The following is a 60948-nucleotide window of genomic DNA, read 5'->3' as shown; positions in this document are numbered from 1 at the left end:
GTTTCTTATTTTCTAAATCACGAATTTACCTTTGCGCCTGTTCTCCCTTGGCCTTCCGCCTGTCGGATTGCCCAGGGGAGCGGTGAGAGCTCCGGAGATCCACCAACAGCCGCTGCGGTTATTTCATGCTCTCGTTATTTTATCGGTGTTTCTCTGTTTTTGCACAGTTTGTTACCTTCAGCACTCTGGCTGATCTTTCACTGCCTGCTTCTGTTATCGTTACTATTCTATACTTTTTCTAAGTACGTCCGCAGGAAAATGCTTCTCGGGGTTGAATGTGGTGACTTATCTGGACTCTGATAATAAAATTTATTTTTGAAATTTGAGTTTCGGGGATTTTCCTTTAATTCTGGGGACAAACTGTGACTGACATCTCCAGCTCCCAGTAGCAGCCCGTCCTCACACACACAGCCAATCAGCGATCGCCGCTGGGAGAGGGATGCTGCCATTGGCTGAGGGGTGTCAGTGGGCGGGACGCTGTTTGGACCGGGACCGAGTGGGCCGGAGACCGGCAGCTGCGCCTCGGGTTTCGGCTGCACCACCGGCGGGTCGTGAATCCTTTCGAAGGCAGAGCTGAAGCGACCGGCGGAGATTCCGTGAGATGTTTCAGCTGCACGGAGGCGCCCGGCCTTTCCCCGCCGGGGATCGGGGCCTGTTGTCTGGAGTTGTCTCCCAGACCCGTCCCTTCCTGCTGGGAGACGGGAGCTGCCCCGCAGCGGCTGCCGGTGGATCTCCGGAGCTCTCACCGCTCCCCTGTGCAATCCGAACGGCTGAAAACCAAGGGAGAACAAGGGGCAAAGGTAAACTCGTGCTTTAGAAAATAACAAACAGGAGCATGTCTGGCCATTCGGCCCGTTGCGCCTATTCCACCCTTTCCTCAGAATAGTCCTTTTTAAATCTTTTTCTAGATTTTAAACAAACATAAGTGAAACATGAATACAAAGAGCTTGAGAGTACATAATTAATAGTTTAAGGTATAAATACAAATAGATGAAAATAACCTCCCAAACTCATGGTGGTTACAAAAAATGGAGAAAATAAGAACCCCCCCCCCCAAAAAAAAAAATGGAAAAAATACCTAACCGACATGGGCCATTTCATTATATCAACTATACACAGTACCGTCAATAACTCCGCACCTCCATCCAAATAATTAAGGACAATAAAAGTCAGGTTCAGGAAAAGTCAGTTTAGCTCATATGAAAATGTTGAATAAATGGTCTTCAAGTTTCTTCATATTTAACTGAAGGGTCAAAGACAACATTTGTAATTTTTTCTAAACTCGAACAAGAAATAGTTTGAGAAAACCACTGAAATATCGTTGGAGGATTAATTTCTTTCCAATTCAATAGGATAGATCCTCTAGCCATTAATGTAACAAATGCAATTATCCGCCAAGCTGTGGGGGGGGGGGGGGTGGGGATAAACGGCTATTATCCACCATTGGTAAACTGAAAATTGGAGTAAAAGGATGTGGTTGCAATTTGATATTCAGAACTGTTGAAATAATACCAAAAATATCTTTCCAATAGTTTTGCAAACAGGGGCAAGACCAGAACATGTGGGTCAATAAAGCGACTTCAGAATGACATCTGTGACAGGCTGGATTAACATAAGAATAAAATCGAGCGAGTTTATCCTTGGACATGTGAGCCCTATGAACAACATTAAATTGTATTAGGCATGTTTAGCACAAATAGAAGAAGAATTGATTAATTGTAAAATTTTCTCCCACTGCTCTGTGGGTATAAGACAGTGAAGTTCTTTTTCCCATTCCTTCTTAATTTTTTCTGATACTCCTAGCTGTATTTTCATGATCATATTATAAATGATGGCTACTAAACCCTTTTGGCACGGATTCAGAGCCAGAATTTTTTTCTGTAATGTCCATTGGACATAATTTCAGAAAAGACTAACATTCAAGAAACTTCAAACTTGCAAGTATCTTAAAAAAAAATGAGTTTTAGGCTGGATAGCTGTTCAAAGGACATAAAACTGTTATCTAAAAATAGATCACAAAAACATGTTATACCTTTTGCTTTCCATAACACAAAGGCTTAGTCCATAAAAGAGGGCTGGACAAAAAGTTAGAAATAATAGGGGTTAATAAGATAAACTTATTCAAGCTGAAGAATTTATGAAATTGAAACCATATTCTTAGAGTATGTTTAACTACAGGATTAGTTATTTGTTTATTTGGTTTAGATAAAGCAAAAGGAGGCAAAGATCCTAAAATAGAAAACAATGAGAAGTCTTGTACAGATTTACACTCCAAATTTACCCATTGTGGGCAAGGTACTACGACCAATTCTCGTGTCCAAGGTATTAACTATCGGATGTTAACTGCCCAGTAGTTTGGCAAAGCCAAACCACCTTCCTACTTAATCTTCTGTAAATATTTCTTACTTAATCTAGGATTTTTATTCTGCCACATGTACGAAGATATTTTGCAATCAATAATATCAAAAAAAGATTTAGGAATAAAAATTGGGAAAGCTTCGATTAAATATAAAAATATGGGTAATACTATCATCTTGTTAGTATTAATTCGACCAACCAATGACAGAGATAATGGGGACCACCTGATAACAAGTTGCTTGATTTGTTCAATTAAAGGTAAAAAAATAACTTTAAATAAACCCTTATGTTTCTTGGTAATTTTAATACCCAAATAAGTAAAATGATCTGTGACAACTTTAAACAGTAAGTGTTTATAAATTGGCACTTGCATATTTAATGGAAATAATTCACACTTATTAAAATTCAGTTTGTAGCCAGAAAAGCTACTAAACTGAGCAAGCAAGGATGAAATAGCAGGAATAGATCTCTCAGGGTCAGATATGTATAGTAACAAATCATCAGCATATAATGATAACTTATAAGTCCCTCACCCACGGGTAATACCAAAAATATTAGGTGATTCACGAATGGCAATGGCTAAAGGTTCCAAAGCAATGTCAAATAATAGAGGACTTAAAGGGCAGCCTTGCCTCGTCCCACAGGACAACTGAAAAAAAGGAGATCTTTGATTATCGGTAAGAACCTAAGCCAAAGATTTATAATACATTAATTCAATCCATGATACAAATTTCAAGCTTAAATTAAAATTCTGCAACGTATAAAATAAATATAGCCATTCAACTCTATCAAACGCTATTTCAGCATCAAAGGAAATGACATTCTAGTATTTTAGATGGAGAAGTATAAATTATATTAATAAATTTTCTAATGTTAAAAGATGAATAACAGTTTTTAATAAATCTGGTCTGATCTTCAGAGATAATTTGAGGTAGTACTTTTTCTAATCTGGTGGCAAGAATTTTGGTAAAAATCTTACAATCCGTATTCAGCAAGGATATTGGCCGATAGGATTCACATTCAGTGGGGTCTTTATCTTTTTTAAGAATTGGAGAAATGGAGGCATCATAAAAAGATTGTGGTTATTTACCTATGGTTAACGCATCTTTAAAAATTTTACAAAACCATGGAGCGAGAAAAGAAGAAAAGGACCAGGGACTTTACCTGAATTCATTGAAAAAGGGAGTGGGTTCCCTTTTCCAGACACTGCCCGGGGACTAGTGCCACTCCTCAGGGTTATATATGGCACCTCTCAGACAGGGACAGGGAGTGGGTTCCGCTTTCCAGACCCTGCCCGGGGACTTGTGCCACTCCTCAGGGTTATATATGGAACCTCTCGGACAGGGACAGGGAGTGGGTTCCCCTTTCCACACCCTGCCCGGGGACTTGTGCCACTCCTCAGGGTTATATATGGAACCCCTCGGACAGGGACAGGGAGTGGGTTCACCTTTCCAGAACCTGCCCGGGGACTTGTGCCACTCCTCAGGGTTATATATGGAACCTCTCGGACAGGGACAGGGAGTGGGTTCCCCTTTCCACACCCTGCCCGGGGACTTGTGCCACTCCTCAGGGTTATATATGGAAACTCTCGGGCAGGAACTGGGAGTGGGTTCTCCTTTCCAGAACCTGCCCGGGGACGTGCCACTCCTCAGGGTTATATATGGAACCTCTCGGACAGGGACAGGGAGTGGGTTCTCCTTTCCAGACCCTGCCCGGGGACTTGTGCCACTCCTCAGGGTTATATATGGAACCTCTCGGACAGGGACAGGGAGTGGGTTCCACTTTCCAGGCTCTGCCCGTGGACTTGTGTCACTCCTCAGGGTTATATATGGAACTTCTCGGGCAGAGACAAGGAGTGGGTTCCCCTTTCCCAGGCAGATGCCCGAAGGTGACCGGGAGCCACCAGAGGGGCTGATGTAGTACAAGCCATGGCACAGTGGGTCACTGAGGTAAGGGAACCCATTTGAATAACAGCCCGACTGCAGGCGGATTTTGGTGAATTTACCCGATAACGACAGAAAAAAGGAGAATCCCTTGCGTACTTTATAGCTCGTTTTAAGGATACGTGTGAGTCCAATGCCGGCAAACCGCTGGATCGATCAGTATGTCCAGCTGGCAGTGCAGACTTTTCTGAACTCTCTCAGGCCCAAGCCTGCCCACTCCTTTAAGTTAACTAATCTCAATTCGCTGTGTCAGACCTGGCCCCAGGTGACATAAATTCTGATGCATATGGACTCTTTAAAGGGACTGGGGAAAAGCGAGAGTGTGCACAGAGACCCGGTAGTGAGGAGATGGAGTTCGGTTCCCGACGAAGAACCCAGAACGGGTGGCAGGATCATGCGGATGGTGCAGATGAAGAGGACACTTGGCTAAGGACAGAAACAGGGTTTGTAGAAAGAGGGGACATTGGGCCAGAGATTGTCGCACTGCAATCACAGACAAGAATAATAAGAGGCAGGATGAGAGCCTGGATGACAGTGATACATTTACCCTCCACAATCCCTTTGGTCCCGGATAGGGCAGGCCAGAGGGGACGGATCGCAGTGATACTCGACAGAGTACCACATTTACTCTCCACAATCCCCTTGGTCCCGGATGGGGCAGGCCAGATTGGATGGATCACGGTGATAATTGATAGTGTGCCACATTTACTGTCCACAATCCCTTTGGTCCCGGATAGGGCAGGCCAGAGGGGACGGTGATACAGGCGGCTGTGATCAGGCTCACAACACAGGCAGGCTCTTTTCTCACTGCTGTAATCAGGTAGAAGGTACAAGAGCCTCACGACTCGCCCCACCAGGGTTAGGGACAGTTACTACCCCTCAACCATCAGGCTGTGGAACAACACAGGATAACTGCACTCACTTGCTGTCCATAGAGATGCTCCCACAACAAATCATCGTACTGGGACTGTCTCAAAATGAGTGAAATATGAGGTGGTTTGACTGAGACAGATCAAATTCCTGTCTCAGAATTAGAGACACACAATCTCACAGGATATTTACAGCGGAAGGGCTGGAATGATGTTTCCCGCAAGGTGTGGAACTTGCGCTTACAGATTCAAAATCCGAGGACAACTCAGCAGGACTGAGATGAGGAGTAATTTCCTCAACCAGAGTGCAGTGAATCACTGCAATTATCTCCACAAGGTTTCTAAATTGAATGGACATATCCTGGGGCTCAGCGGTGATGGGAAGTTGCAGGAAAGAGGTGCTGAGGTCAAAGGTCAAGCAAGTTCTGATTGAAGGGCAGAAGAGGCGCAAGGGGCCGAATGGCCACACCTTCTCTGTTTCTTATTTTCTGAAACACGAGTTTACCTTTGCGCCTCACTGTTTCTTGTCCTGTCAGATTGAACAGGGAGTGCTGAGAGCACCGGACATCTATCGGCAGCCGCTGCGGTTATTTCATCTTCTCATTGTTTATTTGCATTAGTGAAGTTTGTTGTCTTCTGCACTCTGGTTGATCTTTCAGTGATCCAGATATAGTTACCGTTCTGCAGCTTTGCTCTGTATGTTTGTAGGAGTTGTATGTGGCGACTTATATGTACTCTGTTTGTTTCTGGAATAGTCACTTGGGGAATCTGAGGTGGAGGAGTATCTGGGGCTTATTTAAAATTATACATAGATATTATCCAAACAGTGTTTATTTGACAAGGGTTAATTCTGATATTGAAACTAACTGTTATTTTTGTGGTTTATATCCAGAGAATTTATTTCATCTGTTTTGGGATTGTGAGTATGTTTAAACATTTAGGGTTGATATTTGTCAATTTCGTAATGTGGATTTTAGTTTTTGTTTTCAAAATGTCTTATTTGGGTTTACTAATAACACCAAATCTCATGGGGATCATTGCTCTATCATAAATCTTTTGTTAATTTACATCAAATTTTATATCCGTAAATGCAATCACAGCAATAAGAAACCTTCATTTATATTTTTACATCAGATTTCAAACTATACATTTATAGTCTGAGAATTTCCCATAACCAGAAAGCTGTAAAGACTGTATAAATCTGTCAATGTTTTGGGTTATCTCTGTAAATGTTCCCGTTTTGTGACTCCTCTCAGATACAGTTCCTTCTGTCCAACAGTATTTAGAGCGGATTTCCTTGTTAATTTTTATATTTAAAGTTAACAGTTATATATTTGTTGCTGCACTTGTGTGACTCCCTGGCTATGTTAGCATATGTTCAGTCTGTCTGTTTTTGTTTGTGTTCAATTAAAATTAAAAAATATTAAAAAATAATAATAAAATTTACTTTGAACTTTGAGCCTCGGGGAACTTGCTATGAGTCTGAGAACAAACGGTGACTGACATCTCCAGCTCCCGGCAGCAGCCCGCCCTCGGACACACTCACAGCCAATCAGAGAACACCCCTGGGAGAATCTTGCCTCCATTGGCTGAGGAGTGTCTGTGGGCGGGACGCTGAGCGGACCGAAGTTTGGAACCGGGAACGAGTGGACCCGGTCAGAGACCCGAGATTGGGAGCAGCTCCCCGGGTAAAGGCTGCAACAGCGGCCGGAGTTTTGAACCCTTCCGATGGCGGAGGTGAAGATTCGGGCGGAGATTCCGTGAGATGTTTCAGCCCGGTCTTTCCCCGCCGTGGATCGGGACCTGTTGTCCGGAGTTTCCTCCCAGTCCTGTCTCCTGCTGCTGGGATCCGGGGTCTGGCCCGCAGCGGCTGCCGATGGAGCTCCGGTGTGTGAGCGCTCCCCTGTGCAAAAGGACAGGCTGAAGGTCAAGGGAGAACCAGGCACAAAGGTAAACTCGGACTTTAGTAAAAGGAAACTGGAGCAGGCCATTCGGCCCTTTGCGCCTGTTCTGCCTTTCACTCAGAACATACATGTGCTTTGACCTCAACGCCACTTTCCCACAATGTTCCCAGCATCGCAGAACCCCAACACTTGACCTTCAAATTTAGAAACCTTGTGGAGAAAATTCTAAAGATTTGTTGCACTGGTGAGGAAATTTCTCCTCATCTCACTCCTGCTGAGGTGAAATCGGATTCTGTGACTCCGGTTCCTCACCACAGCCAAAGGAAACATCATTCCTGCCTCTACCCTGTCAATACCCTGTGAGACTCAGTCTCAGTCAGACGGCCTTTTGTTTCTCTAATTTTGAGACAGGCCCGATCAGTATAATCTCTCCGAGGACACTACCCCACCTCCTATATCAATCTGGGAAAACTCTTCATTTCCTTCATCCCACAGGCTGACTCCGGGACGGAGACCAGACCTGTGCACAGTGTTGCATGTACGCTCTCACCAGGACCCCATATACCTTCAGAGGAGATCTTTATTCTTCTATTCAAACGTTCCTTCCCATTCAATGCTCTTCATTTAATATCGAACTCAAACAGTGAACAGACACAACGCAGCCTCAGCCATGAATTTAAAGGGCAGGTGTTGCAACAGTTTGAGCTTCATACCGGGTGCCACAGAGCAAGCAGGGTGTCACAAAGGGAGGAAGGTGGGAGTGTTGTATGTCTGAGCCCAGCTGTGTGTGTTTGTGTATCAGAATCAGGTTTAATATCACCCGCATATGTGGTGAAATTTGTTCATTTGTGTCTGCAGTACATTGTAATAAAAACTATAAATTACAACAAGTATTTATAAAATTAAATTTGAAGCAAAACATGAGGGAAAATACCGAGGAAATATTCTTGAGTTCATTGTCCATTCGGAAATCTGATGGTGGAGGGAAAAAGCTTTTCCTGAACCGGTGAGAGTGTCTCCAGGGTCCTGTACATCCTCCTTGATGGTAGCAACGAGAAGAGGTCATGTCCTGGGTGATGGGGGTCCGTAATGATGGATGCCACCTTTTTGTTGCATCATCTTTTCAATGTTTCCTGGATGCTGTGGTGCCCATGAAGGAGCTGGCTGAGTTTACAACTTTCTGCAGCATTTTCCGATCCTGTGCAGTGGCCTCTCCACACCAGGCAGTGATGCAACCAGTTAGAATGCTCTCCACAGTACATCTGTAGAAATTTGCAAGTGTCTTTAGTGACAGACTTATTCCCCTCAATCTCCGAATGAAATATAACCGATATTTAAATATAAAATAGGCTATATAAATATAGCCTTCATTGTAACTGCATCAATATGATGGGCCCAGGATAGTTCCTCAGAGATGCTGACAGGCAGGAAATGGAAACTGCTCACCCTTTTCACTTCTGAGCCCACGATGAGGACTGGTGTGTGTTCCCTCGACTTCCCCTTCCTGAATCCACAATCAATTCCTTTGTCTTCATGATGTTGAGTGCAAGGTTGTTGCTGTGACACGACTCAACTTGCTGATCTATCTCACTCCTGTACTCCTCCTCGTCACCGTCTGAAATTCCAGCAACAATAGTTGCATCATCAGCAAGTTTATAGATGAGCCTAGCAACACAGACGTGGGTGTAGAGAGAGTAGAGCAGTGGGCTGAGCACGCATCGTTGAGGTGTGCCAGTGTTGATTGTCAGCAAGGAGGAGATGTTATTTCTGATCCACACAGACTGGGGTCTCCTGGTGAGGATCCAGTTGCAGAAGGAGGTACAGAGGCTGGTTGATTACAATTGAGGATCTGATTGTGTTGAACGCTGAGCTGTAATCAGCAGCCTGACTTGTGTATTGCTATTGTCCAGGTGATCTAAGGCTGAGTGTGAGCCAGTGAGATTGCGTCTGTTGTAGGTATATTGTGACGATCGGCAAATTGCAGTGGGTCCAGGTCCATGCACAGACAGGAGTTGATTCTAGTCGTGACCAACCCCTCAAAGCTCTTCATCACCGTAGATGTGAGCACCATTGAGTAATTGTCATTGAGGCAGCTCAGCCTGTTCCTTTTAGGCACAGCTTTGATTGTCGCCCTTTGAAACAACTGTGTGTTTGTCTGTGTGTGCGCGCTTGAAATAGTGATCCCAGTTTGATTCGGGGATTTTTCCTGTAGATGGGGTGCCTCAGAAGAGGGGTCATTGTGATGGGACGACCATTCTGATCGGAGCGAAATGAATTACCCAGTAGATGCTGAACCTTTAGAAATTATAAGCCACTTGTGTGCTTGAGAGAGTATCTACAGATTTAAATGTAGAGTTCAAAATTTACAAAGTAAGTTTATTATCAAAGTTTACGCATGTCACCATGTTCAATCCTGAGATTGTTGTTTTGGGATAAACTCTGTAAATCCAAGAATCATGATTGTATCAATGAAAACCTGAACCCAACATCGTAGATAAAATACACTGAGCAAAAGACAACAAACTGTGCAAATGCAAAAGGAAATGATAACAATAAATATATAAGATGTCATGCTGAATCTTTGCAGGCTTCTGAGGAAATAGAGACGTTGCAGTGCTTTCTTCATAATTGCACTTACATGCTGGGCTCAAGACACATCCTCGTAAATGATGACATTGACGAATTTAAGGTTGCTGACCCTCTCCGCCTTTGATCTCTAATGAGAACTGGCTCATGGATATCCTGTTTCCTCCTCCTGATTTCAACAATCAGCTCCATGCTCTTGCTGACATTAAATGTGAGGCTGTTCTAAGACCATAAGATCTTGGAGCAGAATTAGGCCATTTAGCCCATTGAGTCTGCTCCGCCATTTTATTTTAGCGGATCCAATTTCCCTCTTGGCCCCAATCTCCTGCCTTCTCCTGGTAGCCCATCATGCCCTGACCAATCAAGAAACTATCAAACTCTGCCTTAAATGTACATGAAGATTTGGCCTCCACAGCTACCAATGATGCACTGTCCATAGAGTCCATAGATTCATTACTCTCAGGCGAAAGAAATTCCTCCTCATCTCCATTCTAAAGACACCCCTCTACTCTGAGGCTATGTCCTTTGGTCTTAGACTCTTTTGGACACTCTCCAGTCTTAGCACATCTTTTCTAATATCGCAGTACTCCCAGTGAGGCCTCACCAGTGCTTACAAAATCTTCAACATTACATCCCTGCCTTTATATTCTATTCCTCTTGAAATGAATGCTGATATTACATTTGCCTTCTTCACCACAGACTCAATCTGAAAATTGACCTTTAGGGATTATTTGGAAAATAGTCAGCCCTGCCATTTCTTCGACCAAAGTGCATGCTGATACCCTTTGCTGACACTGTATTCCATCTCCCACTTCTTTGCCCATTATCATCTGTTGAAGACCTTCCATAGCCTCTCTATTTCCTCAAAACGACCTGACCCTCAACCTTCTTCATATCGTCTGAAAACTTTGCAGCAAGGTCATCAATTTCACTGACATTTAACATGAAGAGTATCAGTCCCAACACAGACAACTGTGGAACCCACTCCTCAAGAGGCTCCCTTTATACCCACTCTTTGCTTCCTCTCAGTCAGCCACGGCTTTGTCCATGCTGGAATCTTTCCGGTAATACCATGGGCTCGTGGGTTGTTAAAGCAGTTTCGTGTGTGGCATCATGTCAGAAGCCGTCTGAAAATCCAGGTGGACAACATCAATCGATTCTCCTTTGTCTGTCCTGCTTGTTATTTCTTAAAATAATTTCTACAGGTTGGTCAGGCAAGGTTTTCCCTTCAGGAAACCATGCTGACTGTGGCCTATTTTATCTTGTGACACGGTACTCTCAGACCTCATCATTAATAATCGACTCCAACATCTTCCCAATCACTGCGGACAGACTAACTGGCCTATAGTTTCCTTTCTTCTGCCTCTCTCCCTTCTTGAAGAGTGGTGTGACATTGGCAATATTACATTCTTGAGGAACCATTGCGGAACATTGTGATTCCTGAATGTTCATTACTAATGGGGCCACAATCTTTTTAGCCACCTCTTTCAGAAAGCTGGGGTGTACACCATCTGGGTCACGTGACTTATCTAACTTGGCCTTCCAGTTCCTCAAGAACCTTCACTCCGGTTCTGGTAACTTCGCACACTTCTGACTCCTGACACCCGGAAGTTCCACCATTATGCTGGTGTCTTCCTTTGTGAAGACAGACACAACATACTTATTCAGTCTGTCTACCATTTCTTTATCTCCCGTCACTGCCTCTCCAGCATCGTTTTCCAGCCACCCGAGACTTTATATCAGATAAAAATTGGGATATGTGTGCTTTAATTAGACAAGAATGTTGCACCAACACACCAGACAAATTTGAAAATGTAACTCATCTGATGGACTATATTTGAGAGGCAGCAGATAGAATGAGAGAAGTGGGAGAGCAGTTCCACAATGATAACCCCTCAGTAAGTCAGTGGCCATTTGGGACTCTGGGAGGATGGTGGGATACTGGTTTACATTGTACATTTCCACAATGATAACCCCTCAGGAAGCCGGTGGCCATGTGGGACTCTGGGAGGATGGAGGGATACTGGTTTACATTGTACATTTCCACAATGATAACCCCTCAGGAAGCCGGTGGCCATTTGGGACTCTGGGAGGATGGTGGGATACTGGTTTACATTGTACATTTCCGCAATGATAACCCCTCAGGAAGCCATTTTTGGAATCTGGATGAGAGAATACGGTTTTACATTATGGAATAACCATTAGAGTAATAATAATCAGATTATGATTATTTTACTCTTACATGTGACCGAAACGAGGAGACAGAAGGAATATTTTGTAAACGCTGTGTTTGAAGTCCCCTCCCATCCCTGGTGAGAATGGAGGTGAACTTACCCCCTGCAGGTAATAAAGAATAAAGCTGCTTGATGAAGAAACACTCAGTGTTGGGATTGTGTTCTGTGAGTCTCAGCAGAGAGATACTTGACAGGGGGTTAGGGGTGAAAGGTGCGGAGTTTACGGGGCACATGAGGGGATACCTCTTCACTCAGAGGGTCACAGGAGTGTGAAATGAGCTTCACCCACCCACAAAACGTCTGCCCCCGAATGAGGTGGAGCTCAAATGGCGGGTCCCTCAAATGAGCTGCTGCCAACCGGAGACCGGGGTCTTCGGGCTGGTTTGTTGCCGCCAGCGAACATGATGTGTGCCCCTGGTGATGGACACACTGACGGTAGGTGTCGGCGCTGGGGGGGGGGGGCAGTGTTGTACTTGTACGGGTGGGTAGAGATATCTCAGAGCCAGCAGATGCCAGACAAGGGCTCGTCCTTTATTCTGGGAGGTCCTGGTACCAGTTGTAACGGGGTTTACCCGACGGTGCAGTCTGGGAGGTCAGGGACTGGGCCGTCTCCAGTGCCAGTACAGTCACTCTCAGCTGAGCCTGGAGTGGGAGCAGGGACGGTTCCTGTTGAGTTACGGACATGGTCCAAACCCGGGGTGACGCCATTGTCAAATTTCACCAAGAAACAATCAGGCCAAACAACTTCAGGCAGAACTGCTCAGGATGACAAACAGACATCAGTACACAGAAATGACAACTTTTAAAATCAGAAATAAACCAATGTAAAAACAAATTTAAAACCAGCTCCTTTGCCTGGGGATGGGTGGAATGGAAATGGTCCCGACGCAAATGAGGTGGTTTCACACCGTCTGCACGACTCAGTCGCCCCATTGAAGGAGTGGCAGTGGCGATTGAGTTCGCACTGAGAGGGGGATTGGACACGGAGGGAAAGGCCTGATGAGCGTCGGTTTGATTGCCGAGGGGATCTGCTGTCTTGTCTTGTGGACTGGCCACTTACGGCTTCCTCACAGGCTCAGACACTGAAAGCCCGTGTTTCCCTGCACCCCCCCCCCCCCCACCACCCCGGATCCAGGCAGTCTCGTCCCCCTGGGAGATGAAAGAGAAAGTAAATTCATCCGCTTACAACTGCACAATGATATGTGTTAATTATTTGGAGAATGCAGATCAAACAATTAGTGAGGTTGTGGATGTCACCTAAACCGGTGTGTGGAGAAAGTGAGGGTTGTCTAAGGTTACAGTGGGATCGGGACCAGTTGGGAAAGTGGGCCGAGGAATTGCAGGTGGATCTTAGCTGTCACTCAGAAACAGTTCTTCAGGGGGTCAAAGACGACTGAGACACGAAAGAGAGCTTTTCTTGGGCTCTGGATTCAAACAGACAAGACTGGTGCACTCGTACCAAGGCAGAATATAAGTTGTTGCTCCGCCACCCTGCGGGTGCAGTCATCAATTAGGAGCAACTTCGCACCATCCTCCACAAGTCTGACTTACCAGTCAGCAAGCATTTTAATTCTTCATTCCCAGTCCTGTTCCGCCGTGTCGATCCGTGGACTCGTCTTGTGCCAAGATGAGCTCCTCTCCCCGTAGAGGAGCAACACATTATATTCCGTCTGGGTACCCTCCAACCTGATGGCATGAACATCGATTTCCACTCAGGAGAACAAATTACCGTCACCCTCCTCTATGCCTCACTCTGACCTTGTACTTCTCACCTTCCTACATTCCTCCCGGGACCCTCCTCCTGCCCTCTCTCTGGTCCACTCTCCCCTCCTATCAGATTCTTTATTCTCCAGCCCACCCTTTCTTGACCTTCCCCACCCACCCGGCATCAAATTCCAGCTCGCCTCTTCCCCTCCCACACCATATTTCTATTCTGGCACCTTCCCCTGTGCTTCTCTGCCCTGCAGAAGGCTTTCTGCCAAAAAACGCCGTCTGTTTATAATTTTCTATAGATGCTGCCTGAGGTGCTGAGTTCCTGCAGCGTTTTGTGTGAGTCGCCTTGAATTTCCAGCATTTGCAGACTTTCTCCTGTTGGTTCCAGAAATCGCCGCGCGATCACATGCGCATGCGTAAGTGTCGCGGGCGTTTCGCGCGTGCGCACGGTGGACAAAAAGCTCGGAGACTCGCTGCAGGTAGGAGCGGGGATCCGGGCGGATTATCATCGGTACCGGCGTCCGAACCGCGACCGGCCACACCTTTCCTCCGCACCCCGGGTCAGTCCAAGTGCTTACCCCTCTCTCTACGCGGGCTCCGGGGAATTTGCTGCTGAGGAGCGCAGACGCTGGAGCCGTGGCGGATAGATGGGTCTCTTCTTCGTGTAGGTTTCTGGGTAAAGAGGCAGCCATTGATGACAGGGCCAGCGTTTTCCCTGTTAGTCCGTAGGCCGTATTTGGAATCGCAGGGGGAGGGAAGGGGAGTAGATGGATCACTCGGGCACCACCGAGCACTGAGGAGCTGACCTTCCAGTCAATGAAAATGTCAATTTTTACTGTATGAAAAGAAAGAAACAAAATCCTTACATCAGCTTTAGTCCTTGTGGAAATCACCTTTGTTCCATCTTGATCTGGACCTTTCTACCTGTGAGAACTTGTTTAGTACCATTCGCTTTGGATACATAATGATACCAATTACCTTTGGCCTGGGTAACAAGTGACCTGTAGCGTTCTCATCACAAATATGCCACACTCCAATGAGAACAAGGACTGCCCTCCCCATCATGTTCATTGGCATTGCCGCTGACGGGCTCTCCACCGTCAATCACCTGTGCGGAGGGGCAGAGTAATTTGAAACTCTCCAGGGTTTGCCAGGTAACATCACATGCTCTTTGTAGTGCTGTCGTACACGACCAGAACTTGAAATAATACCTATGTTTTCTCTAATTTATTTTTCTCAGAACGTATGGACCGAGCATTTGTCTGAAAGTTAAATGTTTAAACATCATGAAAACAGCACGGCATCAACAAAACACCAGCTGTGCAGCAGCAAAGGCTCTCTGTGTGGGAACATTTCAGTCACTGCGCAGCTCGGAATAATATGGGACAGAGAATAATACTAATGGAAGGAATCAGCGTGAGCTAAGTCACAGATTGAAATTCCCATTCTCACACAGACAGGAAATCTGTTGGGGAATTAGATGGACAGACCAGTTGCCTGCGTCATGAGCAGTTGGAAGGTGAGTTTTTCCCCCAACTTGGGTTGATCCTCGCTGTAACAGTGTGATGTCAGAGTTCAGAAAGGAGATTAAAATTATCTCACAATATATCGGCTGTGAAAATTAATCAGATACAGGAGCAGAATGAGGTTGTTTGGCCCATTGAGTCTGCTCCGCCATTTCATTACCATATAACCATATAACAATCACAGCACGGAAACAGGCCATCTTGGCCCTCCTAGTCCGTGCCAAACCCTTAATCTCACCTAGTCCCACCTACCCGCACTCAGCCCATAACCTTCCACTCCTTTCCTATCCATATGCCTATCCAATTTTACCTTAAATGACACAACTGAACTGGCCTCTACTACTTCTACAGGAAGCTCATTCCACACAGCTATCACACTTTGAGTAAAGAAATACCCCCTCGTGTTTCCCTTAAACTTCTGCCCCCTAACTCTCAAATCATGTCCTCTAGTTTGAATCTCCCCTACTCTCAATGGAAACAGCCTGTTCACGTCAACTCTATCTATCCCTCTCAAAATTTTAAATACCTCGATCAAATCCCCCCTCAACCTTCTACGCTCCAATGAATAGACCTAACTTGTTCAACCTATCTCTGTAACTTAATTGTTGAAACCCTGGTAACATCCTAGTAAATCGTCTCTGCACTCTCTCTAATTTATTGATATCTTTCCTATAATTCGGTGACCAGAACTGCACACAATATTCCAAATTTGGCCTTACCAATGCCTTGTACAACTTTAACATTACATCCCAACTTCTGTACTCAATGCTTTGATTTATAAAGGCCAGCGTTCCAAAAGCCCTCTTCACCACCCTATCTACATGAGACTCCACTTTCAGGGAACTATGCACAGATATTCCTAGATCTCTCTGTTCCTCTGCATTCCTCAATGCCCTACCATTTACTCTGTATGTTCTATTTGGATTATTCCTGCCAAAATGTAGAACCTCACACTTCTCAGCATTAAACTCCATCTGCCAACGTTCAGCCCATTCTTCTAACTGGCATAAATCTCCCTGCAAGCTTTGAAAATCCACCTCATTATCCAAAACACCTCCTACCTTAGTATCATCAGCATACTTACTAATCCAATTTACCACCCCATCATCCAGATCATTTATGTATATTACAAACAACATTGGGCCCAAAACAGATCCCTGAGGTACCCCGCTTGTCACCGGCCTCCATCCCGATAAACAATTATCCACCACTACTCTCTGGCATCTCCCATCTAGCCACTGTTGAATCCATTTTATTACTCCAGCATTAATACCTAACGACTGAACCTTCTTAACTAATCTTCCATGTGGAACTTTGTCAAAGGCTTTGCTGAAGTCCATGTAGACTACAGCCACGTAGACTACATCCACTGCTTTACCCTTGTCAACATTCCTCGTTACTTCTTCAAAAAATTCAATAAGGTTTGTCAAACATGACCTTCCACGCACAAATCCATGCTGGCTACTTCTAATCAAATCCCGTCTATCCAGATAATTATAAATACTATCTCTAAGAATACTTTCCATTAATTTACCCACCACTGATGTCAAACTGACAGGTCTATAATTGCTAAGCTTCCTTCTAGAACCCTTTTTAAACAATGGAACCACATGAGCAATACGCCAATCCTCTGGCACAATCTCCGTTTCCAATGACACATTAAAGATCTCCGTCAGAGCTCCTGCTATTTCTACACAAACTTCCCTCAAGGTCCTGGGGAATATCCTGTCAGGTCCCGGAGATTTATCCACTTTTAAATTTCTTAAAAGCGCCAGTACCTCCCCCTCTTTAATTGTCATCGGTTCCACAACTTCCTTACTTGTTTCCCACACCTTAGACAATTCAATATCCTTCTCCTTAGTGAATACCGAAGAGAAGAAATCATTCAAAATCTCTCCCATCTCCTTCGGTTCCACACATAGCTGACCACTCTGATTCTCTAAGGGACCAATTTTATCCCTCACTATCCTCTTGCTTTTAATATAACTGTAGAAACCTTTCGGATTTACTTTCACCCTATTTGCCAAACCAACCTCGTATCTTCTTTTAGCTTTTCTAATCTCTTTCTTAAGATTCCTTTACACTCTTTATATTCATCGAGCAATTCCTTTACTCCATGCTGCCTATATCTATTGTAGACATCCCTCTTTTTCTGAACCAAATTTCTAATATCCCTTGAAAACCATGGTGCTCTGAAACCTTTAACCTTTCCTTTCACCCTAACAGGAACATAAAGATTCTGTACCCTCATAATTTCACCCTTAAATGACCTCCATTTCTCTATTACATCCTTCCCATAAAACAACTTGACCCAATCCACTCTCTCTAAATCCCTTCGCATCCCCTCAAAGTTAGCCTTTCTCCAATCAAAAATCTCAACTCTAGGTCCAGTCCTGTCTTTCTCCATAATTATATTGAAGCTAGTCCATTTCCATCTCAGCCGCACTCTCCTGCCTTCTCCCCATATCCCTTCCTGCCCTGACTAATCAAGAATCCATCACCCTCTTCCCGAAAATAGACCCAATTACTTGGACTCCAGAGCAACTCATAGCAGCAAATCCCCCAGAGTCACCACGCTCCGGTTAAAGAAATTCCTCCTCACCTCCATTCTGAAAGAACAAAGCTCGATTTTGATGCTGCGTCCTCTGGGTTTCGACTCCCCCACTCTTGTCAACATACTCTCCATATCCACTCTATCGAGATTTTTCAATGTTAGATCGATTTCAATGAGGGCCCCTTCATTATTCTGAACTCCAGTAAGTAGAGGCCCCGAGCCATCAAATGTTCTTCATCTGACAAACCTTATAAGTCCTGAAATATTTTTGTAAATTTCCTTTGAACGCTCTGCAATGTAAGTACATCTGTTCTACTTAAGGGGCCTGAATCTGCTCTCAACAGTCCAAGTGAGGCCACACTTTATAAATACTCAACAATACATCCTTGCTTTTATATTCTCCTACTCTTCAACATTATTTCCTCTCTATTGAGAAAACAGTCTGCACTCTCATTGCCTCTAACAAAGTGGATGACCATACACTTCTCTGAATGATGACTTTCATTCATTGATGTCTTTTGTAAATCTTTTTTACAGGTTAGAAATGACAAAAATTGTGTGCGGGAATTTTAAACAGAACAACATGTCAGTTTGCTGTCTCTGCCCAGATATTTAAGGAGTTACTAGATATTTAACAATGTATCACTGTTGATCCTTGGAGATGAAGAATTTTGTCATCACAGCTGGAAAAGTGCTTTGTGTCTGAAATGAAGTTTTCTGTTGTAACTCACTGAAATCCACTGGAACCGGGGAACTGAGAACACACCAGCATTTGTTCACTGGAGATCAGTTCTTCAACTACATTGATTGTGCAAGGGGTTTACTACATCTGATATTTGACTTATGAATTGACAAAGAACTGTGGGAAGGGATTCACTCTTCACTCACTCATCTCACCTGCATGCACAACAGCGAGTTCACACTGATAAGATGTCGTTCACCTGCGCTGATTGTGGGAAGGGATTCACTCGGTCATCCTGCCTACTGACACACCAGCGAGTTCACACTGGTGAGAAGCCGTTCACCTGCTCAGACTGTGGGAAGGGATTCACTCAGTCATCGCAACTGCGGAGACACCAGTCACTTCACACTGGGGAGAAGCCATTCGCCTGCTCAGACTGTGGGAAGGGATTCACTTGGTCATCTGAACTGAAGATACATCAGCGAACTCACACTGGGGAGAGGCCATTCACCTGTTCAGACTGTGGGAAAGGGTTTATTCGGTCATCTCAACTGAAGGTACATCAGCGAACTCACACTGGGGAGAGACCGTTCACCTGCTCAGTCTGTGGGAAAGGATTCACTCAGTCTTCTGTACTGAAGGAACATCAGCGAATTCACACCACAGAGAGGCCATTCACCTGCTCAGACTGTGGGAAAGGATTCACTCATTCATCTGTACTGAAGGTGCATCAGAGAATTCACACTGGGGAGAGGCCGTTCACCTGCTCAGACTGTGGGAAGAAATTCACTGACTCATCCAGGCTACAGGCTCACCAGCGAGTTCATACTGGAGAGAGGCCGTTCACCTGTTCAGACTGTGGGAAGGCATTTACTCGGTCATCTCAAGTGATGGTACATCAGCGGATTCACACTGGGGAGAGGCCATTTTCCTGCTCTGAATGTGGGAAGAGATTTATTCATTTATCTGACCTGCAGGTGCACCAGCGAGTCCACACTGGAGAGAGGCCGTTCACCTGCTCAGACTGTGGGAAGGCATTTACTCGGTCAGTTGAACTGAAGACACATCAGCGAATTCACACTGGGGAGAGGCTGTTCATCTGCTCAGACTGTGGGAAAGGGTTTATTCGGTCATATCAACTGAAGGTGCATCAACGAGTCCACACTGGGGAGAGACCGTTCACCTGCTCAGACTGTGGAAGGGGATTTATTCAGTCATCTCAACTGATGATACATCAGCGTATTCACACTGGGGAGAGACCGTACGCCTGTTCTGATTGTGGAAAGAGATTCAGTCAGTCATCCGACTTACAGACACACCGACGAGTCCACACTGGAGAAAGGCCATTTTCCTGCTCCCAATGTGGGAAGAGATTCTCTCAGTCATCCCACCTTGTGACGCACTACCGAGTTCACACTGGGGAAACTGTTTAAACAGGCGACAGGCTACAGGCTGGATATTTCACCATCACAGTTGCTGAATCAAGTTCAAAAGTGACTGTTGGTGCCGAACTCGGCAATTACTGCTGCTGTTTAACAAACCCAGTTCTGCACTCTGGTCACTGGGCGTGGGAGGTAATCCTCGGCTAATGTTCACGTTTAATGGGACTGGAGTTTAATGGTTTGGATCTGTGACGCAGAAATCAGTTCTAATTTAAATCCTGTCCACACCTACAGAATCTCCTTTCTCTCCCCAGAATATCATCTCTTATAACTGCCACAAGGCCAAAATTTACACTTCCCTATTAAGCTTCAGAGTGGGCAGTGCTGCCGGCCTTTCTGTTGCTTCCATGCCCCAATGGATCAACTCCCCACCCACCGAGCAGTATCCAACAAGGTGTTCTGCTGAGGAGAATGCCCACAGGACAGCCCTGCACTGTCTTCCTAATGACCCTTACCTCTGCTGGTGGTCACGCTTCTCCTGTCCGAAGCTTGTACTCTGGGTGTGGCCATCTCTTCAGATGTTTCATTGATAGTATCTTCAGGCTCCCGAATGATCCTGAGTACATCCAACTCCCTGAACCAGTCAGTCCGGCGCTGTGATTGGGTGCACTTCCTGCAAATAGTCATCGGAAAACTGTCCGATGTCCAGAGTTCCCACATCTGACTGGAGGAGCATCCCATCCTGACTGCTCTGCACCAAAATACACCACTGTCTGAATGAATTAACATATGCAAGAAAACATCGAACGTGAATGGGTCAATGACAGTGGAAGTAGAGTGATCAATTGTCTGTGTTTTTGCCATGAGGTCGAAGGAATAGAGGCTGCCATTTTGTGAAGCTGCTCTTTAACCCCCATTTTGTGAACTGATTGCTGTGGGATAACCTGATCAGATCAACTTTACACAAGAAGTTACTGGTATTCCCATTGTAAGCCTGAAATCACTCTCACATAATCTGTGCATTATGTACACTATCAGGTTTGCAGAAGTAATCTCGTTATCTCTGAACCTGAAGTCACTCTGAGATAAGGTGTGTATTACGTACAGTGGCAGTTCTGCAGAAGGAATCTCGATATTTCTGCTGAGAGTCTGAGCGACACAGTTTGTCTGTTTGGAACCATAGTGGAGGAGAACAAAAGAAATTACCTTTGGCATGAAGTTGTGTAAATCTGTTAGTCAGCAGCCTGATGGACTTCAGCCAACAAGAATGAGATGCGTCCTCTGAACTGATAAGAGTTGTTTCAAATGTTTCAAATTAGGCTTGTTTCAAAACAAGTAAAGAGTTTCAAATGCAAAGGTGTGATAACTCTTGAGACGAACTATCACAAGGAAGATCCCCCAAGGAAGGGGCTGGAGAAGAAATGATGGATCATTTGGATGCAGTGGGATCCCCTGTTCCAGTGTTGTGAATTTGAGAAGTGGTCAGGGTGTGTATTAGTACAGAGGGAGCAGTGGAATTCATGTTTTAAGTTGTTAGCCTGGGGTCAACGTAGTTACTTTGTTGTTTGTGTAGGAAAAATAAAATGCGAGCTGTGATTAATTACGATTTGCCTGGTGAGTTTCCGAACTGATTCCAGTTGATGAACGGTGAACATATTTTCGCGCCCTGGGTGCAAAGGAAAAGAAAGAAAAGTGGTCTGGGACCCTGGTGACGAGTTGAACCACACAGTAGGTTAGGATATTAAACTGTGAAATGGAAAGGACAGGCAGAACCCAGGGATTCAGAGGATTTCAGAGATTACTTTCATCGTTAATTATTAAGGAAATGGTCAAATTATGAGGCCTGCTTAGAAAAGTTTGACAGCCAAGGGTCCGGGACTGTGGAGGAAGAATTGTGAAAAATAGTTAGTGAAAATAAATTTAAAAAATTACAAGGGATTAAAAATGTTGTAATGTGATGTTTGTTGGATGATCTAATTGAAGTAAAGAGAGAAAAAACTGAAATTGGCAGAGAAATTGTGTAAGTATAGGGAAGAGTTAGAAATTCTGAGGGAGCAGGATCAGGTGAATTTGATCCACATGAGTCAGTTTCAGGCTCCGTGTGAAGCGTTAAGAAGAGAAAATGAGAAAACTGAAGAGGAGTATAAACAGGCGGATACAGAATTAGAGAAATGAAAAGTCAGGGTCGGGATTTACGGCTGTTACGAATGTCATGAAGAAATCGGCAGCTGAGAAGAAAGGCTGCGCTGATCGCAAGTGTTTAAACCAGATGGAAAATCTGCAAAGTGAACTCTCAGCTCGGAGAGGAGTGATATGTGCGAGGACTGACGATGATGGTGATGCAGATTGGGGTGATTTAACGTACGAAGAGACGCTTGTATCACACACCGGGTTGCTCTCTTCAGTCACCTGATGAGGTAATCGTAGCCTTTGTCCAGGGGCAGATATGGTCAGGTAGTGCCCAACTTTCACAGAGTGTTTCAACCCTTTACCCCTACACTGTACAGCTGGTGGATCTGAAGTGAGGGCCAAGTCACTGCCCATCTGTTCCTGACCTCCAGCTCAACCCCTCTCTCCAGCTCCATACCCAGTCAGGGGCTCTTTCTGCTTCCTCCCCCATCCTGACAGCTGCTTGCTTCGTGCTTTTTTCATCAAGGCCCAGCACAGACAGCAACCTCCATGATGGCCGTGCCGGGAACCCTCTACAGTCGATCTCCATGAGGAACAGCCACGTCTGCCATCCTTTGTCCCTGCACTCCGGGACTAACAGTCTCAAAGCCAGGATTATTGGGGAAGTGGCCCGCCTCCCAGCAGGTTTTTCCCAGAGTGGGTGGAAACTTCAACACCCAGTGCCCCAATGGCGCCTGTAGTAATGGAGGGACTGCAGGACACACCAGAGCCGGGGGTGTGGGGCGTGTATGACACGGTATTCTGTCCCTTTGACGTGGCCCAATTGAGTGCTGGAGCTGTGAATGGGAGATGATTCTCGGAAACTTTTCCAGTGCATTCAGCAGACAGGATAGCTCATGGTTTATATGAAACGGAGGAGGGGAAGCTAACCCTTCTCTGTCTAACTTCAGCTTTCCCTTCAGCCCTGCCGGAGGAACAGGCACCCGCCCAGGGGACACGGGGTGATTTACAGAAGACACCATTAGAAGCTGCTAGACTAATAGAGGTGACAGTGGAGGTTTTGCATAACTGCAGACAGTGGAAAGGAAGGAACCTTCTATATTTGTGACGAGGTTGTGGCCGGTTTTCTCGAGTGTTTTGGGTCCTAATTTGGATACGCAGAATTTGACTCCGTGACAGAGTAGGAACTGGCCGAGGAACTTGGTATTGCACAGTACCGAGGAGAGCAGAAGGGTGTGTGAAATGATTGATCCATTCAAACCCCACACATGCTGAAGCATGGGCTCTCAGAAGGATGATGCGAATGAGGGAAAGGGAGTGAGGGAGAAAGGTACTGAGGAGGATAAGGGGAAACAGGGTTCTAAAACGACCCTATAACAGAACAAAGTTTGCAGTGACAGAATGAAGGGAGACGGGGGTGGATGGCCGATCAGGATGAGCTCAACAACGCCACCTAATGGCTGGGTAGTCAACGACGTGGTTGGAATATCGACGTTCCCACTGTTCTGAGTACTGGATCCACAAAGAAATGATGCAATTCTGGACACGAAGTTTATTTTGGCATTGATTGCCCACAACCCAGGTGGGTTGGGACTTGTCAGCATGTAACGATGGCCTATTGCCCCAAGAAGGTCAACTGTGTTACCTATAATATAATGCCCATGGAGCTGATGATAAGCCACGACTTGAATCCAGAGTTACCCAGGGGGTCTCCAAGTTACATGTGCGTTCACCACATGGTCGGATGGTGCAGCTGGACCCCTTGTTGAAACTAAAGTAGGAATCCGCCCCATAAAATTTCTTGCAGATGATAATAAGGTAGATGGCGTTGTGGAAAGCTTGTTTCAAAGTTTGCAGAAAGTTAGAAGAGTGGGCTGAACGATGGCAGATGGAGTTTAATGCTGATAAGTGTGAGGTCCTACATTCTGGTAGGAATAATCCAAATAGGACATAAATGATAAATGGCAGGACATTGAGGAATGCAGTAGAACCAAGGAATAATGGTGCATAGTTCGCTGAAGGTGGAGTCTCAAGTGGATAGGGTGGTGAAGAAAGCTTTTGGTATGCTAGCCTTTATAAATCAGAGCATTGAGTAATGTTAAAATTGTGCAATGCATTAGTAAGGCCGAATTTGGAGTATTGTGTACAGTTCTGCTCACCGAATTATAGGAAAGATATCAACAAAATAGGCAGAGAACAGAGAATATTTACTAGAATGTTACCTGGGTTTCAGCACCTAATTTACACGGAAAGGTTGAACAAGTTACGTCTTTATTCTTTGGAGCATAAAGGTTTGAGTCGGGACTTGATAGAGGTATTTAAAATTATGAGGGGGATAGATAGAGGTGACGAGGATAGGCTTTATCCACTTAGAGTAGGGGAGATTAAAACAAGAGGACATGATTTGAGAGTTAGAGGACAAAAATTTAAGGGTAACACTAGGGGGTATTTCTTTACTCAGAGAGTGGTAACTGTGTGGAATGAGCTTCCTGTAGAAGTAGAAATAGTAGTATATATATATATATATATATATATATATATATATATATATATATATATATGGTTCATAATGCGGGAGAGTCTCGAACCACCCTAAACATGGCTACATTCAATGCAACACATTGGGAAACAGAAGATGCAGTTATTATGAATGAATTTACGTGACACTCACGTGTGGGAGTACCGTTGATATACATTCGAAACTTGGAGATTTTTTAATGTATTTAATCTTGTAATGTGCTCAATAGACCCTACATTATCCCAGATTGCTTTGCTGTATGCTAACTAAGGACGTGGAAGGAGGCGTGTGACTTTGGCTTCGAAGGACAAAAAATAAGATGATCAAAGTAAATATGTTATTATGACCTGAATTCACTTTTGTGTCGAAAATGCATTTTTGTGTCAGTGTCCCACGCAGCTGTATTCACCCCCACCCCCACGTTTCTTTGTAATGTGTGAAAGTGCACTGTTTATTTTAAGTTTTGCAATTATTCTGTGGAACGAAACAGCTGTGGGATTGGGGACAATGTTTCTGTTGCGCTTTTATTTGTTTTTGTGCATTTCGTGCGGAAGAGGAGTTGTTGATGTTTTTTTCTTGGTTTCGAGGCTATATGGTGAAGAAGAATCACAGGATTGTGTACTGCATACATATTCTGATAATAAATATAATGAAATGAAGGAATGAAAGAATGATACAAACATGGATTTTTGTACTGTCTTCTGTGTGTGTGTGTGTGTGTGTGTGAGAGAGAGAGAGAGAGTGTGTGTGTGTGTGTGTGTGTGTGCGTGTGCGTGTTTCGTTGTGTTTCCTTATTTGTTTTCCATGTAATTGATATTAAAGACACCCGAATTCCACACTGGCAATGTGAAATCCTGGTTGAGCAGATGGAAATCCGTGCATCTGTATTCGGATATAGCTGCCTACATTTCAGGAGAATATTACTCATTGGTGTACCGTTACGTTTGGGAATTTGAAATTAACAATTTTGTTAAGACTGGAATAATTTGAGAGCAGTCCTAAAAATTGCTTAACTAACAAGATATTTTTTCTTTTATAGAACAGAAAAGATTTTCAAGACTTTTGACAACTTGGTTAGAGTCCCCCAAACACAAACTAATCCAAGAGTTCATACTCTCGAGGAGAATGATAACAGTAGGTGATGCAATACAATTTTACAGGCTACAATGACATAATTTACTTCAGTATTATGTTTCTCAAATGGCTCCATTGAAGTACATATTTAGAGTGGGAGAATATTGAATTGATAAGAAACCACTGAAGGTTCAGTCACCTTTGTTGGGACAAACTAATTCACATAAACAGTCCACACATTGCACTCGTTCATTATTTAATCGCAATCTGTCACCACGAGGATTGCATCTGCCTGACGTAATTGGTTTGTAAATAATTTTAAAACAGCTATTTTTAAATCTGTTAAAATGTGTCCCTCTGGAGTCGCTAAATGGTATTAAAAACCGTAGGCTTGGGCTGCCTTTACATTTCATTCCAAGAGATCGCCTGTAGCACAGTGGGGACAGGTCACTGGACAGAGAAAATGCCTGCATTGTTCAATAGGTACAGAAGTATGGAGAAAATACTGTACGTGTTAATCGCCGTCATTGGAGTTCCTGGTAAGTGAGCAGAGCAATTCTTGTTTGGTATTTCTGTGTGTTAACCATGTGAATCTGTTTATGATCATTTGACGAGCTTCTAACTTGATGATCATTGTAGAAATATCCGTCAGAGATATTGATCCTGTCAGTTCAACACTCTGAATTTTCATATTTAAGGACAAGTGGAGCTAAACTCCTGTCTCTCATCAAACTCACGGGATCGACTCGAACATTGTTCTTGCCTTCAATGACACCTTGTCCGGAGTTGTCCCATTGTGGGGACAGGCAGCTCTCCCGCAAGCTGTGACTGGGATGTGTTTACATTGTAAAGGTCACTGTTTCTGAGTTATCGATCAGAGAGAACCCCTGGTCCTGTGTTTCATGTCTCCCTGTGGAGTCTGTCACAGTCGGATCCCACTGCCTGTCGGTCAATAATTGGGTCTGATCATCTGAACCAGTGTCAACGGATCTGCTGACGAGAGTTATCGAATTGAACTGCGCTGTGGAATTAATCCATTAACGGAGCCGCTCAGCCTCAGGTTGCTCAGTTGTTCCTGCTTTCCCTCTGAGACGCGTCGTAAATTTTCTCCAGGACAACTCTTCGTCCTGGAGAAAAGTCCCGGCCCAATACCAAAGTTTGTTCAATTCCATGTACAGAATGTTGCCTGACCTGCTGAGTCCCTCCAGTGTTTTGAGTGTGTTCCTCTCCTCTGCATGCCTTATCGGCCCCATCATTTACGAGTTTCCAGGGGCCAGGTCAGTCACGATTAAATCAGTGAAACCGGCCAGGTCAGGGACAGGAATCGGGATCAGCACCGACCTATGTTGTTCATGAAGATCGCTTTTATCGCCGACGATTGTCCACAATTGTCTTATCTCCACACTGAAGAAGGCAGGTCAGAGACAGTGTGACCAGTGTCCCATGTTAGGTTAGCAGCCGTGCACTGACTCCACAACTCCTGGTCTTCAGCTGAAACCCGATCCCTTGAGGAATGCGTTCAGTAATGGCCTCTGTCTGTTATCTCTCTCTCCCTCACTCTCTCTGCTCCCTCGCCCTCCCACCTCCCCTCTCCCTGTCTCCCTCCCCCTCTCCCTCCTCTTCTCCCCCTTTCCCACACGCAGTGAATGTAGTGGCGATTGTGATCCTGTCTCGGGAAAGTGCGGCCTCTCTACCTGCACCACTCGCTACCTGGTTGCCATGGCAGCGGCTGATCTACTGACCATTGTCACCGCGGTCATTTTGTGGCGAATCAAATCCTATTACTTCCCGTGGAGTTTTCTGGACATCACCCCTGTGTGCAGTGTTATCGATGTACTGAGATGCACAGCCACAAACTGTTCTGTCTGGTTCACCGTCGCTTTCACCTTTGACCGGTTTGTCGCCATTTGCTGCCAGAAGCTGAAAACAAAATATTGCACCGGGAAAACTGCAGCTGTGGTTCTAACAACAATCGGCGCACTATTCTGTCTGAAAAATGTTCCCCGATACTTCACACGGCAACCCAGGGTGATCATCGACAATGTACCGTGGTTCTGTAAAGTGATGGACAGTTATTTCACTGACCCCGGGTGGGTAGGGTATGACTGGTTCGATACGGTTTTAACTCCGTTCCTCCCTTTCGCTGGGATCCTGCTGCTCAACGCTCTGACAGTCAGACACATTTTAGTGGCCAGTCGGGTCCGAAAGGGGCTGAAGGGACAGGGCAAGGGGGGGAACCGCAGTGACCCGGAGATGGAGAGCAGGAGGAGGTCTGTGGTTTTACTCTTCACCATCTCCGGCAGCTTCATCCTCCTGTGGATGACACTGGTTGTAAATTTCATATATTATCAGGTCTCAGGGAAAGGATTCAGTTTCAATTATTCTGAATGGATCTTTATCTACGTCGGGGGTTTGCTGAGTGATTTCAGCTGCTGCACCAACACGTTTATTTACGCGGTGACTCAGTCAAAATTCAGGGAACAGATAATTAGGTCGGTGAAATATTCTGTCACCTCGGTGGTTCATTATATTAATAAAGCTGCGTCCTGAGCACAAGCCGGACGCGGCCACAATTTCTCCAGTCCGGAGGCCAACTCCTCACATTCACCGCCTGATCTCGCAGTTGTTATTCCGGGGCCGACTGTCCCATTGACCAGTAGGTCTGGGACATTAGGATAGTGTGTTTCTGGGGAGGGGCAAAGCACTGTCCTGGACTCGCCAGATGTCAGTCAACGAACTACTCTGAAATGCCAGCCATCCATTGGTCTGGGAATATGTCCATCTACTCCTATTCCCAGCCACCAACCTCACAGACCGACTTTCCCACAAGACAGCTGGTGTTCTAGTCTGATGCTGGTAGGATAATCAAATGTCAAGCACACCAGTTTCCGCCTTCCGCTTGAATGATTGGCTAACGTGCATATAAATAGGGCGGGTTTTGGATACATGGTGGTTGGTACTCCAAATTAATGCACGTTCCCGCCACTAACTGGACTGGAATATGGTGTAGAGGATTGGGAAATAAAACCCTTGCTGCTTCTTTGTTCTAATGAAAACTGAATTACACTCCAAAAATCCTACAGATTGTACCACGTGAAGCCCAATAGAGAGAATCAAATTAAACTCATTCCCACGACTGAAATGAAAGATATCCGCCCCCAACGATTGTAATGAAATCTGTATTTCATTTCTGTCTACCTGATCACCTTCACCCTGAAATAGTGTGTGTTCAAGTGCTTCATAATGACAAGAACTACATGACCCAGTATGGAGTTTTCCAACACGACATAAGGAATAATTCGTTATAGTCGGGCTAATTCAGGTCGTATCAATATAATTCCTTCCCTTCTTGTTTTTACCCGGTTCTCCCATGAAGGTGAAGGTGCCTCCCGTTGTGCCCAGTATCCCACTAGATTTACCATAAGCCCCTAATTCTTAACCCTGCAAACTCTGAACCAGCTTCTGATTTGCAAAGTGGAAGGTCTTTATCTACAGTTGAATCTTCAACAGCTTTTGCAGCGAAATAGTCAACCCGTTCATTCACACCCAATTCTGAATGGACGCCCAATCCAAGTGAACCACAACATTCGACAAATGAACCACAATTGCTCACATCCGCAAATCGGTGTGTACCCCGTATATGGCAAATTACATCAGCAAATTACTGTGCATCCCATATTGGCCGACGCATTCCGTAATCCGTGTACACCCCAAATCCATGTTCAACCCCAAATCGGGGCACCCCTCCAAATCCGCAAGCAACCCGCAAATCAGTGTGTACACCCAAATCCGTGTGCACCCACAAATCTGCGCACATTCTGAAACAGGAGCGCACTCCATAATCATTTTGCGCACCAACCAGGTGAAAGCTCCACATGCAGTCCAGCTAATCCCAAAGCATCATTTTCAAACAGTACACAAAACGGCTGACTCGATATTAAGCACTCGCACGCAACCCACAATTCTTGTGTAAATCCAAATCCGCTGGCGTACGCTGATCCCATATTCCACAACACAGAAATAAGAGAGCACCACAAAATCTATGTGCACCCGTTGAAAGGACAAAGCACAGGGGTTATAAAAGTATCGGAAATTAAAACCCGTCACAACTCCAAATCCGCAGTCTCCAAAAAATCTGTGAGAACACCGAACTCAGTAAACATCGCCAGAAAGCCCGAAAGCAATGAAAATCTGTGCCAGCCCCAAATCAGTGCGCACCCCAAACACCTCACATGCATAATAGCTTATCTCAGAGCAAGAATCATTTCAAACAGTTTAGAAAATGGCTGTATCAACATTAAAAAAGTCCCCAGCCAACCAGTTGTTTGTTTGCACCTTCCGATCGGCCGAAACCCCAAATCTGGATGCAACCTTAAATCTGTGTGCAGTCCTACCTCCGACAGCACAATCCTAAATCTGCGTGCACCCCCAAATCCAAATCCCCCCACCCAAAGCCGTGTGCACTCCATAGTTGCCGACAAACCGCTAAATCTGGTCCCCAGGTAAGTGCGCCCCCACATGTTCGGGAAGACAGCCATGAATTCGTGTGCAACCCTAAACGCATGCGCACCACCAAGGACCACGATGGTCGTTCCAAATCAGTGCGCACAACAACCCCATATGTGCATGAGATTATCTCAGAACAAAAAATGAGTCGCATTGAAAATCTGTCTCGACGTAAAAACTCCGAACCCAGTCCAAAATCCGTGTGGAAATCTTGATCTGCAAGACCATCACGTGCTGCCACGTATGCACCCCGATATTTGCAAGCGGACATCACTAAATCCGCGTGTATTCCCATGTTCGACAACGCACACTAAATCTGCGAACATTTGGGTGCGCACCCTCAAATATGTGCACATCACCAAATAACATACCCCCTAAAAATCTGACACGCACATTAGAATGGTTTCAAGCAGTTCTCAGAATAGCTTCCACCACCTTCAAAAAGCTGTGTACATTCATTATCAACGTACAGGAAACAACCTTTATATTTATTACTCAACCAAGTCTACCGACACCCCTAAATTCATTTACATGCACGTCCTGAACTGGGGCTCTGCCAGCGAGATGTTTCCTGAGACGCCCGGGCAGAAAGGGGGCGCTTCACGCAAAAATTAGAGTTTCTGACATTGAAATAGTCTGTGAAGCCGATCTATTGACTTACATCCTGACCTTGGCAAAGTTGGATGCCAAAGTTCATCGTTGGTTCGTCGCGTTGTCTGCCTATGATTTCAGCCGAAAGTACCGGCCGGGCGGCCGGAACATTGATCCAGTTGTTTTCTCCCATGTGCGCATGAAGATCTGGAAATGGTCTGAGAGTGGAAGAGCGTTCCCGAGCCTGGATCTAAAGCAATGTGCCTGTTTTCCATCACGGGGGATGTTTGAGCGGTGGGTCATTTGGGAACTTCTGGTTGCGCCATTCCACAAGCCTGACCACTCTGGATGCAAAGCAGTTCTCTGAGCTGCTTCCAGAGGGAGTGACCTCCGCTCAGCGAGATGACCCTTGTGTAATCACCGTTTGGTCGGCTGCTGCGGAAGCGGATATGGCACAAGCTGAAATGATGAAACACCCTGCCGTATCTCTACTGCGGAGAGACTGGCCGAAACGGCAGCTGAGGAACCAGATTCCATGCCGGGTCACGTCTGCTCCAGACAGGTCTCCGCCTTCCCAGTTGGTTCTGTATGAGAAGTATCGGGGATTTAGTTGAAGTCATTTGATGATAATTCAGGTTATTTGAGGGGCTGAAAAGATCTATGGATCAGATAGTTTCTACTGACCCCGAATGAAAACTGTGGTCGTAGAGAACTGTAAACCGCGCATTCGATGTGTTCGGAGGAAGACGCTGCCTACAAGGCCCATTCCGTTATCTCATTTGCAGAGAGTGGGGCCACTTGTTCTGGTGTGTATGGATTTCCTATCAATAGAGTCTGGTTCCAGCAACACGGCGACAATCTTCGTTATTACTGAACACTACACCGGATATCCTCAAACCTTTCATACAAAGGTCCGTGGCCAAATTTTTATGCTCATTCTGGCCTCCCCAGACGGATATTTCCACAACTCATCCCTTTCTTGGAAACGTCCTGCTTCCTCCAGACTCCAAATAGTTAACATCAAGATTTGTGACTTGCTTTACTCCTTTGGTTTCTAAAGATTTTACTAGGGAAGCCTGGGCTGGGGACTTGAACTCAGAGATACCAGCGGAACTTTGGGAGGAGGCAATGTCCCGGGTTCACTGTTGCACTGTTGTTCTATTAATTCACACTACAGGTTAATCCAGTACAAGGTGATGCATTATTCAAAAACAAAACTGAATCGCATCTTTCCATCTGTAACTCCTGAGTACAAGTGCTGCTCTGCTGAGGGCTCACTAGCGCATCTTTTCTGGTTTTGACCTACTTTTGTACTCTCTCTCTCTCTCTCTCTCTCTCTCTCTCTCTCTCTCTCTCTCTCTCTCTCTCTCTCTCTCTCTCTCTCTCTCTCTCTCCCTCTCTCTCTCTCTCTCTCTCTCTCTCTCTCCCTCTCCCTCTCCCTCTCCCTCTCCCTCTACCTCTCCCTCTCCCTCTCCCTCTCCCTCTCCCTCTCCCTCTCTCTCGAATGTTGTGGCGATTGTGATCCTGTCCCGGGAAAAGTGCGGCCTCTCTACCTGCACCATTCGCTACCTGCTGGCCATGGCAGCGGCGGATCTACTGACCATTGTCATCGGGGTCATTTTGTATCGAATCAGATTGTTTTACTTCCTGCGGAGTTTTCTGGACATCACCCCTGTGAGCACTGTTATCGATGTACTGATTGTCACGGCCATACATTGTTCCGTTTGGTTCACCGTCACTTTCACCGATTTGTCGCCATTATCAAGGACCATTATTTCACTGGTGGGTGGGCTATGACTGGCTCGTTACGGTTTTAACTCCGTTCCTCCCTTTCGCTGGGATCCTGCTGCTCAACGCTCTGACAGTCAGATACATTTTAGTGGCCAGTTGGGTCCGTAAGGGGCTGAAGGGTCAGAGTAAGGTGGAGAACCGAAGTGACCCGGAGATGGAGAGCAGGAGGAGGTCTGTAGTTTTACTCATCGACCGGCAGTCCGGGACGTTAAGTTAGTGTGTGTCGGGAGGGGCAAAGCACCGTCCAAGAGAGTCAGAACCTCATTCTTCCCGCCAGATGCCAGACAAAGAACTACTCCGGAATGCCACCCGCACATCCGTCTGCGGATATGTCCATCTATTCCCATTCCGCTCAGCAGCTTCACTGTCAGACATTCCCACAAGACGGCGCGGGTCGAGTCAGATGCACATTTACTAACCTAATATGAATCACACCAGTCCCTCCCATCTCCTTGAATGATTGGCTAAGTTAAGAAGTAGGTCAGGCTTTGGATTTACGACGGGTGACACTCCAACATAAAGGCGCATTCCCGTTATCAGCTGGGCGGGACTGTGGTGTAGAGAACTGCGAAATAAAATCCTCACTGCTTCTGTCTTCTGACGAAAGCTAAATTATTGCCAACAAATCCTATCAATTATAGGTAATGAAACACAATACGGCGAATTTAATTAAAGACACACCTATGACTTAAGAGAGCGGCTAAATGAAATCAATCAAGCCCCCCCCTCCCCCAGATTGCACTCAAGCCTGCATGATTACTTTCCAGATTTGCTTCACCTGTGTAGACGTTTCTTAATGAAAAAACCTACACGATCCGGAAGCATGTTTTGCTACATGACAAATGTATAATTAAGCATAGTAAGTCATGGGGATATAATTCCTTCCCTCCTTGTTTCTCCCATAATCCCACGACTTTCATGCTCCCATTCCAGTTCATGTCAATATAATTCCGTCCGTTCTTGTTTTAACCCTTTCTCCCCATACACCCAACACGTTTATGTAGTCTGTAAAGGAGTACTCATTTTCCCATCAGTCTTTCCATAAGCTCCTAATTATCAACAAACATAACTCTGAACTTCTGATTTTTTTAAATGAAGGGTCTTTATCCACAGTCGAACTTTTGTAACTTACAGTCAACCCACTCATTCCCCTCAATACCTTTGTGTGCAGGGACCTATAAGAAGAAAATATATAAACAAGTACTTGAATATGAATTAATGCCTGCTGGGTTTCCAACAGTAAATCTGACCGACTGCTAGAATATCGTGTTCAAAAGTCATCAAAACATCAAAGTATCTGAACAATTATAACGTTACGTGGGAAGAAATTTCTCCGCCAACGTTCAGCCTAAAATGATGGCAACTAATTCTGCGCGATATGCTGATAAATGGCTGCAAAGTAATTTCTCTGTCATTGTCTACACTTCAGGCACAAAAATGGGCTGCTCCAACATTCCCAGTTAAATTATCTTTCGTTCCACCTGTAAAAAATGTTAAAAACTTGACATGATTAGTGTAACGCTTAGGGCTATCGGCTTGCATTTGTCTCGGGGAAAATCCGTCCTCCCGCCAAACCGTATCTCCCGTTTGTGTAGATGCTGTGTAATGCACACTGGTACAAACTCGCACATTCAATATCAGACAGCACAGAATGTACGTTTTATAGATTACTCTTTATAAATTTTTCAGGATCTAGGTAAGTAATAGAGATACAATATAAAAAGAAAGAAAAGGGCGCCAGAACTTTTTTTTTAGAGTTCAATCAGTTCGTGCACAACCGTTGGAGCTCAGTTATCGAAACCTTCTGTCCACCATTCGATCTTCTCCGACCTCCTCGACCCGCTGCCTGGGACCAACCTGGGACCAAAGGGTCCAGCGCGTCCTTCCTCTTCGGTTCTCCTCCCGAACCCGCGCACTGACTCCAGGTTCCCACACATGCAAACAGAACAACATCGCTTCCAGTGGTTAGTTCCTCTGTTATCAATAATTATAACCCAAACATTTCAACTAAACAGAGCATTACCAAATCAGCTACCCACGAAGACGCCATTTATCTATAACGTTACAGAGAAGCCATTTTATATATGCAGTTAACAGTTAACATTAGAGTTAATAATCTGAGGACCCTGTATTCTCCCACCTCCCCCACCAAATTAAGTCATGCCGTCATGACGTTCAGGTAATTCGCCAACCCCTCCTGCAGAACACACCGCCCAATCCAAGTGCAGAAAGCAGTGGCATCACTCCCCAAAACAGTGGAGATCACACCCTGCTCCCCAGGTGCCACATAGGCCAACCTGTCTGGGGGATGCCTAGTACTTTCAGCCCTGCGCACTCTGTCCTCTAAATCTTCCACCTCGGACAATACGGGAGACCAATAGTGCCTACGAGTCGAACCCTCCCGCGAGCGGTCACCCAAACCCCTCTGCACCTCGGAACCCTCTATCTCTTGCTTGGGCGGCACATCCTTTATTCCAACGCCCTATGGTACCCCCGACTGCCCATCACTAGCCCCCTTACCCCGTCTAACCTAGTGGGAGAAGGACCGGGAGCTTCCCGCTCCATCAAGGGGGCGTCAGCGAACGGCAGCATGTACCGATCGTCGGATTCATCATCCTCCGAGTCAGTGTCCCTCACAGGGACTGGGCCCGGTCCCGACTCTCCCGGTGTGGGCTCTTCCTCCACCCTGCGTGGACGCAGAGTCCTGGTACAAGATGCAACAGGCACCTCAGGCTCCCGCTGTACCTGTGCATCTCGCCGCAGGGGTAACAGGTGATTCCGATGGAGAATCTTGACGGACCCCCTCCCATCCTTGAGCCTCACCCGGAAAACCGGGAGATTTGGCATCTGAGTCTCTACTACACAGGGCATGCAAGACCAGCGATCAGCCTGCTTGTGTTTCCCAGGTAGTCCCAAATTCCTTATGAGGACTCAATCTCCCGGTAGTAGTTGGGAGAACTTCACCTTCTGGTCAAACCTCCTTTTACTTCTCCGACTCTGCTCGGCGGCCGCCTCCCTCCCCAGCTCATAAGCTATTTGTAGTTCTTTCTTCATATCAGACACATACTTCAAGTGGGTTTCGGCGATACTTTAACTGCATCTGTCCCAAAAACAGAGATCAATGGGCAACCTTGCATCTCGCCCAAACATCAAATAGTTGGACGAATATCCAGTAGCTTCATTTCGAGTACAGTTGTAACAGTGAACTAGATGTCCAATATGTTGACTCTATCAACTCTTTTTGCTGATCTACAGAGTTCCCAGCATGTCTGGCAGCGTCCGATTAAACCCCTCCGGCTGGGGATCGCCCTGCGGTTGATAGGGCATAGTCCTCGATTACTGAACCCCCAACATACCCAGTATCTCGTAGATGCGCTTACTCTCAAAGTCTCGACCCTGGTCACTATGTATCCACCGGGGAAGGCCATAATGCACAATATAGGACTTCCGCCACGGGAGTCGCCATTTGATCTTTGCAGGGAACGCTTGAGCATACCTGGTGTAGTGGTCTGTGGTGACTAAGACGTTCGCCGTATTGCTGGTATCGGGTTCCATGGCTGAGAAATCCACTCACACCAGGTCCAGCGGCCCCTCACTTTGCCAGTGTGACAACGGAGCAGCCTGCACAGGCCGCGTCTTCCGGCGTATGCAACAAATGCACGACTTTATCCACCACCGCCTTCATTCGGGTCACTAAAACCTGTATTTGAGAAATCCATAGATCTACTCCACCCCCGACTGTCCAAAATCATCGTTCAAGGACGTCAACACAATATTCCGATACTTCTCGGTCCGGGGGTGACGTGACCCGGTACAAAAATTATTTCCCCAAATTCAGCTGAGGCCATTCTCTCAATAACGGAGGCACTGAAGCGTATTTTGTCTTCTCCGCCCAGATCACCCTTTTTACACCGCGCGCCAACTACTCCACCCCCGAATGTCCAGACTCATCGTGCAGTGACTTCAACACAATCTTCCGATACTTCACGGTCCGGGGGTTGGTCCGGGGGTGACGTTACCCGATATAAAACTTGTTCCCCCGACTTCAATCGAGGCCATTCCCTCAATAACGGAGGCACTGAAGCCTGTTTCATCTTCCCCGCCCACACCACATCCCCCTTTTCCACCGCGCACCAAACAGCGCCAATTCCCGGGTCATCCCGCAGAAGAGCTGCCACTTCCCCCGGACTTAATTCTGGCATCTGCTTAGTCTTCAGTGCAGTCAGGGCACAGTAAACTGGGGGTAGAGCGTCAACAGAAGCCTCCAGTGGGTCCACTGCTCGTTCCGGCTTCCCCTTTTTCTCGGCCTTCACGGTGATAGCAAACTGACACATGGCTTTCACCCCAGGGCCAAGAACGCTGTCCCACTCCTCGTCCGTCTCCTGTTCCCCGTGATCCCGTCGCGAGAAGGCATCCGCATGGCCATTCCTGCTCCCCGGCCGGTTCTTCAGACTGAAATCAGATACCGACAAGGCTGCCAACCACTGAAGTCCTGCAGCATCCACTTTCGCCGAAGTCAGGATATAAGTAAGTGGGTTGTAGTCCGTTCTCGGCTCAAACCTTGCTCCGGAGAGATCGTCTCTCAGCTTACCCACCACTGCCCACTTCAACGCCAGGAACCCCAGCTTATGGGTGGGGGAGTTTATCTCGGAGAGCGACAAACTCCGGCTGACAAACGCATCAGGTCTCAACCCGGTGCCCTGATCTTGATACAAGACAACCCATAATCCCTCTCGGCTGGCGTCTTGTGTGTACATAGGGTAATCGGGGATCAGCAAAAGCCAGCACCGGTGCCTGGGTCAGCAACTCTTTCAGCATTTTAACAGCCTCCTAACGGTTTGCTTCCCATCTCTGTCCGAAGGGCTCCGACGGTTCGAGATATTCTCCAACCTCCCGTCCCTTCTTTTCATTTCTTCCCCATGGGAGGGTCACCACGCAGAAGCTGGTTCAAGGGTGACTCACTTTGGCCTAGCCCTTCACGAATCTCCGATAATAACCACAGAACCCCAAGAACGAGCGCAAAGCGCTTACAGTCCGTGGCCTCGGCCGCTTCAATCTTAGCCGGGTCCGTAGCTACTCCATCCCACGAGAATATGTGTCCAACATAGCTAACAGTCGTCTTGCAGAACAGACACTTGTCCAGGGAGTGTTTGAACCCTTCCTCCTTCAGTCGACTTAGCACCTTCAGCAGCCTCGCTTCCCGTTCTTCCAAGACGGCTCCAAACACTACCAAATCATCCAAATACACCAACACTTCAAGTAAATTCATATCCCCCACCTTGACCTTCTGGAAGGTGGCAGGGGGCCCCGATATACCCTCGGGCATCCTTGCGAACTGGAAAAACCCCATAGGGCATATAAATGCCGCCTTCTCTTTCTGTCCTGAAATGTCGTCTTCGTACTGACGAAAGGTCTCGGCCTGGCCTGCTGTGTTCCCCCAGCATCTTGTGTTCCCCCAGCATCTTGTGTGTGTTGCCATTTTCTCTTTGTCGGCCTCACTTATAGGGATCTGGTAATATCCACTCCTCAAGTTCAGCACACTAAACCAATTCGCTCCACTCAGACAGGCCAACGCGTCTCCGACCCTCGAGACAGTCTACTAGTCAGGGACAGTGTACCGGTTCAGGGTCCTATCGTCCACACACCTGCGTACTCTTCCGTTCTTCTGGGCCATCACTATTGGGGACGCATAGGGCCTTCGGGACTCAGTGATGATTGCAGCTTCCTTCAACTTGCACAAGTGCTTCCGCACGTCCTCCACATCTGCAGAGGCCAGTCGCCGCGACCTCTCCCTGAACGGGGTGTCCGAGGAGAGTCCCCAAAGTTAAAGGCCTCAGCGGTCAGCTTTCCTCTGTTTTCCAATCCTTCCCCCTTAGTGGGCCTCACAGGGGCGCTAGTTATTACCATCACCGGGAACAAATGCGCCATCGGCATCCCTCTCTGAAAGGTGATGTCTCTCTTCGTAGTGTTCCTGACACTCAGTTATCCGCCCCGCCTGTACCACCGAGGGCCTCTGCACTTCGGGCCTCACCAGCACCCCAGCCGGAAATCGTGACTCCCCCTAGAGATCTTCCAACAAAAGGGCCTCGCCATCAGGCACTTCGTGAAATCTGGGGCTTACCATTTTTCTTGCTACTTCCCCGGGCCTTATTATCACAGGCTCGACTGGGTGCATCACACAGTCCCTCGTTTAAAATCAATTTCTGGCCCAGGGATATGCCGCACTTCCTTGAAAGCAGCATGAAACGCTGGGTGCCCGACATGGGCCCCCAAGCAGTACTCATTTTTCCTCTCCTGGCAGGCCCCCATGAAACTCTGCACCACAGGGGTGTTGGTCTCCACCAGTATTGAAGCAGCCCCTGCTTCAACTGGGTGCGAATGAACCAGCGTTAATGTCTCCAAAACCTCGGACTCTCCCACATCGGCTTCTGAAAACTACAGATTCACTGACAAATACACGTCTATAATCCATGGTATTGACGCCCCAAATATCCAGTGCCCGGAATGGGGTCAATAGAAAATGCTTTAAGTACTGACTGTGAAACGAACGGTACAGTAGCGAGACCTGCGACCCGGTGTCAAGTATGGCTTTAGCAGAGATTCCCACTATCCGTAGCGACGCGCTGGAAGGGAGTCCCACTAATCCTTCCAGAACCGTGTCTTTTGATTTCGGGGGTTCCTTGGTACATTGCCAGGAACGTGTTCCCCGAGAGACGCAAGGCCGTTCCCTCACTGGGCCCCCTCTGAGTTTCCCGACAGCTCTCCCTTCTTGGATACCCTTGGTTATAACACACCTCACTATCTCTCACAGTCTCTCCGGAAATGCCTCTCTTTCTCACAGTAATAGCACACAATGCCTCTCACAGTCTCTCGGGAAGTTCCCCTCTTTCCCAAAGTAATAGCACACGCTACTAGCCGCGCCTCTTCTCGCAGACCTTCCGCCACTTGCAGCATCCTGCGTTGACCATCCTCTGGGGGGCGAAACCCTCCCTACCGACCCCCTCAACTCTCAGCTTGGCCACCACCGCCTTTATCAGTTGCCGGATGGACCCGGCTCCTCTCCCATCCCCACCAGCGGTCTGACGATCTCACCCTGCTTACAGAGTCCTCCCGCGGCCTCAACCCGCGCTCATCCCCCTCTCATCTCTGATCAGTTGAACGAACGTCGGAGAAGGACGCGTTTTATGAGACTGCCGGAGACTCCAAGCAATCTTGTCCTCGGACTGGGCACCCCGAAATACCGGATCCATCCTGAACTGATCCACCTGTTCAGCCCGAATGACCCCCCGGCGCCGCAATCCATTAAGCTGTCTCTCTAGCCGATAAAAGGTATTTTCACCCTCCTCCTGATAAATGCTTTTAAACTCCCCGAGGAGCTCCCAGTCAACCCAAAAGCTCTTTCCAAGGCCTACATATCGTCCTTCAGAGTGGCCAAAGGCTGGTTAACCTTCACACCTCGCACCATCCCAGCCGCCTCTCCCCGCAAACTTTCAACTAATCTCTGTCGCTTTTCATCATCCGAGCACTGACACTCCAACAACTGTGACGTTTGCTCAACCCATGTCTCATAATCCTCCTCGCCCTCGGGAGTGGGCGTTATACCCGAAACTCTTATCTTCTGGCGGGGCCCCTCTGCCCTTCTCGCTAAGGAGGTAAGTGCGGAGGCCAACTCAGAGCTCTCGCCTTTCACGGTGGAACGGAAACTGACCAACTTTTCCAAATCTGGCCTCTCTTTCCCTTCATTCTCCAACACCGAACGAAACCGTACTCTACGATCTCCTCCCCCCTCTACAGGCAACTCCGCTCGCTGAGCTTTGGCCCCTCCCCCCCCCGACACTCTACAGACGCCATGGCCCCGCCAATCTCCTCCGGCAACTCCGCCCCTGTGATGTCCTCACTTGTCTACACTAACACTGTAGCTGTACCTGCCTCAAAAACAAAGTTCCGCGATACAATCTCCACTTTGCAAAAGGTTTTAACTGCACTCAACCCTCGAAGAAACACTTCATCCGGTAGGCTAGTCTCCACCCCACCTCACCACGCACGGATTGCTCTCTGCCACCTTCGCAGCCGCACACCATCGCCGAAAAGCAGCTGCCGCCACCCCAACCGGATTGTATTTACTCAGAGGGGTCACCAGCATCCACAAATTCAATCCGGGACGAGCACTCCACGTGTGTGAGTTGAAGGAAACGGGGATCATCGCTGGGTTCCGAAGCCTCGATGCGTTACCATTAGTAGTGGGCAGGAAGCGGAAAGTGAGCTTACGGGTGTGTGTGGACTATAGGACACTGAGCAGGCGCACCCTTCCTGACCAGTATACGGTTCCGAGGGCCGAAGGTAAGAGGCCAATAGTAGTGGCCCTGAAGAACGGAAAGATACGCGTGTGTGTGGACTATAGGACACTGAGCAGGCGCACCCTTCCTGACCAGTATACGGTTCCGAGGGCCGAAGGTAAGAGGCCAATAGTAGTGGCCCTGAAGAACGGAAAGATACGCGTGTGTGTGGACTATAGGACCCTGAACCGGCGCACTGTCCCGAGGGTCGGAGACGCGTTGGCCTGTCTGAGTGGAGCGAAGTGGTTCAGTGTGCTGGACCTGAGGAGTGGATATTACCAGATCCCGATGCGTGACGCCGACAAAGAGAGAACCCCTCTTTTGTTTTTTTCCAGTTCGAAATGATACTCCAGGGCATATCGGGAGTCCCTGTCACTTTCCAGAGGGTCATGGAGAAGACGCTGGGTGATATGAATTTGCTTGAAGTGCTGGTGAATTTGGATGATTTGGTAGTGTTTGGAGCCATCTTGGAAGAACACGAAGCGAGGCTACTGAAGGTGCTATGTCGGCTGAGGGAGGAAGAGTTAAAACTCTCCCCGGAGAAGTGCCAGTTCTGCAAGACGTCTGTAAGCTAATTTGGACACATAATCTCGCGGGATGGAGTAGCTACCCGGATAAGATAGAAGCGGTGACCACGTGGCCGAGGCTCCGGACTGTGAGCGCTCTGCTCTCGTTCTCGTGGTTCTGTGGAGATTATTGGAGATTCCTGAAGGGCTACGTCAAGGTGAGCCCCTCTTGAACCGGCTTCAGCGTCGTTACCCTCCCTTGGGGAAGAAAGGAAGATGGGGCCGGCGGGTTGGAGAACATTTCAACCCGTTGGAGCCCTTCCTACAGAGGTGTGATGCAAAATGGGAGGAGACTTTCAAATCGCTGGAAGAGTTACTAACCAAGGCACCGGTGCTGACTTTTGCAGACCCCCGATGCCAGTCGGGAGGGGTTAGGGGCCGTCTTGTATCAAGATCAGGTTGCCGGGTTGAGACCTGTCCCGTTTGTCATCCGAAGATTATCGCCCTCCGAGAGAAACTGTCCCACCCATAAGTTCCTGATGTTGAAGTGGGCAGTGGTGGATAAGCTGAGTGACTGTCTCTCCGGAGCCAGGTTTGAGGTGAGGACGGACAACAACACACTTACTTATATCCTGACTTGGGCGAAACTGGATGCTACAGGACCTTCGGTGATTGGCGAAATTGTCGGTATATGATCATAGCCTGACGTACTGGCCAGGGAGAAGGATTCTCGATGTAGATGCTTTTTCACGATAGGAGCTGAGGAACAGGAGACGGACGAGTACTGGGAGAGCATTCCTGCCCCTGGGGTGAAACCCATGTGTCAGTTTGCTATCACCGTGAAGGTCGAGGAAAAGGGGAAGCCGGAACGTGCAGTGAACCAATTGGGAGCTTCTGATGATGACCTACCCCCAGTTTACTGTGACCTGAAGACGAAACAGTGGTCCTAATTCAGTCCACGGTAAGTGGCTGATGCTCAGGGAGATGACCCGGTAATTGGCCCTGTTTCGTGCGCGGTGGAAAAGAGGGATGTGGAGTGGGCTGAGAAGATTTTGGACATTCGGGGGTGGAGTAGATCTATGGATCTCTCAAAGACAGGTTATACTGGCCCCGAATGAAGGCGGAGGTGGAAGAGTATTGCCAGTCGTGCATTCGCTGCATACGCCGGAAGACGCTGCCTGTGCAGGCTGCTCCGTTGTCACACTGGCAAAGTGAGGGGCCGTTGGACCTGGTGTGTCTGGATTTCTCAGCCATGGAACCAGATGCCAGCAATACGGCGAACGTCTTAGTCATCAAAGACCACTACACCAACTATGCTCAGGCTTTCCCTACCAAGGATCAAAGGGCGATTGCGGTGGCGAAAATGCTATTATGTGCATTATGGTCTTCTCCGGCGGATACATTGTGACCAGGGACGACTTTGTGATTAAGCTCATCTACGAGCTACTGGGTATGTTGGGGGCCGGGAAATCGAGGACTACACCCTGTCATCCGCAGGGCGATCCCCAGACGTATAGGTGTAATCGGACGCCGAAACCCTACTTGAAGTATGTGTCTGATATGAAGAAAGAAGTACAAAGTGTTTATGAGCTGGTTAGGGAGGCGGCTACCGAGGTATAAGAGGAGGTTTGACAAGAAGGTAAAGTTCTCCCAACTACTGCCGGGAGATCGAGTCCTCATATGGAATTGGGGACTACCTGGGAAACACAAGCTGGCTGATCGCTGGTCCAGCACGGCCTGTGTAATAGAGTCAGATGCCAAATCTACCGGTTTTTCGGGTGAGGCTCAAGGATGGGAGGGGGCCCGTCAAGATTCTCCATAGGATTCCCCTGTTGCCCCTGGGGCGAGATGCACAGGTAGAGCCGGAGCCCGATGTGCCGGATGCACCTATAGCAGGACTCTGCGGGAGAGTCGTACCTAGGCCCAGTCCCTGGGAGGGGTATTGACTCGGAGGATGATGACTCGGACGATTGGTAAATGCTGCCGTTCGCTGACGCTCCCGTGATGGAGGGGGATGATCCTGGCCCTTCCCCCACTGAGTTAGACGGGGTAAGGGGGACCAGTGATGGGAAGTCGGGGGTTCCACAGGGTGTTGGAATAAAGGATGCAGGGACCAAGCAAGAGATAGACGGTTCCATGGTGCAGAGGGGTTTGGCTGACCGTTCGCGGGAGGGTTCGCCTCGTGCTCACTATGTCTCCCCTAATGTCCGAGGTGGAAGATTTAGAGGAGGGAGTGCGCAGGCCTCAGGGAAGTAGGCACCCCCTAGACAGGTTGGCCTATGTGGCACCTGGGGAGCAGGGTGTGATCTCCACTGTTTTGGGGAGTTATGCCACTGCTTTCTGCACTTGGATTGGGCGGTGTGTTCTGCAGGAGGGGTTGGCGAATTACCTGAACGTCATGCGGGCATGACTTAATTCGGTTGGGGAGGGGGGAGATTTCAGGGTTCTCAGTTTATAAACTGTAATGTTAATTGTTAACTGCTTAAATAAAATGGCTTATTTGTAACATTATAATGAAATTACTTCTTTGTGGGTAACTGATTTGGTAATGCTCTGTTTAGTTTAAATGTTTGGGTTATAATTATTAATAACGGAGGAACTAACCACTGGAACCTATGTTGTTCTGTTTGTATGTGTGGGAACCTGGAGTCAGTGCGCGGGTTTTTCGGGAGGAGAACCGAAGAGGAAGGACGTGCTGGACCCTTTGGTCCCAGGTTGGTCCCAGGCGGCGGGTCGAGGAGGTCGGAGAAGATCGAATGGTGGACAGAAGGTTTCGATAACTGAGCTCCAACGGTTGTGCACGAACTCATTGAACTCTAAAAACGTTTTAGCCCTTTTTCTTTCTTTTTATATTGTATCGCTATGAATAACCTAGTTCCAGCAAAACTTATAAAGTGTACTCTGTAAACGTGCATTGTGTGCTGTCTGATATTGTGAGTGCGAGTTTGTACCAGTGTGCGTTAGACAGCATCTACTCAAACGGGAGACTCGGTTTAGCGGGAGGAGGAGGAGGGATTTTCCCCGGGACAAATACAAGCCGATAGCCCTAAGCGTTACACTAATCATTTCAAGTTTTTAACATTTTTACAGATGGAACGAAAGATAATTTAACTGGGAATGTTGGAGTAGCCCATTTTTGTGCATGAAGTATAGACAATGACAGAGAAATTACTTTGCAACCATTTATCAGTATATACAGCAGAATTGGTTGCCATCATTTTAAAATGAAGGTTGGTGGAGAAATTTCTTCACACGTAACATTATAATTGCTCAGATTACTTTTATGTTTTGATGACACTTAAACACGATATTACAGCAGTCGGTCAGATTTACTGTGCACCAGGCATTAATTCATATTCAGGTACTTGTTTATATATTTCCTTCTTATAGGTCCCTGAAGGAGATATTGATGGGAATGAGTGGGTTGACTGTAAGTTACAAAAATTGAACTCTGGATAAAGACCCTTCACTGAACAAATCGGAAGTTCAGAGTTCTGTATGTTGAGAATTAGGAGATTATGGAAAGGCTGATGGGAAAATGGGTACATCTTTACAGAATACATAAACGTGTAAAACAAGAACGGACGAAATTATATTGTCACGAACTGGAATGGGAACATGAATGTGCTGGGTTCATGTGAGAAACAAGAAGGGAAGGAATTATATCCCCATGACTTACTATACTTAATTAATCCTCATGCCATATTGAACATCATGCTTCTGAATCGTGTAGGTTTTTTTCATTGCTATTTCAGGGTGAAGCATGTCACGAAATAAATCATGCAGGCTTCATTGAAAATTTAGGGGGCTTGATTGATTTCATTTAACCGTTTTCTGAAGTCATGGCGTGACTTTAATGTAATTTGCATTACTGTGTTTCATTACGTATAATCGATCGGTTTTGTTGGGGGTAATGTACTTTTCATTGGAAAACAAAGACAGCGAAGATTTTATTTCCAAGTTCTCTACACCACAGTCCAGTCCACTTGATTATGGGAATGCGCCTTTAAGATGGAATGTCTTCATTTTGCCAATCATTAAACGAGATGTAAATGGGCATGTAAATGAGTAAATGAGCATCTGACTTGACACCCGCCGTCAAGCGGGAATGTCTAACAGTAAAGTTGGTGAACGGAATGAAAATAGATGGATATGGCCGCAGACGAAGCTGCGGGCGGCATTCTGGAGTAATTTTTAGTCTCCAGTCTATACTGTTTAGTCCCTAATCTCTTTCAACCCCATAGTGTATCGCCTCCAGTCTCTGTCACCCCTATATTATATAATCCCCAGTCTCTGACTTCCCTATTCTCTATAGTCTCCAATCTCTGACTCCCCTATTCTCCATAATCTCTAGTCTCTGTCACCTCTATACTGTATTGTCCCTAGTCTCTGTCAACCGCATAGTGTACCTTCTCCAGTCTCTCACCCCTATTCTATGTAATCTCCAGTCTGTGTAATCTCCGATCTCTGCCACCTCTATACTCTATAGACTGCAGTGTCTGATTCCCCTATTCTCTATAATCTCCAGACTCTGTCACCCCAATACTGTATAGGCCCTAGTCTCTGTCAAACCCATAGAGTGTCGTTTCTAGTCTCAGTCGCCCCTACACTCTATAGACTCCAGTTTCTGTCAACCCTATACTCCATAGTCTCCAGTCTCTGTCAAACCCATAATGTATTGTTTCCAGTCTCTGTCACCCCTCTACTCTATAATCTCCAGTCTCTGTCACCACTATACTGCACAGTCAATAGTCTCTGTTACCCCTATACTCTCTAATCTCCAGTCTCTGTCACCCCTATACTCTACAATCTCCAGTCTCTGTCACCCCTATACTCTATAATCTCCAGTCTCTGTCACCCTTATACTGTACAGTCCCTAGTCTCTGTCAACCCCACAGTGTATCGTTTCCTGTCTCTGGGGTTGTGGACCTCAGTAATGGACCAAAAGCAATGTTGGTGAGGGTTCAGCAGAGGGTTGTCAGGGTGAACTTCTGAACCGTTACGATAGTAATTTTTGTGAAGGAACGGGAAAATAGGATTGGAGATCCTTGGAGAGCCCATTTGTTGTTTCTTCCCCGTATTGTTGAAGTAATTTTGCTGAATTTACCGGAACCGACAAGCTACTAACATTTGCTCACCTGGCTGCTGGAATATGGACACATCTACCAGACATGGAAATAATATTGAAATGCATTTGAACTCCTTCAAAGCTCAGAATCGAACAGTGTTTTAGCTACAGAGTCGATCATATAACGTAACCAGATGTTTGACTACAGCCTTCAGTTCCTGCCTGAATTTCCTCTGTGCCAGAGTGTAGATACACGTGTTGGTGCAGGTACAGAGATATTGTAACATGAACCCAAACTGTTGCAGGATATACGTCGGGGTGTTCAAATATCTGTCAGTGTAAAAGTAATTCTGAACTTGCCAGTTCATAGTATATACAATATAGGGGATCCACAACAATATGAAATTGGCTGACAGAGCGAACAACAAAATTATTGACTTTCTCCGGTTCTCCACCTCTGGATCATTCTTTTTCTCTCTGCTGTTCCTGAGCCCCCGGCGAACTCTGTTTGCAGCGATAATATGACTGACTGTTAAAGCATTAAAAAGTAGAATCAAACCGATCGGCAATAAAGGTGTAGTGATGGTGTTAAACAACTGAAATGTTTTCCACGCTGGTAAAGTATGGAAATCCATTCCGAAAATGCATCGCCCGGGTATGTTGTCAATGATAAGGTGAGGTTCTACCCCAAAGTAGAATGGAACACTTTTCGCACAACATCCTAAACACACAATTACTATCACAATAGCCGCTGTCCTCTCGGTGCAGTATCGTTCCCGCAGCTTTTGGCTGCAGATTGCAACGCTGCGATCGAATGTGAAAGCCACCGTGAGCCAAACAGAACAGTCCATGGTTGCGACACTCAGGACTATCGTCACGGCGCAAACCGGCGTAATGAGCAAAGGTAGGGCATAAACATAAATATTATTGACCTGATCGATTACAACAGAAATAATAACACCCAGTAAGTCAGCTGCTGCCATTCCCACCAGGTAACGGGAGATGCATTTAGAGAGTCCGCAGTTTCCCAGAGACAGGATCACAATCGCCACTAAATTAACTGCAAGGAAGCAAAGAAGAGTTAGGTTCATACGCAGACACCCAGATCATGTTAACTTGGATTACACGCATAGAAATGTGTTAAATCGGATTGAGTGAATCTCAGACATCTGATCATATGGCGGGTGTGACAGGCTTCAATTCCGAGAGCGGAAATGTTCTTCGTACGGGCTCCGTCACTGTCCTTTGGTTGGATGACAACGACGGACCCGAGTAACAGTTGAGCTGCAACTTTCCAGTTGTCGGCAAGTTATCAGTGAGCGACTTATCGATTCACTCATCCAGACAGCTGAGAATGCTGAAGGTTTTATATATTGCAGGGATAAAATGGACTCAGGGAGATGACATTTGGAGTGGAGGGACAGGACGGCTAAATGCGTTTCGATGTACAGGTGGCAAATAAACATCAATCTCGTACATTGCGACTGAGAAGCAATATAAGGTATTTTGCTCCCTCATGTTGTATGCTGGATGGATGAAACGAAATAAATATTTATTTAAATCAAAACTGGGCCTAAGAAGACACGGTGATATAAAACTGTTTTTTCAGTTTATCGTGACGATTTCAGAGACATGCCAATAAATAAACAGACGAGTCTTTCCAGTGACATTGAGACGGTCTCAGAGACATGTTGATAAATAAACAGACGAGTCTTTCCAGTGACATTGAGACGGAGAGAAAACGAACTGGGTGTTGCCGAAAAACCGGGGCGCTGGCAAAGAGAGCTACGGCGATGCTGTAGGGTTTGTTTTCATTTCAGTAAACATTTGGGATTCTGTATCGATGTAGAATCAGATTTGGAACAACACGTGATAGTAAAGCTGCAAAGACGAGAAAGGTAAAATGCCGGAACAGTATCAATATTAACACTCAATCAGTTGTTAATATTGACAAAGTGATCGGACCCGACAAAAGAGTACCACATCCAGGGTAAAATTAAAGAATAAAATAAAATATAAATGTAAGTCTGAACCGGAGGAGGCACCGTCTGTAACAAATGCAACAAGAACAGAACACACACATACAATAGTAGGCAATTCCAGTTACTTACCCGGGATACCAATCGCTGCCAGTACAGGATAGTAAATACTCGCGATGTAGTAAATTGCTGGATATCCCATTTTCTGTGTGAGTTGGTGATCAGTTGAAAGCAGTCCAACTACTGATCGCTACTGCTGATTGCTTTACAAGCTCTTATACAGGTGAGGAAAGTGCCCTCTGACAATTAATCATACCACGTGGTTAATCACATTAGTGACAGTCCACTAAACAAACACTTGAGGTAAGCTATTTATATGAATTGCGTAATCGTACAATGAAAATCGCTCTCTTGGAAGAATTACAAAATAACAATTATGTTCAATTCTGTTTATTCACACCTTCAAAAGAGAACGTTGTACACTATATGTATTCTATGACAATTCTATGACACAGAGTTGGTGCGTTTCATATGAAATAATACTCAGTCCCAATATCTTTACAAGGTGGACTATCACCCTCAAATAAGCAACAATAGTTGCAATAGGCGAAGCGCATTAAGATTCTGAGGTTAAGGAAGGCATTTCGTTTGATTGTTCAATTCAATAATCGTTCCCGTATGGGGATTGCTCACACTTCCTTCTGACTTTCAGATTGGTTTGATGCCACAAAAGTGGTCAAACTAGAGGATAAATAACTTAATAGACAATAAACAACAGACAGTAGTTGCCCGGGTAGTCCATCCGGCCCTTCTAGCCAGCACTGCCATTCACTGTGACCATGGCTGATCATACACAATCAGTATCCTGTTCCTGCCCTCTCCCCACATCCCTTGACCCCGCTATCTATAAGAGTTCTATCTAACTCTCTCTTGAAAGCATCCAGAGACTTGGCCTCCACTGCCTTCTGGGACAGAGCATTCTACATACACACCACTCTCTGGGTGAAAAAGCTTTTCCGCATCTTCTAAGCCTACCCCTTATTCTTAAACTGAGGCCTCTAGTTCTGGACTCACCCATCAGCGGGAACATGCTTCCTGCCTCCAGCGTGTCCAACCCCTTAATAATCTTATGTTTTTCAATCAGATCCCCTCTCATCCTTCTAAATTCAGGTGTATACAAGCCCAGTCGCTCCAATCTTTCAACATATGAAAGTCCTGCTATTCCGGGAATTGACCTTGTGAAACTATGTTGCACTCCCTCAATAGCAAGAATGTCCTTCCTCAAATTTGGACGCAAAAACTGCACACAATACTCCAGGTGGGGTCTCACCAGGGCCCTGTACAGCTGCAAAAGGACCTCTTTACTCCTATACTCAATTCCTCTTGTTACAAAGCCCAGCATGTCATTAGCTTTTTTCACTTCCTGCTGTACCTGCAAGCTTGCTTTCATTGACCGATGTACAAGAACACCTAGATCTCGTTGTACTTCCCCTTTTCCTAACTTGACTCCATTTAGATAGTAATCTGTCTTCCTGTTCTTGCACCAAAGTGGACAACCTCACATTTATGCACATTAAACTGCATCTGCCATGCATCTGGCCACTCACCCAACCTGTCCAAGTCGCCATGCATTCTCATGACATCCTCCTCACATTTCACACTGGCACCCAGCTTCGTGTCATCGGCAAATTTGCTAATGTTACTTTTAATCCCTTCATTTAAATTTGTAATGTATATTGTAAACAGCTGCGGTCCCAGCACAGAACCTTGCGGTACCCCACTTGTCACAGCCTGCCATTCCGAATGGGACCCGTTAATCGCTACTCTTTGCTTGCAATCTTTGCAGCCAAATTTCAATCCATGCCAGTACTCTGCCCCCAGTACCATGTGCCCTAATTTTGCCCACTAATCTCCCATGTGGAACTTTATCAAAAGCTTTCTGAAAGTCCTGGTACACTACATCCACTGGATCTCCCATGTCCATTTTCATAATAACATCCTCACAAAATTCCAGAAGATTAGTCAAGCATGATTTCCCCTTCATAAATCCATGCTGACTCGGACTGATCCTTCTACTGTTATCCAAATGTGCCGTATTTTCCTTTTTTATAATTGCCTCCAGCATCTTTCCCACAACTGACATCAATAAACGATTAGATTAGTTATGCATCTCGAAGTCCACCTCCACATAGAAACATAGAAAACAAACAGATAACACAATACAGGTCCTTCGGCCACAAAGCTGTGCCGAACATGTCCATTGGTGTCTGAACAGAGGATGCTGTCCAAGTTGCATGCCATCTCGTACAACGTCTCCCATCCACTCAATAATGTACAGGTTAGTCACAGGAGTACATTCAGCCGGAGACTCATCCACCGAGATGTAACACTGAGCGTCATAGGAAGTCATTTCTGCCTGTGAGCATCAAGCATTACAACTCCTACCTCGAAGTATCAGACACTCTAAGCCAATAGGCTGGTCCTGGACTTATTTCCACTTGGCATAAGTTACTGTAAGGAAACCAAATTTCCCTCGGGATCAATAAAGTATGTCTGTCTGTCTGTCCTACCTTAGAACTACCTAGGCATTACCCATAGCAAACAACAAATAGCCACCTTGGAGACTCTTAAAAGATCCTACCGTTGCCGCCTCCACCGCCTTCGCCGGCAGCCCATCCCACGCACTCACCGCTCTTTCTGTAAAAAAACCTACCTCTGACGTCTCCTCTGTACCTAATTCTAAGCACCTTAAAACTATGCCTTCTCCTGCTAACCATTTCAGCCCTGGGAAAAAGCCTCTGACTATCCGCACGATCAATGCCGCTCATTATCTAGTCCACCTCTATCAGGTCACATCTCATCCTCCGTCGCTCCAAGGAGAAAAGACCGTGTTCACTCAAACTATTCTCATTCACCATGCTCCCCAACACAGAAAACATCCTTGGAAATCTCCTCTGTACCTTTTCTATATTTTCCACGCCCTTCCTGTAGTGAGGCGACCAGAATTAAGCACAGTACTCCAATGTCCTATATAGCTGCAACATTACCTCTCGCCTTTAGACTCAATCCCACGATTGATGAAGGCCATTGCACTGTATGCTTTCTTAACCACAGAGTCAAACTGCGCAACAGCTTTGAGTGTCCTATGGACTCAGACCCCAAGATCCCTCTGATCCTCCACACTGCCAAGAGTCTTACCATTAATGCTATAATCTGCCATCATATTTGTCCTACCAAAATGAAACAGCTCACATTTATCTGGGTTGAACTCCATCTGCCAATTCTCAGACCATTTTTGCATCCTGTCAATGTTCCGTTGTAACCTCTGACAGCCCCCCACATTATCCAGAACACCCCCAACATTGTGTCATCAGCATATTTATTAACTCATCCCTCCATTTTCTTATCCAAGTCATTTATAAAAATCACAAATAGTAGGGTTCCCCGAACAGTTCCCTGAGGCACAGCAGTGGTCACCGGCCTCCATGCAGAATATGACCCGACTACAACCGCATTTGCCTTCAGTGGGCATGCCCGTTCTGGATCCACAAGGCAATACCTCATTACTTTCTCTATAAGCCTTGCATGGGGTACCTTATCAAATGCCTTGCGAAAATCCATATACTCTACATCTACGGCACTACCTTCATCAATGTCTTTAGTTATATCAACAAAAAAATTCAAACTGGCTCGTAAGGAATGACTTGCCTTTGACAAAGCCATGCTGACTATGATCATATTATGCCTCTCCAAATGTTCATAAATCCTGCCTCTCGGGATCTTCTTCATCAACTTACCAACCACTGGAGTAAGGCTCACAGCCCTATGATTTCCTGGGCCATCCCTACTCCCTTTCATGAATAAGGGAATACCATCCGCAACACTCCAATCCTCCGGAACCTCTCCCGTCTTCTTTGATGATGCAAAGATCATTGCCAGAGGGTCAGCAATCTCCTCCCTCTCTTCCCACAGTAGTCTGGGTCACAAACCGTCCCATCCCTGTCACTTATCCAACTTGATGCATTCCAGAAAGTACAGCACATCCTCTTCCTGAATATCTACATTGTCAAGCTTTTCAGTCCACTGCAAGGCATCTCTATAATCGCCAAGATCCTTTTCCGTGGTGAATACTGAAGCAAAGTATTCATTAAGTACCTTCGTTATTTCCTCCGGTTCCATACACACTTTTCCACTGTCACGCTAGACTGTCCTAGTCTCTCACGTCTGATCCTCTTGCTCTTCACATACTTGCAGAATGCCTTCGGTTTTTCCTTAATCCACTCCACCAATGCTTTCTCATGGCCTCTTCTAGCTCTACTAATTTCATTTTTAACCTTCTTCCTGCTAGCCTTAAAATATTCTGGATTCATATCATTACCTAGTTTTTTTGAATCTTTCGTAAGTCCTTCTTTTCGACTGGACTAGATTTCCAGCAGCCTTTGTACACCACGGATCTTGTACCCCACCATCCGTTCCACGTCTCATTGGAATGTACCAACTCAGAACCCCAAGGAAATATCCCCTGAACATTTGTCACATTCCTTCCGAACGTTTCTCTGAGAACATCTGTTTTTCTTCAGTTTATGTTTCCAGGGTCTAATTTATGTTTCCAAGATCCAATTTATGATTCCAAAGTGATATGGAGGTTGCGGAGTCATGTCTAATTAATGTACGGAGTTTGTTCCGCAAAATAATCTCTAAAAACAGATACATTCAATACCATTTTTTTCCATAGAACTGCACTGGTTAACACGAAATACTTGTATTTCTCTCACAGACGTACCGATTGATTTCCCCTTTCTCCATTGACATTTTGTGCTATTCCTTGCAGGAGTGTTATTTTCATACATTGTTGACTGCATTTTTTCCTTCATTATTTTGCAAATATTTCAAGGGTCTGTCTGTTCATTGTGGGAAGTCAGCTGATGTCTAACATAGGTGATTTATCAGGAGGTGATGCAGTCTCCATATTTTCCTGACTGGAGTTGATATCCGCCTGAAGACATAACAATAGCTTATCCTCACGCTGTTCCGGTGTGTGGGAAGTCCCATTCCTTCATTGTATCTCCAGTATATCATGTCGCAACACAGTTTTTGTCGTCTCCAGTCCCAGGTTAATTTATTATAGAACCTGTTCCTTATAAGTGTTTTGTTTGGGAACTCTCACGCCTTTATTATATCAACATGAAACACTGCAAGGCCAGTCATCTTGTCCAAAGAAAGAAGGATTAACGTGTATGGAGTTTATGTGGCAGACTGAGGTCACAGGGGGAAAAAAAATGTCCTTCCAAATGCAGTAAGTGGCAGCTCTTTCGCTGAACCTTCCAGTTAGATCAGACAAGCAGGTCTTTCCATCTCATATCATGAAATTGGAGCTCTTGTTTTATATCGGTCCAATATCAACAACAGTGTTGTTGTTAAGGCCGCTTTCCCTCTGGTTTTCTTTCCCAAGTTCAAAATTTACGACCGTTAGACTATGAGGTATAGGAGCAGACTTAGGCCATTTGACCGACGGAGTTTGCTCCGCCTTTTCGAAATGCATCACCTTTACCAGATGGAAAAGGCTAAAGGAGATCTCATACTAGTTGTCTTCGGTGCGATTTTATGGACGAAGTACATTTATTATGATGCTAATTTATTGCTGATCACTCATCATTACGCCCCCGTCTGCCACTTATTCATTAAATCATCGATTCACGGGATTCCAGAGACTGAAATAAACATTTCCGCCAAACTGGTATTTATAGTCAAGACCTCTATCTATGCTCATGTCCTGGTTGTCTGTCTGCTATATGCAGTTGAACCAATTCTGTCCCTGTAACCGTTGAAATATCTGTTCATGATTTCAGTTACACTTATCTATGTCGGTTCTGTCAGTTTGTTCCATAATTCCAACAACTTTCCTTTGAAAATACTTTCCTTGTTAAAATGTTAAATCGTAGTGTTGACATATTTCGGGCATCGCTCTCAACTGAACACCGCAGATTCTTTGTCCCTTTCCAAGATAAATATATTAATTCATGAAGACGTCAGCTTGACCATTGGGATCCGCTTACGTCCGCCGAAGTTTGCATCTTTAGTTTAATTGGGATGGGAAAGTGGGGCAAACAGAAGAGTATCGGAGATATCGTTACGGCGTTGGTCGGGGTTTATTAAAGGAAGGATTTGGCGACACCGGGGCCATAGCACTGCAACTTATACATTCTTCTTACACAGAGTTTCCACGTTACAGATGAAATTATTCCATGTTTCAATATGTTTACAACGTGCACTATCACCCTCAAATCATTAACAGTGCAGCGCAGTATGTTGAGACTTTTTTTATGTTTTGGAAAGCCATGTGGCTTGGCTGTTAAAGGAGAGAATATTTTCCATAGAAGGGGTATCTTCAAGCCTCTTTGTTTTTTGTTTGGTCTGGTTCCACGATAGCGTCCAATATGAATGAGAAACGACTTAGCAAAAGATTGGTATAGTTAGAATTCTCGAAGGACAATATGATATCCACACTGACATGGGGGTCGTCTGTGATTACTGTAATGAGATTGATATTTAGTGTCAGTTCATGCAGTTTTATTATTTTCATCCATTGTTCACTGTATTTTCTCTTTATTTTTCAATTTTTACAAGACACGGAAAGCATTAATTTATAATATGTCAGAAGGGATGTTACCGCGAAGAGAAGATGTCTCTACGTAGGTGAAGCTTGTTGGCCTGTTTCCCTTCCTGGATTAAATACACAGCACTTAAGGCAAATCCATGATATTCGCAAAAACAAAGCGGTCTCAAATGGCAATAACTGTGTGTGTGTGTGTGTGTGTGTGTGTGTGTGTGTGTGTGTGTGTGTGTGTCAAATTCCTGTGGCTTCATTATCTCCAGCAAATCATCTGATATCATTTTCTGTTATCTCTTATCCCAGGTTATTTTATTCCAGAATCTGTTCCCGATAAATATTTTGTTCACGACATGAATCCTTTTCGTCCAGTGAAAGAAAGGTAACCGGGATATAGTGCACTGTGTTGGAGTTTGAACTGTGAAGGAAGCTTGAGACTTTATAACAACAACCTGACAGCTCCTTTGGTGAACTTTTAGTTGCTTTTAGTTAAGCTTTTTTTGTTTCCTCTTCAATAACCCTGTATCCAAATTAAGAATCAGAAAGCAGAGTTGTTTAATTGTAGGCATCAGGGTTTTTATTTCGAGGTACTGATTTATTACAAAGCACGGAGCATCCTCACAAACAGAGGGATTTCGGGATGAATTCGCATCTCAATCTCATCCGTTTGGCAGGGCCAGAGATTGTCTTCCCTAGACTTCAGCAGCCGACAGAACTGAGGGTTACAATTGTGAGGGCTCTACCGGGATTTTGTCGGGTGTTGTGTGATGCTGGAAATGAACCAGCGGGTTGTGTGTTTCAGATTGTCCTAAAATATTGGCCGGGAAAGTGATTACGATGTGAGGATACGGATGGTGCCGGTGTTGTGTGGTGGTGTGAATCCACAGTGGTACTGGTCACGAATACGTGCGAGTTGAATGGGGTAGATATTCGTAATTCTGATGAATTTTTAATTCGACATTACAAGTACTGTTAAATCTATAGGGACAGTAACGTTTCTTGGACGGAGGTTTGATAAAATAGCGGGCACAGACTTTGTTTTAGTTCAGACTAGCGGTGATATAACGGCAGTGGAACTGCCTAATACTATTGACGCCCAAGGGGAGGTGGGGCGTGGACTGTTCATAATTTCCAGGGAAAGATGAGAATAGGTGAGCGGGCCAAATTGTAAGCCGAGTCTCCCGCAACCGAAGGCCAAAAATATCAAAGACAGGGTTCGCTCGTTTCCGCATAGCGAGTGGAAGACGTGCCCTGATGTGGAAATTGTAGTCAGCCCCGCAGTGAGGAGTGTGTTCTCATTGGCACTTACCTCCTGTGGAATAAATGAATAACTCCCAGCTATGGTGGTCCCGCCTTTTCCCTTGAATGAAGCCTATCCCTAAAGGGGAAGAGGAGTAAGAGGGCAGAGCAGACCTCCTCGGTGTCAGTAGACTGGTCGTGCTCTGATGACGTAAAACAACAGCGATTGGTTTAAAATTTGAGCGGGCGGGCTGCTGACGTAGTGAGAGCAGAGAAGGCACAAAACCCACTTGCCTGTTCTGCGACCTACTTTCCAGCACTGGAAAAGGTGTCTTGTGTGACGGTAAGTCCAATGAAGTTCATGTTCGGGTTCCTAAACATTGGCAGGAGGAGGGGGTAAAGCTTTCTGCCTACGTTTTTCGGTTGGAGAGGCAGCTAAATTGCATGCGGCTTAGAGGGGACAATTAGTCGGCTGAGGTGGATCAGCTAAGAATGGGCCAAATAGCGAAAGGCTCCCAGGCCCTGAACTGTCCCGTAAGACGCGCCCTCTCCGTCGTTTGTTGAGCTTATCAGAGAAGCAGGGGAGGAGGAGAATGCGCCGGAGGCGCGGCAGAGCGCCGTCAGCAGGGTGTAGTAGTCGGTAGTCGTTTCCTGCGTTGCAGCGAGCACGGATGGTCTGCCCCGGGGTAGTCGTAGAGGAGACTGGCAGAGTTGAGAACTGAGATGTCCCAGTTACTAATCAGTGCCTGTGGGGCACTCGTATGATGAAGATGATAGGGAGGCGGATCCCCTGGGGGGGGGTGGGATGGACTATGCAGAGGACTGCTAACAGCCGGTGTACCACGAGAAGGGGAGCGGCCGGATCTCTCTGTTATAAATGTGGTGGAGAGACATTTCAGGCGGGAGTTTGAACGACGGGAAACCCATCGGAGAGTGAACTTCCGGGTCCCTCAGCAGAAAGAGACGTTTGGAAAATGTCAAATGATAACCAGTGAGGTACGGCCTGGCCTATCGTGGGACGCATGTTCCCAGCAATATGTCCTGGAACACTCTGAAGCAAAAGATCCTATTCCTGAAAAATACAGATAGAGGGATTTTATGCAAGAGCCAAACTTGACACAGCGTCGCAGGTTCCTTTGCTCTACCGTTCATTTGACAACCAGTATTTGATGCATTCACCATCGACGCCACTCAGTGGGGGCTTCGTGCGTGTGACTACCCGTATGATGGTTATTTGTCAGTGAAGCTGGAGTTTCGGAGTCCGATGAGGGAGTGGCTGAGGTGCTTGAGACATGAGCGCTAGTTTGTCCGGAGAAGGTGGGGCACTTCAATTCTTGAGAGGACCAATACTCATTGTGTAGAGGCTGATAGGAGCCCGCAAGGTGAAAGCTGGGAGAGAGCTTTCTGAGAATAATGTCTGTTCACCTACTGTTCCGAGCTGCTTTTGAGTAAGTGCGTGGCTGCATTGGACAGGATAACATGTTTAACAGAGGGAGTGTGTGGTTCACCCAGTCAAAGCCGTTCGTGTTACGGTCCGGAGAGTTAGTGACAGTAATGGGAATCTCCAAATTTCCCGGAATGCCTGAGGGTAATGGACAATTGGTGAATACTCCAGAAGACTGCGAAGAGGAGTCGGGCGCGCCTTTTAGGTTACAGGTGAGGTGCGAACTGCAGAAGCCTCGGTTGTACAGACAAACAGAACGGCAGTGATTGTCAGGAACATTACGAAGGGGGATGTCACCTTCAAGCAGGGGATGCGCCGGGGCATATCGTCCCTTTGCTGGCAATGTCTAGTGACCTTATGAGAAAAGACAGGATAAACTGCCTGCAAAAGGGGGAAGTTGACTCCCAGGTGCCTGCGGGTTGGAAAAGGGTTGTAGAAGAGACCAAAGCTGGAAGATTGTCTTTCCCACTGATTAGCACTCATCACACTATCCTTGTGACCAAGGATACCGCGCTCAGAGTGATGACGCGGAGACTGACCCAGCGCTCAGGCGAAGGACGTTCGGCAGCACTTGTGTAGGTTGAACAAAGCTGGGATCATCACTGAGTCCAGAAGCCCCTATGCATCCCCGGTAGTCGTGGCCAGGAAGAAGAATAGGAAGGTACAGTTGATAGGATTCAGAACAGTCGTAAAGTCCCAAAGGAGTGATGATGCGCTGACTGGTGTTATGTGGTTCAGTAAGCTAGAGATGAGGAGTGGATATTACCAGAGGATATGAGTGAGGCTGACGAAGGGAAGACGCCATTCATATGTCCACTACAATTTCCAGTTGGAAAGGATGGCCCATGGCATATCGGGAGCCCTTACAATCTTCCAGCGGATCATGGAGAAAAAGGTGGGGATTATGAACTTGCTTGAGTTATTGGTGTATTCGGATGGCTTCATAGTGTCATAATGGAATATGTACCGAGGCGACTGAAGGTGCAGGTCCGCCTGAAATCTTCAGGGTTAAAACTGTCCATGATGAAGTGCCAGTTCTGTAAGACGTCTGCCAGCAACGTAGGGCACACAGTCTCAGGACATGGTGTCGTACCGATCCGTCAAAGGTGGAGGCAGTGAGCGCATGGCCAACGCCCCAGGCTGTGAATGTTCAGCACTCGTTAATTGGGTTCTGTGAATCCCATCGGAGGTTCGTTATCGGTCACGCGAGAGTGAGCAACCCATATAGTTCAGCCTCTGTGCGGTACCCTTCCTTGGTGAAGAAAGGGACGAGGACAAAGGGAGAGGAGAGTAAAGAATATCTTAGACCTGAGCCTTTTGGAGCAAGGTGGGATGTGAAATGTGAAGAGGCCTTTCAGTCGCTGAAGGAACCGCTGACACAGGCGCCTGTGCCGGCTTTTGCAGACCCCCGATTGCCCTATGAACTGCATACGGATGCCAGCAGAGAGGGCGCAGGGCTGTCCTGCATCACGATCAGGGCACCGGGTTGAAGCCTTTCGCATTTGGCAGCCGGAGCCTGCCAAAGCTGGAGGAAGTGAGTCGCCCCCTCCGAAAAACTATCCCATGCACAAGTTGGAGTTACTGGCGTTGAAATGGCTGTTGTGGCTAGGTTCAGTGAACATAAGAATATAAGAAATAGGAGCAGGAGTAGGCCATCCGGCCCATTGATCGTGCTCCACTATTCAATAAGATCATGCTGATCTGTCCACAAACTCAACTCCATCTACCTGCCTTTTCCGCAGAACCCTTAATTCCCTTGCTATACAAAAACCCAGCTAACTGTTTCATAAGCATACTTAGTGAAGAAGCCTCAACTGCTTCCCTTGGCAGGGAATTCCACAGATTCACCACTCTCTGCGAAAAACGGTTTCTCCTCATCTCCACCGTAAATCTTCTGCCCTGAATCCTGAGGTAATGTCCTTTAGTTCCAGTGTGGAATGGAATGGAAACAACTTTCCCATTTCTATCTCATCTATTCCCTTCAAAATTCTGTATGTTTCTTTAAGATCCCCCTCGAAATCCAAGTTTATGACATGCACCTGTTCCATTCTATCCACTGCATTCATTATGTCCTCAAAGAACTCCAGTAAGTTTGTCAAACAAGATCTGCCTTTTCTGAATCCAGGCTGCGTCTGTCTAAAGGAACCACTCCATTCTAAATATTTCTCTATTTCTTCCTTAATGACAGCATCAAGCATTTCCCCGAGTACAGATATTAAGCTAACTGGCCTCTAGCTGCCCGTCTTTTGCTAAAATCCATTTTTTTAAAAGTGGTGTGACATTTACTGTCCTCCAATCAGCAGGGACCTTCCCAGAGTTCAGAGACTTTTGATAAATAATTAGCAACTCGTCTACTATAACCTCTGCCAATTCCTTCTGCACCCTCGGATGCATCCCATCAGGACGAGGGGACTTACCTACCTTCAGGACCTCTAGTTTGCTGATCATTATCTCTTTAGTGACAGTGATTTTAACAATGTCCTCACCTCCCATTTCGTCCATAATATCCTTCTTTGGTATATTAGATGTGTCCTCCACTGTGAAGAACGACACAAAATAGTCGTTCAATGCCTCTACCATTTCCTTACCACTCTATATCAAACTTCCATTCTCGTCTTCCAAAGGACCTACGTTGACCTTGGGCACCCTCTTCCGATTTATATATTGTTAAAAACTTTTGCTGTCTGATTTTATATTGTCTGCTAATTTACTTTCATACTCTACCTTCCCTTTCCTTATTTCTAGTTGTTCTCTGTTGCTTTTTAAAGTTTTCCCAATCTTCCGGCCGTCCACTATTCTTTGCGGCTCTGTACACATGAACATTTAATTTGATACTATATTTTATTTCCTTAGTAAGGCTGGCTCTCGCACACTTGCTGTCCTTACTTTTAACCGGAACATGTTTTTGTTGAGCACAGTGAAAAACCTCTTTGAAAGTATTCCACTGTTCCTCAACTGTTCTACATAATAGTCAGTACTCCCAATCCACATTAACCAACTCCTCCCTGATCCCGCTGTAGTCTCCCTTGTTCAAGCATAATACACTAGTTTTAGATCTAACTATTTCATCCTCCATCTGAATGCGAAATTTAATCATATTGTGATCGTTCTTTACAAGAGAATACCTGACGACAAGATCGTTAATTTTTCCTGTCTCATTACACATGACTAGATCTCAGATAACATTTTCCCTTGTAGGTTCCCTAACATGCTGCTCAAGAAAACCATCACGGATGCATTCTATGACGTCCTCCTCAAGACTTCCTTGACCAACCGGATTCACTCAATCTATGTGGAAGTTGAAATCCCCCATGACAAATGCTGTTCCGTTCTTGCAAGCCTCAGTTATTTCTTAGTTAATCGCCTCTGCCACTTCAATATTTTTATTAGATGGCCTATAGATAA

At 46.1% G+C, this 60948-nt stretch overlaps 1 protein-coding gene across 4 annotated transcripts; it reads left to right on the top strand.

Moving 5' to 3' along the window:
* Nucleotides 1-467: 467 nt before the first annotated feature.
* On the top strand, nt 468-27255 carry LOC132385785 (zinc finger protein 234-like). Of its 4 annotated transcripts, XR_009509279.1 has the most exons (4): nt 468-800; nt 14848-15126; nt 25439-25533; nt 27117-27255. XR_009509279.1 is itself a non-coding variant. In XM_059958009.1 (3 exons), the coding sequence occupies exon 3, from the start codon at nt 18618-18620 to the stop codon at nt 19800-19802; it is 1185 nt and encodes a 394-aa protein (XP_059813992.1). In that variant the 5' UTR covers nt 468-800; nt 14848-15126; nt 18225-18617; the 3' UTR covers nt 19803-24397. The 4 variants fall into 4 exon arrangements, 1 of the variants encoding a protein (XP_059813992.1); XM_059958009.1 differs by lacking the exons at nt 25439-25533; nt 27117-27255 and adding an exon at nt 18225-24397; XR_009509280.1 differs by lacking the exons at nt 468-800; nt 14848-15126; nt 27117-27255 and adding exons at nt 24432-24727; nt 25863-25917.
* The last annotated feature ends 33693 nt before the right edge of the window (nt 27256-60948 follow it).

Source organism: Hypanus sabinus, assembly GCF_030144855.1.
Source record: "Hypanus sabinus isolate sHypSab1 chromosome X2 unlocalized genomic scaffold, sHypSab1.hap1 SUPER_X2_unloc_21, whole genome shotgun sequence".
In the NCBI taxonomy this organism is placed as follows: domain Eukaryota; kingdom Metazoa; phylum Chordata; class Chondrichthyes; order Myliobatiformes; family Dasyatidae; genus Hypanus; species Hypanus sabinus.
The sequence above is the reverse complement of the archived record's forward strand: the minus strand, read 5'-3'. Positions and strand labels throughout refer to the sequence as shown.

Bases quoted from the DNA above. Each gene is read 5' to 3' on its own strand.
- LOC132385785 (XM_059958009.1), top strand. From the start codon at position 18,618: ATGTCGTTCACCTGCGCTGATTGTGGGAAGGGATTCACTCGGTCATCC.